This window comes from Xiphophorus hellerii, chromosome 19 (assembly GCF_003331165.1).
Source record: "Xiphophorus hellerii strain 12219 chromosome 19, Xiphophorus_hellerii-4.1, whole genome shotgun sequence".
NCBI classification, from domain to species: domain Eukaryota; kingdom Metazoa; phylum Chordata; class Actinopteri; order Cyprinodontiformes; family Poeciliidae; genus Xiphophorus; species Xiphophorus hellerii.
The window spans coordinates 8,272,915-8,333,862 of record NC_045690.1 but is presented as its reverse complement, the minus strand read 5'-3'; the positions used below and the strand labels follow the sequence as shown (position 1 = coordinate 8,333,862).

The 60,948-nt window shown below is 38.0% G+C and overlaps 2 protein-coding genes and 1 long non-coding RNA gene across 4 annotated transcripts; 2 read left to right on the top strand and 1 right to left on the bottom strand.

The window, feature by feature from the left end:
- The first annotated feature begins 2,077 nt into the window (after positions 1-2,077).
- Positions 2,078-6,565, top strand: kop (askopos). Its single transcript, XM_032547589.1, has 5 exons — positions 2,078-3,736; positions 3,824-3,957; positions 4,031-4,131; positions 5,104-5,200; positions 5,448-6,565. The coding sequence occupies exons 1-5, from the start codon at positions 2,762-2,764 to the stop codon at positions 5,575-5,577; spliced, it is 1,437 nt and encodes a 478-aa protein (XP_032403480.1). The 5' UTR covers positions 2,078-2,761; the 3' UTR covers positions 5,578-6,565.
- A 535-nt stretch (positions 6,566-7,100) lies between these two features.
- fndc5a (fibronectin type III domain containing 5a) lies at positions 7,101-41,907 on the bottom strand. Of its 2 annotated transcripts, none has more exons than XR_004336829.1 (6): positions 41,073-41,899; positions 23,633-23,748; positions 21,329-21,521; positions 12,115-12,204; positions 11,820-12,019; positions 7,101-10,771 (listed from the first exon to the last, which is right to left on the bottom strand). XR_004336829.1 is itself a non-coding variant. In XM_032547590.1 (6 exons), the coding sequence occupies exons 1-6, from the start codon at positions 41,131-41,133 to the stop codon at positions 10,715-10,717; spliced, it is 651 nt and encodes a 216-aa protein (XP_032403481.1). In that variant the 5' UTR covers positions 41,134-41,907; the 3' UTR covers positions 7,101-10,714. The 2 variants fall into 2 exon arrangements, 1 of the variants encoding a protein (XP_032403481.1); XM_032547590.1 differs by having other exon boundaries at positions 11,886-12,019; positions 41,073-41,907.
- Positions 10,779-26,592, top strand: LOC116709191 (uncharacterized). Its single transcript, XR_004336830.1, has 3 exons — positions 10,779-11,348; positions 16,752-16,759; positions 26,580-26,592. It is a non-coding gene; the product is annotated as an uncharacterized LOC116709191 (long non-coding RNA).
- Positions 41,908-60,948: the final 19,041 nt, after the last annotated feature.

Genomic DNA, 60,948 nt, shown 5'->3' with positions numbered 1-60,948 from the left:
TGTAAAACTGTGTATTGTAGGTGTCTTCTATCTCAGACAGGGTAAAGATTGCACGACAGCAGAACCACGCCAAAATGTGATAATGTTTACATAACTTCTGCATTAGTTAGAGATCAGATAGGAGGGCACTTACAGGAAATAGTAGTGTTTATCATAAGCTTTGATTAGATTTTGCTTTCACTCAGCTTTGCAGTTTGTATGGAATCTTTTTCCTGATAGCTTTAATAAAGCTTTCAGGAAAACCTTAATGAAAGTTCATCTCTGACTTTTGATGTCTCACTTGGAGATCTCTGACTGCAAAATGGGCTGTAATCTAACTGCCATGCAAGAATTGACCCAAAACTAAATGTTATGTTGGTGATCAGTGGAACTTAACAGTACTTTGTTAGTGATCAACAAAGTGTTGGGCAAAAGCTGTGAACAATTATGCAAATGTGATTTTTTTAAAAATACATTTGCAAAACACTGAGAATCTGTCCAGTTACACCAGTTCTGGCAGGAATTGGCATGAATTACAGTAAACTATTAGGAGAAGCTTGTGGATACGTAAAACATTTCAAACAAATCATACAGTTTAAAGACCGCTACCAAATAGCCTACTGTGTAAATGTGTGTATACTTCTGATTTCTTTTTTTATATTCTGTCTGTCTTAGTTTTTTATGATTTAACTTTAAACAGCAAAAAATAATTATAATGAGAAGCATAATGATAATAAATGTAGACTGTATAAATAACAAGAAAAAGAAAGAAACAACAACAAAACAAAACAAAATGGTGTAACCTGTAACCTTTAACCTACGCGTGATCATTTTCATCTGAACACCTGTGCTCGTGTCAGTGTCAGAAAGCTAACAGGAGCGGGCAGAGCTGAGCAGTAGCTCGCACTTTTGTCTGGTTGGTTTTCCAAAAACAATAATAAAAAAAGGTAAGTTCATTTCATACCAGGGGTGTTATACTTCAATGTTTGTCTTTTCCAGTTCAGCTCAATCGTAATTTTCCAGCTGAGTCTTTTGAATTTTTTTAAAGACGATAACGTAAGTTAGCTTCTGTAGCTGAAGCTATACTAGAACTGATGCTAGTTCAAAATAACCGCCAAGAGGGATTTTTGGCACAGGGGATAAATAGCATTTAGTTACAGTTTCCTTTATCTGCGTGAGATAAAATGGAATGGGCTTTGCACATTTACAGATTTTGAAAATAAAGTTTTGTTTGCCTTTTCACCTGAATTGTTTAACGATTTCAGCTATTATTAGCGAAGAAACTGTCTTGTTTTATGGAGGGAACTTTTCACCTTAAGGTGGGAGCCTCAAAAAAACCTTGTTGTCTTCAATAAAACTGCGCTCGTCTTCATTTTAATATACCTTCAGTGAAAATATCTGTTGTTTGTAGAACTTATAGCAGTTCGTGGTGTTTTGTTTCAAATCCGCTGAGATACTAAATTTCAATAATTTTTATACTTTACTCATTTTCTTCCTTTATTTAACTATTTCTTTTAGAAAAATCTTGCAAATTCTGTTTATTAGAAGTTTGTGTGCGGATTAGCAAAAAAAAAAAAAAGGAATCCTACAGCCTTCATTGTAGTTTTGTATAATTTGTTTTCTACATTTTTTGTTTCCAAAATGCAAAACATTCTTATAATATTTCAGTCTTTTTTAAAATAAATTTTTAAATAGATCCCCAAGCGTTGATGGTCCTTTTTAAAAGTTTTGTTAACCTTACAATTTGCAAAATTTTCTTTTAAATGTCTATTTGAATATGAATATGGATATGTAAATTGCATTAGGCTATGTGTTACGAATTATGGAAAATTAAAGAAGCGTCATTACAAACACTACGCAAGGTATCTGAGAGATCAGCTAATTGCTCTTTAGGTATCATCATGCTGCTACGGTACTATTTCCTGTGTATATTTCATGAATATAGCTGAAGAAATGAGTCCAGTTAATCCTGTGACCATGAACAAAGTCTCTTAATGTCAAATTTAAATATTCTTTGTTCTGTTTTATTTGAAATAAGAACTTTTTTTATGTTGGGGAACCTTTTTATCCCACAAGTCATCCTAAAGTGGGAAAAACAAAATACTTTAATAACAAAGCATTTATCAGTAAAGCAATTTGGATAAAACTATAGTAAATAAAGTTCCTTTGCAAATCAGTGTGTAGCCTCTCCTGATATTTTCATGTTAATGGAAAGAGTTTCCTTAATCTTATTTAAAAAAAAAACAAACTCAACTAAATGCTAAGAGCTATGTGCCCTTTTATTGCAGACAGATTAAATGGATAAATGAAAGGCCTGCTCAATATTTATCTTACAGACATCCAAAATAAGCCAAACTTTTTTTTTATTGTATTTGGTGCTTCACCTGGTAGGGGAATTTAGAAATCAGGAGGAATGCAGTGTAATTTTTTTCTGTTTTAGGTTGATTCCTCCCAAATAAGTAAGTTTGACAAATATCTCTCTTGATGTACTCCGGTAATGTGAGGGAAATGTTTTATTTGGTAGGAAATACAAAGGCTGTAAACAGATTTCAGTTAATAGAGAAAGTGGTTGTGTTGACTCACTGCAGGACCAAATGGCATAAGTCAGAATAATTGAGCTGTATTGTTGGCCCTGGGAGAGAGAGGGTACCTTGTGTCCTTCTGTGCTAATATAGCCTGGCATGAATTTGATTTGACACTCTGTGCATCTTTGATACAGTTTTTTTTTGTATGATGTTGAAGAAAACTAGATATTTAATGTGTTTTCCTTTTCTTAACAGACATGGACAATGAATCAAATGCAAACACAATATTCAGTTGCCAAAATCCACCAAATACGAACCACCTGAAGCCTCTTTCTGTCTATTCCCGGATGGTCACGTGTGACCAACATAAAGGTCCTCGTTCCCCAGTGGAGCCTTCTAATCCTTTCGTCAACTTCAAAATTAAAATAGTTAATGACTCTGGGAAAAAAAGGAAACTGGGGGATAGTGGCACGATCAATGACTACAACACTCCATGTAAAAAGCAGTGTAGTTCCAATGCTCTGTCCCCAGACCTTGGCTGCTTTATGGACTACTCTAGCCCTCTTACAAGGAACAATTCACTATCCCCCTTTGCAGCACCGTACCCTGTGCTTAAAGAAGAGACTCCAGCTAGGAGAGAAACTAAAGAAACAGTGAGCTCTCAGCTGGATTTGGAGCATGTTCAGTGTGGGTGCTCCAAAGAGGAGGTAGAGAAGACTGAGAAGATCGTCAAAAACATGTCATCTGTGTTTGACAATGACGTTGATGACATCTTATGCCTCAATCCACCAAAACTGGAGATGGTAGAACCAACCATTAAGGAGGAAAAACCTGACGCTGGGCTTGTGGAGGATGACAGAGGATACGTTTCCTCTGTCTTGCATTCAGAAGAATGCAAGACAGAACATCCACCAGAGCAGCTGGGGCACGAGCAAGCTTCAACATGTGGTCCGCATTTTTCTTTTTTAATTAAGGACAGTAGCGAGACTGTGAGTGGACCACTGCTGGGACCTGTTAAGTGTGATGGAAGCTTTTTAGAGGGAGAAGATGAGGTTTTTAATATCGGACAGCCAATATTTGAGTCCTCTGTATGCCATCCATCTGCTGAAGTAGAGCAGAAAAGTGGACTGTCAGAAGCTCTTAAGATGCCTGTAAACATATCCCAGACCTACAACTCTGGAGACTACACTGTGGACACTTTATATGAAACCACATTGCCTTTACAGGTTCAGGTAAGTTGCCTCAGCTGTTCTAGTATATAAAGATTGGTTCCTTTCATTCTGTAGTATTCACTCTAATGATCTTTGCTCTCCATTAAGGTGAAATCAAAAGTGGTGGTTCCAGGTCAGAGTGAGGGGACCTGCAAACCAGCATCCTCTACCCAACCAGAACAGAAAACAAGCTCTGCAGACAAAAAGAGGGATAAAACTGTCAAGCGTGGAAGAGGTCACAGGTAGTTCAGTATCTAAACTGACCTCTAGGTGGAGCTGTGACTTCTTTCATGTACATGCATTTCTGTTTTTCAGACCCAAAATCCTTGACAACACTATGGAATGGGAACATCATAAAAATCAGTACATATTTTCTGTCAAAAGCCACATGACTGAAAATCCAGGTAGAGCTCAAGGTAAGAAACTATTCTCAGAGAAGGGAAGAAATTCTGTTTCAGACCTCCTAGTTGTCTGCACTGGTGAAAAAGACATCTGCTTTCTGCTTTACTAGAGCTCTTACTGCTTTAGCAATGTTCAACTCAGGATAAATGTTTATCTACAGTAAAATATCAAATGTTTTCAGTAACAGCACATCAGTTGTTGTGATCATTTGAATGTTTCTGTCAATGTGCTGTGATGGTCTTAAATTTCATTCCTAAAGGTATTAAAAGATCTCAGTTTGCACTTACTGTAACCTGAGAGACCCAATATTCTTACATGTTACGGTGTTTCCTCCGCAGGATCATTTTCACATTTACCAGTTTTATGGAGCTATTCATTTATCTGTGTTCCCACTGGTGGAAGAAAATTAGATTAACAAGGACAATATGGAGCTAACATGGTACTTATTGCAATAATAATACAAATTATGACTAAAAAGTACTGAAAAATTATTTTCATGGAACCAGCAGTAGGAAAGAAATTTATACAAGTACTAACCGCAACAATAATTTGACATAGGTAATTGATTCTTGAAGTCAGTTTGGTTGGTCAGGCACTTGTTTTTTTATTTATTTTATTTTTTAAATTTAACACTGTTTTATGCTTTCTCCATTTGTGTAAAATTAAAGCCATGGAAATGATTCTGAAGTCCCCTCCCGGCTGATAGACTAGTATAACTTTTTTCCCAATCTGTTTATGGGCTAGTGGAAATGTACTGAGCTTCTCAAAAAGTTTGGTTATTCAGTTAATCCACATTTTAACAAGTAGAGCAGAGGCATTTTTTTCCACAGGTAGTTTGATCATGTTTTTCAGTTAATGAATAAAATTCATAATTTAGGCACTATTTTGTATTTTCTCAGGTTGTCTATGAAATGGAAATTGTTATAATTATAGAATTATAACAGCTCTATAATTCATGATCTGCAAAATGCCTTTTTGTTCTGAAGGACCCATGACTGAACTTCTGGACTTGATGACGCATGTTGCCGGTCAGACGGGCTCTAATGGCTCTCAGTGGCAGCACCCCTCGGACCTCACATGCAGGTATGCACATCTTTTGCTTAAAATACACCGGATTGGTCTGTGGTTTGAGGTTGTGCCGCATTACTAAGAAAACTTAGAAGATGGACAAGAACCCAAATAGATAGACCTGTAGTTTCTATGTTGTCCGCCATCACTTTTAAAAACCTGTTGAGTTGCCTATAAAAACTTCCGCCTAGATACGATATTGCAGTGACTTTACGTACATTTTCTCAGTAATAGACATATTTAAGATGCTGCTGTTTTTCAGAAATTACCAGAAACGCTTTGGGAACGAAACACCAACCATGACCTTGAGTGAATGGCAGGCACAGAGTAATACTCACCACAAGCGCTTCTCCAAAGTCCCCAAAATTTTCGAAAGATGCCCCTATCCTTGAATGTTCACTTAAAGAATAACCACGCTGTATTTGCTCTACTCTTTATAAATCTGTATTGTATTTTATTAGACTATATATCAATGTTGGCACTGTTTTCTTTCTTGATTTTGTTGCATGTAATCTTGTGTGTTGGCTTTAAATGTTGCCTTTGTTTTTCTTAATATTTTGCATGTACTTTCTTATATTAACGCATGTTTTAAGAGATTTGGATGTTATTCATGGTAAAGATTTATCTCGTGTGTTTCCAGGAAATAGGTGGACCTACATATATGTGTTATATATATATATGATATATATATATTTTTCTTTTTTACTAGAAATGAAACAACCATAGTTTAATACTCTTCATCTGTTGCTATTGATTTAAAGGATTAATCAGGGGGCTGTGGTTTTGTTTGGCAGGGAGACCAGTAATGATGTTTGGCCTGTTGAGTTCATGTAGCAGCTCTGCCTTTGTGTGATTGTCATTCTGAGTTCTCCTCCTACAGTAGTATCTGAGCGCTCTGCAGGTGAATGCTGACAGATTTGACGTGTGAATCTTATCAGTATGGGTGCCCTGCACTGAATAATCTATGCTGTTTAAGTCGAGACTTGTGCAGCTATTTACAGTACAGCAGTGTATTTCCTTCCCTGTTTATGAGCAGGATCACTGCAGCAGAAGAGTTGTTGTTGATCTGGCATGCCATACAGTTATATAGCTGTGTTTAGGGTATCCAAAAACAGGGGGAAAATATACTTAATACTAAGAATTGTGTTATTTTGAAGCTCAGTCTGGTTCTAATGTTGAGAAATTGATTTCAGAAGTTTACTTACCTTTTCTATTACAAGTTGCTGACTTTTCTGTAACTTGATGAGCCAGAAATCAGGTTGCTTTGGGTTCTGATATTGGATGATTTTCTTAAAGATTTAATTACTCTCCTAGTTCAGAGGAAATCTTTCGTTTTAATCAAAGTTTTGTTAACCTGTTTACCTTTAAAAAAAAAAAAAAGAAAGTGAGTCACAGTCTTGACTTTCTTACCCAGAAAGATTGTGTGCACCAAATTAAGAGCCCATTAAAAACTTTTTTTGATTGGAAAATATTAGAATTTTATTTCATTTAAGCATTTACAAGTAAGCATACACCATTGTCTTCATAACTGAAGTGTAAAGATTGTGCATAATAGTTCAACCATGCTAGCCCTCATGACCGCTGTACAATGATCATAAATATGAAAGCACTAATAAAGCAGTTCATTTTTTTTCTAAAACATGCTTTTGATTCTCATTCCTGTTTAAAAAAAAAAAAAAAACCAAACACAACCCATGGGACAAAATCCACTGTCATTTTTGACAAGGTTTTTCATCACAGTCTTCTACCGTTACCAAACACATTTTAAATACAGTTCAGTACACTTATCGAATGCCACACTGAAACTAAACCTGTGGTTTGACCCCCAAAGTGCTCAGTTGGAATGTTGTTTTTTACAGTCGTTACCATTTGTGGAGTGGTTAAGGAACAGAAATGTGTGCGCTATAAATTCTTGACATATTCACAATCTGCTTAAAAATGGAGGATCTTTTGAGTTATTTATGGGGCGGTCCACAATTACATCAAATGGAAAAAAAATCAGTAAAGCGGTAAAGTAGTTTAGTTCGATTCAACTAGAAATGTGTTTGTTTTTTTTTGCGTTAAATTGCCAGGTTAGTAAGATCAGTGGGTCAAAGCTGGCATCCAAATTTAGTAGTGTCAGTTCACAAGCATTGTCTAATATAGTACGTTTCAAACAGGCATGCTAACAATGGTGAAAAGTTATCATGGGGGAAAGAAAAGCCCCAAACGGGACTCATAACTTTAATGACAGAATTATTTTTACCAACCCATTGACTCTCTGAGTTGGGATGTCTCTTAGTATGTTTCCATGGTTCATTTCAGAAAGTTTCCTCCACAGTCTGGAAACTTTATCGTGTCATTTAAAGATTTAATATATAGTCTTGTCTGTCTATTCATGCATTTCTCCATGATCTGTCTTTTCACTTTTTTGTCTTTTTTTGCTTGTTTTAAAATTAAATCTTCCTTGCTGAAGAAATACTTGCCATAAGCTCATCATGAACTTTTGTATTTGTGCCTTAAATTTAGGATAAAATTACTGAAAATTCTAGAAATGCAAGTCTGAATTTTCCAGAGTGTAGAAAAGTCTGCATTTTCAGACCGCTCCCCATCTCCTTTAAAAGTTGCTTTCACCCACCAGTCCATTAATAGAAATGGGAAATGTTTTCCCATTTCTATTAATTTCCTGTTTCTGGACACTGCTTAAACTCATAGTGGTTCGACTTTACAAATTGACCTCATGTAAATTTCATGCTGGAATTTTATTTGAGGAATATTCCAGGTTCAACAAGAAAATAAAATTGAAAAATATTTGTAAATAAAGACTTACAACCAGCATTAGAAGTCCAGTAGAACTGTTCACCCATCAACCCATTTTCCCCACTATCAATTCACTTTTCCATGTTTTCATCTTTTGTCATTTCCTCTTCAATATAGCTTGTCCACTGGCGTAAAAGTGAATAATTTTAGTCTCGAGTCTGGGAAAATGCATCTCAACATGAAGAAAGAGGAAAATTGTTGTTTTGAATTAGTCATGATGATTCATCAGAATTGACAGGGGAAATTAAATTGATTTTATTTTTCTATATTTAAGGAAGTTTGTCTTAAAACAGGATGGTGTAACAAAGATTCGTCTTCAAAAACCTTCCACCTTGTAACTTTACGCAAAGTTGGACAATTTCAAAAAAGCATTTCTTACGACATCCATCAAATTCAGTAAATAGAATTTTAATATTTACACAAAAGGTTAAGATGTACACTGATGTTGACCCCATTTATAGGAAATGTGCTCCTTTAAAAAAGTTGAGACTTTCTGTAAGTAGTCGTGGTATATTGGTGATAATAATAAATAATGCTGGTAAATAAGTCAAAGTAAACATCCGAGTGTCTGTTATTGTGTAAATAAGCTTTGAGTTGTGTTAAGTTTGCTGTGAATTGCTGATGTGGCTGCAGAGCACCGAGAAGTTTGACTAACGCTAAATGAGTTTAATTAGATGGAAAGTCCCAACGAACCTGACTTTAAAATCACACTCTGACATCGGCCTCTGCTCACTGGAGGAGCACAGTCTTGAACTTTTTCTCCTTTTTTTTCCTAAGAGCTGTGCCAAAGATGCAAGAGTGAGAGCCGGATAATGGTGATAAAAGTCTGCCATTAAATTAGTCATCGTTCTGTCCACTCCACTCAACTGTAACCTTCACTGATCTCCATTTACCTCCTCCTTTTTCTTTGTGCTCAAGACTGAAGGGGCGTCAGTGTTTGGCATGTTTTGGACTATTTGCAGCCCATTTTCTGATTTATACAAGCCAGAGCTTTTTCTTTTTCAGTACTCGCTTCTACCAACTCCTCCTTTTGAACATAAAAGGCATAGTGACATAATAAAAATTCATAAGAGTAGTTGAAGTCTTTGTTTTGTCTTTTTGAAAAATGCTTTCCATAAAACTCAACAGTTTTGACAAAAATGTGAACTCCTAGCTTCCCTACAAATTGAGACATTTACATCAGCCTTATTCCACAAAGCCTCTCTAGACTGACTGTACTAAATAAGACATTTAAAATATATTTACATATCAGATACTTGCCAACTCCTTCAAACCACATGTTACGTTTCCCTTCACTTTGCACAAACATTTAAATACTGGGTGAAGGGTAAATATAATGCCACAAAAGTGAGATACAAAGCCAAACATCTTATAAGTTATGGGATACAATTAGTGTTAAGGCAGTACTACTGAGTGTAAATCAGCCCTCAAATACATCATGTATGCGCTTACCACAATAGCTATTCTCATTACCATGGACTTTAAACGCATGTTCGTAATAATAATTCAAAAAGTCTTGAAAGAAGCCCTTCTGTCTCGACATCTGTTCAGGATGCTGTAAAGAAGTCTCAGGGTCCCCCAGTTGGGCCCGATTTAAAAAATATTTTTTTCCATGCTTGCCAAAAGAAATATTTTTATTTATTTATTTTTTCAACAGAGCTGAAAAGGGTTTTTTGAGGATCACTTAAAAATGATACCCAAGGTTTATTCCAGCATACTTGAACGTCCAGTTTGTTAATCTATGACATGCTGACAGTTTTCCTGTGTCAGAGGATCCAGAGTTCAAGTCCTGACTTCCTTCGTTTCCTCGGAGGGGCTGTTATTGCTGATTGAAGGGATCTATTCTCCTCAGACGTCCGTAGAGTCCAGCCCCATTTATAGTTAATTAATTAGATGAATGAACTCCATTAGGGGAGTTCTGCTGTTCACAAAAATGACGTGAAATCCATCACGCTCAAAAAGAAAGACACCAGGAGGTACTAAAGGGCTCGTTGAGGGAGAGGAATGTTACATTTTAGAAGTCTATAATAAAAAAGATGAGAGAAATTACAGGCCAGACTTGAAGAACTATGCCATATATATGAGTTAATAACAGTGAGTGATTTTAGCCGACTGATCCCTCTAAAGCTGCTCTGGTGACATTGCAGCCTGTACTGGAAATGGCTCTTTTGTTACCCGGCTGAAGTCTGGATTCCCTGAGGGGGGAATACAAATGTACCAGAACAGCAAAGAGTCTCTGCACTTGGAGATTTACTGAAAAAGCCCAAACAGATACCAAAACATCAAACATACTGGGTAAGCCCATGAGGAAATAAGCGTTAAAAGAAGTTTAAAGTACCACCCGGAAAAGTTAAGTACAAATTCTTCCGGTAACGGTTTCTGGCTCTGTTTGATCAGCCTTGGTCCCTGGAGTTGGTTCGTCTGCAGTCTCTCCACAACACTAATAACCGTGAACCCAATGTACTGTCACTGAGCACAGACCTGCTGCTGAACTCTTCCTTCAGTCTTTCTGCTCTCCTAGAAAATGAGGCCGAACTCAGCCTCATTCTGCCACGTCCTCTGGAGTCCCTGCAGCTTCACCTCCACACCAGAACCGGTGTTGAAGAAGAGAAAGCGGCGCCTGCACGCCTAGAGTCCCTCTGTCCCAGCGTCATCCTGACAGCTGATGGACCTAAAAGGGGCTCGTTGTTTGCATGAAGTCTTCTGAGTAAAGAAAAGACTTAACGGCAGTCACACCTCAATGATGTTGACAGATGGCAACCTGTTGTTGTTGTTGTTCTTGGGGAACTGTTGGAGGGGAAAAAAAGACAAGTAAAGACTCGATAAAAAAATTAACTTTAATGAGCATGAGAATGCCTCTGAGAATTTGCTTGGATCAGTAGTTTTCTGCACAGATGAGTGTGATATGGGGCTCTGCAATGTTCCAAGCAGGACAGTGCTAAGGTTTAATATCGCAGCTAAAATCTGCATGTTTTGCTTTCAAGAAGCCAGACTTTCTCACAACTGGTTTTAGTGGCCAAAATACCTGAAATCTGAGATTTTTAGTTTTATGCCATTCTCTGCTTAAAAGCAAAAGGTTAAAAGTGTCTCTTGTATGAATGATCCTATTTTGGTTAATTCATATATTATGTAGATTTTAAAAATGATTTAACTTGAAGTATTGTTTAATGTCTCTTGAGAATGCAATTTTGTGGAATTGGGATATATTTTTGAAGCCGTTATGTGAGAACAGTTCTAGTTAGTTTCATCTTCCAGGATAGATCATTTACCTTCTTGGTCTTTCTGTACTTTCACCAATGTAATAATAATGTAGAAACCATCCTTACTATTGGCTGTGTAGCTCAATATGGCCTTCTTCTGATTAGTTGATCAGACCACTGGGGTTTTGGATTCTCCTTACTTTATTGAATTTAAAATAAATATTGTTTGACGGAGAGGAAGGAATTGCTCCAGATGGATTTTTCTCCAAAGAGTTTGATCATGAAAGTTATTTCTTACTCAAATGTATTTAAGCACAGTTGATCAATGTTAAAATTTTAAAGTCATATTCATCAGCAGTTCCCCAAACAATCTGAGGATATTTCTGTTTTTTTTTTGGTTACTTATGCACGAAAAATATTACAAGAAAGTCTGACTCTTTGGAAATGATGTATGACTCAACACTTTGTTACAGTATTAGAAATCATGACTCAAGTCCTGTTGAAGCAGAATGCTGCAGTCATGCACAAAATGCCACCATGTTTGAGCAGCGATGCGCTGATGCTCAGATGATACCGAATGAAAGCTAATGACGTGTCGGTGGAAAATAAGTCGAGAAGTGGCCGGGACCATTCACCTGGCCAGAGTCGCTGAGAGGGGAGGCACCCAGGGAGAGGAGAGGGAGCAGAGGGGTGGGTTATACCTTACTGCGCAGCAGCCCCCCCGTCGGGTGTTCAGGAGTGCTGCACTCTGAGGAGTTTTTGGCTTTGTCCTTGTTGTTGTTGGGCTCGTTGTCTTTGATTATGTCATATTGACGACAGAAGAGGGCAATCACACCTGAAGGGAGAAAACAAGTAGAGCGCCTGTTGTTCCATTTTTTTTTTAGGAAGCAGTGATGGTTGATTTGGGTTGTTAAATAAGCCTGTTCTCACCTGCCCACATGATGAGTACGACCACAATGATGATGAGCTCTCCAGCCCTCAGCTGAGTCGCCTGACCCACCTCCTCCATGGTCACTTCGTCTGGAAAGGTCAAGAGGGAGAAGGTCACTGGCTATACAAACTAAAATTGATTTCCTACAGTAACAAACGGGGATTTCTCATTAATCATTTTAATAACTTAGAAGATTTGCTTTAGGTACTCTATTCATTAAAAGAGCCAAGGTCATCTTATTTGGGTCTAGAACAAAAGTAACTCTTAAGTCTTCTTTTATTATTGACATATTCATTAATATTCCCCTCACTATAATGAATTTTCTATACATCTTGACGCACCACCATTGTTATCCCCAGGGTCTGCCTATCATGTACTTTAATAAGTCAAGACTTATTAAATTAGTAATGAGAGGGAGAGTTCAGAATAATCATGGGTGTTGATGAATTTGTTTAATAATATATTACAGATGTTGGTCACAATAAATTTCACTCTATATCATTTAGAATGATGTGAGAAAAAATGTTAAGATTCTTGAAGTAGAAAAGTGAAATAATGTGAGCGTAAAAACAGACAGGTTTTGTCTGTGTAATCAAGCGTGTGTGAATGTCTTGCTTTATGTTGACCACTGTTCTTTGTTGGGAAAAACTGGACGTCAGGAAAAGTTTTGAAATTTTCTACAAATATTGCAAAAACAAAGACGAAATTCTTTTCATTTAATTTTTTTTAAATTCATGGCAACTTTGTCATTTCATGTTTTTTGTCCTTGAAAACCATGACTGTAGTATCATTATTTCGAATGCTGAAACAAAAGGTTACGATTAAGTACAGATCTGATAACATTTTAAGTTGGATGTTTTAATCGTATTTCCGGTATTTTGTCACATTTAAAACTTCAGAACATCAATGAAAACCAATATTTCAGTTCACATTATTCTAAAATATACAGAGGAGTGTTATAGATTAGCAAAACTCTTAAGATTTATGTTCTTTCGCCTATTAGTATAGAGAAGCTTTAGTCACTCTCATTGAGCCTGCCAGCTTCTCATAAACTATTCAGAGTGGGATTTCTTGTCTTCAAGCTCCTGTTCTCTGCAGGGATTTTTCCAAGAGTTTTCTCTCTCTGAAGCTTCAAAAAGTGTCACAGCACACTGCTGCAGAGCTGCCGTCGACACTGAACTGCTCGACTGTCATTTAGTCCAATTGGGGTTTCACTGACAGACTTTTTCCAGACAGCTCCTGTTCAAGACCTGTATTTGTACTCAAGAAGGCTTTTTGAACATTTTTGCAAAATATGTGAGAAAATTACAGATTCTTTTATAAAGGTTTTGTAGTTGACCTTTTCCAAAAATGTTTCTTGCGTTCAGTAAATCGTCTTCTGCTCTCTTCTTTAATGGCAGCGGAATATAGCACAGGCTTAAAACAATGAGGATTTTCTACTGATTTACACACAAATTCAGTGACAAAAGTCTTTTTCCATGCACTGTTGTGTGACCTGAAGTTTATTGCGACACACAGAGCTTTCCAGCCTGTTCCATCCAACAGCAGCGGGTGACATTTGGTGCGCCCTGTGTGCAGGATCCCCATGCTCCAGTGGCTTTTAGCAACAAGCAGTTCTATCAATCGATTGGTCTCACAACAGCCAGGGGCCCGTGATGCTTTCAGCTAGCTGACCAAACCGGACTGACTGGTCGCCTGGAACACCTGACAGAAGCCTGTTTGGTGTTGGGGCTTTTTTAAAAAAAAAAAAAAAATATATATATATATATATATATAAAAAAAATTCCCTTCTCACCCACCGCGGGTGGTTCTTATCCTCTGAGCTCGGGTCCTCTACCAGAGGCCTGGGAGCTTGAGGGTTCTGCGCAGTATCTTGGCTGTGCCAAGGATTGCACATTTCTGGACTGAGATGTGTCAAGAAAATCCGAGCTCATCCCACTTCCCCATGCTGGAGATTTTAGTTTAACAGTAATAATAAATAAAGTTATCTTTAAAATGAATCACTCAAGTGACATCAAGGCCCAACAGTAGACTTAGGTGTCAATAAAATAAATCTGGTTGTGTGTGTTGTTTTTGTCTAAAGCAAACTTTGCTTTAATTCTACTTTTTTCTATCTAATCATAAGAAATCATAGTCAGTCAGAGAGAGTCATTAAACAGGAAAAGCAGGTTTCCTGGAAAAAGAGGAAGTTTCCAGCCTGCAGATTTATAAAAATAGCTGAGACTATTCCTTAGGTTAAAGCATGAAAGTTTTAAAGAATGAAATCTAAACATTTGAGTAATTTGATAAGATTCAAAGTAAAATGCTTATATTAATATTGGTTTACTTGTAATAATACTTACACTTACATTTGTGAGAACATTTATAAGAAAAACCAGTAACCGTAACTTTAGTATCAAATAATTAGAATCATGGATTATTCTGGGTTTCTTTTCAGAAAAACATCTGTAATAACTCACATTAGGATTATAATAAGGATAATTAATAAGTTATGGTTATAAAATCATAAATGAATGATAGATCAGAGAAGCTGAAGAAAATAAATGTGATATAAGTTATGGTTATAAAATTATAAATGAATGCTAAATCAGAGAAGCTAAAGAAAATAAATGTGATATAAATGTGATTTTGACATTGAACTTGAAATGGTGTAAAAGGTGTAACTGCAATTAAACATCACTGATATGTTATAGGTAGATAGTAGGTGAAAGGTGAACGGTTAAGGGAAAAAGGGGAACTATAGGAGAGCAGAGATGATCAACGCCTTATTTAGGTGAAAGGTTGTGAAGACAGCAGACACAGGAGGTTGAGCAACCCTGAGACATTAGCACAGACATCAGGACATAATGTCTGAAGGACAGTGATGGATGTGAGGTCATCTGTCTAAGCAGACAGCCAATGAAAACGCACCAAAGGGTGGATAAACCCTATAAAAAGTGGGTGCAAAAGAGGAACCTTTTGTTGGATCCTCCGGGCAGCTTCGAGCCAAGAGATGGACAAAGAACTCTGCAGCTGAAGAAGAGCCGGGGCCACGGAGCCGAAGACTGTCCTGCCATGAGGACCAACCCGTCAGGCCCACAACTTGTGGCTTCGAATCGCACTTCTCTCATCAGCTGGGTTCAGACCCCAAAGACAAAGATGAAGACAAAGACAAAGGCAAAGACAAAGAAGAAGAACTGGTGCCTTTTTTCCTGCCAGCACCAAGTCCTGTGTGACCTCACCATCCATGCGGAGAAGAAGCTCATCAGACCTACAGAGATTCCTGCCTTCGCCGATCAACATCTTCCTCCTGCTGCAGCACCTTCTTCATCTTCAATCATCACAGAGATTCCTGCCTTCGCCGATCAACATCTTCCTCCTGCTGCAGCACCTTCTTCATCTTCAATCATCACAGAGATCCCTGCCTTCGCCGATCAACATCTTCCTCCTGCTGCAGCACCTTCTTCATCATCAAGCCAGGTCTGGGGTTCGAAACGCCAAACTCCGTCCGTCTCTCTCAAAGGTTCCTTTTTTAGTTCTCAGTATCAGCAGTAGGGAAAGATAGACTAGATGATTGATTTTACTTATTTGATTATTTCTGCTACTGAATTAAGCTGTACTGACCCTTGCAAAACTGCCTTACTAATAAAATATTTAGCATAAAGAAAATCTAAAAGATGTTGTGGACATTCAGTTAATGAGTCACCTTAAAGTTCTTTGATGGTTGTAAAATAGCTGTGATGTTTGATTCTGGAGAGGAAAAAGTTTAAAATGTTTTTAGGTTGCTGGTAGCCCAAATTTAAAACGTCATCCTTGGGACTCGCCCGAGTCACTAAAACCTACCTGGTTCAATAACAAATGCAAGTTGTAAAATAGAGAACGAGCGACCGTTAACAGGTGTGCTCTGTGAAACTAGTTGGCTGTAGGCTGCTCAGTCTGGCTAATTCACAGGGGGAAGAAGGGTGGGACACCTGGATGTTGGCCGTCAGAAACCAGGCGAATCGTTTCTCGAAACCAGCTTAAACAGAGTTTACTTCAGTTCTGGGCAGGGTAAATCCCAGCAGATTTAGGAAACTCAATTAACCCGTTAGAAGGAGAGCTGGTAGCACATCTCCCCTCTCAGAAGAGGAAGTAGAGAGTGAGAGATTAGAGACAGAAAGGAGGGGGGGGGGGGGGGGGGGGGGTGTTGCGCAACAACAGATGTCTGATGTTGTTCCTGGGATCTGTTGTAGCCATTGGTCCAGTTTGGGGGTGACAGGGGGTGTCTGTGCATTATCCACATGTGGCATCTGATTTGAGCAATATTCCTGTCTTTCTCTTAACTCATTGCCACATCTTTTTGCATTGAGTACATGTTATGTTGGCTTCTTTTCAACCCAGTTTTTTGTTCTTTTGATCTTGTGTATCTCAGTCCCATGGTGAAAAAAGGGGAGTAATCTGGCATTTCAGGCTCATCCTTTGCTCCTTATTCTCAGAGCAGTGTGACATGGGAGAACAGTAAGGCTGAGCAGCTGAAAGAGAACCGTGAAAACCTCTTTTTATTCCTCAGGATGTTCACCCAGCATGTCTAGACAACAGCTGCACTGAGATCTGCTCCCATTCTGCAGACTGCACCACTGTCTGCTAACAAACTCCTCTTTTCATGTCAGATTTACAGCACTATTGGTTTTCATCTTCTTAAATCTGTTCCAGTATTAAACATATCTCTGAGTGATCTACAGAAATGTTGCAAAAGGAGGTGTTGTAAATGTAAAAGAAACAAAATAAGATTATTCTGAGACATGTTAGTGCAACAGTTTTTATTATAAAACGTGTACCTTTGCAGGTTTTTGTGATAAAAAAAATCAGACTTTTCCTAATTTTAATGTGGTATATCAAGTATTTTTCAATTAAAAACAAATATTTACATAATATATAGTTATAAATTATTTAATATGTGTTATTAGTGAGGAGAGGAGCAATAAAAATCCACAGTAGTATACAGACATGGCACAATGAATAATTAGAGAGAATATCACACAGCTATGGCTTTACCAAAACTGGATATTTCTCTATATTCTGGTGAAAAGGTGAGGCTGAAATTATTCGTGGAGGCTGCCAAAAGATCAAAAGCTACACAGGTTCTGGTTGGTACTGGTTGTGTTCACCATGCACCCAGTGTCCCATATGTTCTACTTAAGTCTGGCCTAAGGAGGACTGAAGTCTGTTCTTCCCCACGAAAAAACCTCCAGATCCGACCTAAGTCTTTTAAACCTTGTGGAACAATGTGTTACTGTCTCATCAAACCAAACTTAAACTCTTGGACACAATTACCAAACGTGCCAGAATTAACAAAAGAGCGGATACATGAGAGGTTTTGAATAGCCAGGTCAAAGTTCAGGACTAAATCTTATGAAGGTTGCTGACAAGAGACGTGTTCAAAATCCGATAGATTTGAGAACCTTTGCGAAGCCAGAGTGGGAAAATGACATCAAAGGGTAGAAAATGTTTTGAAAAAATGTATCATAGTTTAATTTTTTCCCTCCAAATATCTGTCATCCTAACAAGGGAGTGTGGACTTCTTATATTTACTATAAATCTACAAACCTAAACAGTCCTTTAACTGCTTTTTATTTTGAGTTTTTGCATTTAAACATTTCTTCTCCTACTCATATTTGTGTTGGAACTGAGTTGAGTTTGATCTGCGTCTCAGTCATTTGTAAAACAAGCATCGCTTTGAATGCTACTGTAGCAAGAATTTCCTGTGAATTGAATTACAAGATGTTTACTCAGAGAAAAGCTGCTCATCTGCCACAGCAAAATGTTCCTCTGTTCTAACCTAGTCGAGTTAATTAAACAGACATCCTTGAAAAAGCACTGCGGATGAAAAAGAGGACGACTGGGACTGTGCCAAACCGTGAAGAGGTGGTCTCATGAGGATGTTCAATCTTTGATGATAGGAAAAGGTGCGGAAGAGGAAATCTTTTTCATTTCCCAGTGAACAGGGGCTCGGTGTGCGCATCGAAAACACTTCATTTGTTTTAGCAGCGATAACCTGAAGAGACAGTCTAGTTTGGTGAAAATTTAACTTAATCCTGAAAGCAGGTTTTCAATATTTTTAGACAACAAGTGCATATTTCTTTGTTTTCTTTCACTGTAATTGTATTGTACTGCAACAGTATTTGCTAATAGTTCAAATGTTTGATCGATGGATGAGTACATATAAGGAAGTCATTTAATTTATGACAAAAAGTCACCAAGTTTGACTCACTGCTGGGCTAAACAGTTTCCTATCCACATTATTTCTCTATACTACCACTAAAGATGGTGTTCCACAGGGCTTTGCTCTTTACTTTATATGTGCTTTATTTGCTTCTCTTATAATCTTTTAAAGTACTTCAAACATATCTTTTTATAACTTTTTTGAAGATTATGTTGACTTTTTTTATTATGTTTAGATATGTAATTTAATAATGTTGTTTTTGCAAGGCTTCTGAGTTAGTTACTAATTTATTTAGCCAGTAAAGTAATGTTTTACCATTATCGATTATGATTTTTTAAAATCTTCATTAGAAGAGTATAGTTCCTCCTAAATATGTTTCAACAGTATTGAAATATTATAGAACATTGAGCATTATTCATGGCCAGGGCTGGCCCAAGACTCCATGGGGCCCTAAGAGAAATTTGATTTTGGGGCCCTATAGATCTGCTAACAATGTGGACTAGATCATTCACACACCTGCTATAAACTTATTGCATCTCTGGCAGTGCTGTTTATATTATATACATGTATAATATAGGATACATTTATTGGCCAACTGATTTATTGACCAGTTGATTTGTGCCGATTTCCTTAATTTTGAGGGATTGTGATTGGCTGATACTTACATGTGAAGCTGATCTTATCCCCTAATCTTATCGTCGTCAGCAAAGGTTTAAAAATCCGTCTCTGTCCTCGTCTGCTCTACAGTGAGAGGTTTGACTGACAGACCGACTCACCAGGTCAGGTCTGAACGTTTGCAGTTAACAATATTCACCCCACTGTTGCCAACTCAGCGACTTCCTTGCTATATTTAGAGACATTTCAGACAAAAAAAATTCATATCAGCCAAAATCAAAATCGGCTGCTCAGGCTTTATAAAAATCGGTGACCAGGGATCGGCCAGAAAACTGCCATCGGTGCAGCCGACAAATTTTTGATTAAATAAATTTCTCTTAAGAGTAACTTCAATAGCTAAAAACATAATTTATACCAGGTGAGTCTTTCTCCTTTGAGAATGTGAATTGGTACTGGACTGATTCTGTACCTTCAAATGATTTTAATAGAAGTTTCACATAACTTAGTTGATGTAAAAATAATGTTTGTTTTAGCCACAAAATGATTATGCTCAGCAGCAAACAACAAATCCCCAACTACTATAGAGAAGTTCATCGATGTAGCAGCTATGTAGCCTGACGTAAAAACATTTTGCTAGACAATGTCAAACATTGAGAAGTTTTAATTATTGTTATCAAACGTTGTCAAACACGGCGTTTTGAAGCCAAAAATACCTCAGAAATATACAGAGCCAACCAATCAACTCATTTAAAGTTAAAACTCAGTTTCACACAAACACAAAGAACCTAGCATAAGTGTTTGGCTGTTGAACTGAACCGTTCCAGGTCGCTATCAAGATAATTTTCTATTTGCAGCAGCTTTACAACTCTTTTACATTACATGACATTACCAAGGCACATTAAAACAAACTTTATCTTGGCTTTTTTCTATTTTTCCTCTTTCTTTTCTCCCTGAAGGATAAGTCCTTTTTTGAGACATTGTTTTGCTTACTTTTCTTCTGACCGGAGCTTTGGACGTTTGGATGCGCTCTGCACGGGCAGCTCATGTTACCAGCGGTACCTACCGCGGCCACCAGGGGCTCCCAAGAGCAAATAATTTTTTTCTTTTTATCAATAAAATAATAATTTCTACATACATAATAAAACATATATTATTGTAAAAACAAATCACTTCATAGTGAAATTGTGTGTTTTTGATATTATAATGACATAGAAATTATTACTTAAAATTTTTTTTAAAAAACAACATCAGCTCCACTGTGGCCCCTTAGTGGCCCTGGGGCCCTAAGCGGCTGCTTAGTTTGCTTATGCCTTGGGCCGGCCCTGTTCATGATACTGGAATTCAGTTTGAGATTTAAGTATCACGTCAACCCAAGTGCTCAATGACTTTGACAAAGTCACATTTATTTTCTTTTTGTATGACGTCTTTATATGTGAAATTTTAAGACATATTATGAATAATATGTTCTGATGTTTTAAATATGTTTCTTCGATTCCCGTGGAGTGTTATATGTTCATTAAAAGTTAACAGATCTAAATAAATCACTTTTACAGTTGCGCCATTTAAAAATTAATTACCATCCACGTTAAAAGTGTTTTTATGTGCGTGCTAAAAAAATACAACAAAATTTCTGTCCATTTATGTGAACTATTTAGTGTTTGGAGTGACAAAAGCAACAACATGTAATTACATGAAATTGTAAAAAGATCCAATTAAAAAGTGTTTGCTTGTGTTTTGCGCGGTGATTGATCTCACTAAACTCTTCCCTGCTGCATAAATAACACTCAGACAACGTATTCAGTATTAATTAGGTCTTGGTGGTCGCCACCACATCTCTTCAGTGTTTATCACTGATTGTTTTTATGTTCTACATGTTTTCTGGCAGCCCACTTACAGCTTCAGCAGAAGTTCAGACTCCCTCTGGCTCCAAACAGTGCGGAGCATCGCGGCAGCTCATATGAGAGAAGAGTGTAAATGAGAGGGGGAATAGATGGAGCAATGGCTCAGCCAAAAGCACATCGATTCTCCACCCCTTACAGCTTCCTTACTACCTCCTTCGTCTGTCTGATAAATGCCTTTCCTCATTTTGGTTTACAGTGGTGCTGTGCAGGGTGCATACAGAGTGGCTCTTGCGGAAAAACATCAATAAACAGTGAAGTATGCTTCCCCTGTCGGGCGTTTTGCTCCGTAGCTGTAGTCAGTAGGGGAGAGATGGAGCAGTCTGTTGTGAAATTTCATTTCATGCTTTGTGTGTCTATTGATTTCTTTTGGATTTTTAGGCTAAATCTGTCACTGTGTTGTCAAAAGGCCAAGTCCCTTTTGTACTTATGCCCTAAAAAATGAGCAGAAGAGCTTTCCTCCATCCTTCTAGCTGTAAATGACTAAACAAGTGAGTGTATTTGCATGTGGCTATTTACTCTTAGAGGCCTGTGTCTCGGCCTCCTTTGGGGTTCGGAAGCGCAGCGGTTCGCTCAGCGGGCTCGTCCCGGACATGCTGACGGACTGGACGTGCACAATGTAGTCTGTCTCCTCCTCCAAGTCCCATAATGCACAGGTGCGCGTGGTGGTGTTGACTTCCTGGATGAACCGCAGCATGCGCACGTCTTTCTTCTGTTGAAGCAGAAAACAACATGGGGGTTGACTGATGAAACAAAGACTTGAAAACACACACAAAAAATTCACCTTTTAAAGGTAGAGGGAAAGCCAGGGCATGCTGCTGTCACCACTGAGTACCAGGAGGGCTTTTGTGAAATTTTTATTGGATTACACATCCTTCTATCTTTGTATCTTGGCAAACGCAGAGTTGTCTTATTTGCAAAATGGGTAAACTGGAAGCAAAAGGATCTCTGCAACTGATCAAAGTGGCACCATCGAGTTTTCCAGACAGCATGAATGAAAGCTCCTTGATGGTTTGATCTCTCTAGTATTCAGACGTAGCCAACTTTGTTGACATGTGTGGGGTGTACATAGCCTTAAAACATATTCAACTTTAAGTGCAGTAGCATAATCTCACCATTCAAAAAATAAGTCTAGCCTTTAATTTCAAAACATTTAATCAGTGATAATGAAAAAAACAACTTTTAATATTATGACTGTTGCTAATTCTATCAATCTCTTAGCCCACACCTGTCAAACCCATTGGTAAAAACAAATAGTGGGTTTAAGTGATTGCTGCCTCAGCCTTCCTTCATATCAAGTTATAACCAGGATAATAAAAAAAATCACATTTAACATCATACATTAGCACAAATATTGTAAAAATTCCTTGCAAATATTTCTAATTTAGAACCACAAAATCTGTGATTTTGATTGAAAAATGATCAAAATCCTGGAGGGACAGCTATTTATTCATATTTTACCAGTTTAATGGGTTTTATCAATACATTCTGGTGCAACCGACTTTTTAAAAACATTCAAATTTTTGATATGGCCCAAAATGAAACTGAGTTTGCCTTAGACTGATCAGTTTCTTACAGTTTCTAATTTGTAATCCGTAACCATTTACTTACCAGAAGTTTAAATCTGATATGATGCAGAGGGTCATTTTAGCCCCTAAAAAAGGCTGAATGAGTATCAGTAACATTGTTTGTTCAGAAGAAAAAGGAGTATAGACTGTGTTTAACCAAATCTCCAGCATGTAGAACCACTCACCTATCAAAAATAAGTCCCTTTAGGAGAAAATGAGTTCCACCTCATTTCTTAAGTATCTCAAGATACTGTGAAACGTGATAAATGCTCACTAGCACTCTTGTCTTAACCCTGAATACATACTGTGAACTGAACTCAGTTGTCAATCATGGAAGCAGGAGATAGCATCGTTACACATAGTTGGAAAGTTATGTTAAAAAGCAAAACTTCGGAACAGAGTCCACCCATGGGATTTAACCTCAGTATAATTGCAGGGTTACTGTCAAGGTTTATTGGTTTCTTAGAGAGCATTTGTGAACAAACAGCAACATGGAGACCAGGGAAGCAGATGGGTCAGGGAGGAAGTTGTGCAAAAATTTAAAGCAGGGTTATTTTATAAAGCAATATAAGTCAATATAGTCAGTCTGACTAAGATTGAGCTGTTTTACAATTATTGCCCTCTCTAGCTCTGCAAAGCTAGTATAGTCCAAATGTAGCTCTAGAAAATAGTGAGTCATGGGAGTTTAAGATAAATGTACACCACACTGCTCAGAAATTCGTATTTTATTTTCACTCAGCTTCTCAAAACACTTTACTCTGTGTTGGTTTGCTACACAAAATCCCAATAAAATACATTAACACTTGTGTGCAAAGGTTTTTCGAAAGCACTGTAGATCTCTGCAGACTGCCAGCACAAACATTCACCCAAACAACCATGTGGCTCCAGTCTCATATTTAATAGAGCAAGAGAACAATGCTACAGAACCTTTTCATTTGTAATTCTATGAATAATTGATCATGTAAGTCCTCAAATTCCCAAACTGTTCCTTACAAAAACAAGCAAGTGCGTTATTGAAACACTATAAGTGCACATATAATAAACATTATTGTCCTAACTGTTGTTTTACAGACAGAGGCTCTGCTGTACATCCCCTGGCTGTGGAGCTATGTGTGGATGTAAAATGAGGTGAATGAAGTTAAATTCTTTGCCTGTTTAGACTATTAATACACCTTGGCTTCTTTTTGTAAATCCGTATCTTCTTAACCTTGTTGTGTTTTGTCCACTGATGTCTCCTACACAATCTGTTACTCACCTGCTGTGTGATGGCAAAGCCAATGACGGGGTCTCCCTCGGGGATGTCCCATGCCACCACAGCAAAGTTTGCTTTCACCTCTTTGATGGTCACATTGACGGGAGGCGACAGGCTATCTGCAAACAATGAGACAGGAAGAAAAGCCTTTTGTTCACGCTCTAATATAAAGTAAAGTAAAAGCTCAGTTTTTGTGTTCTGCTACAATGTCGGGAAGCCAAGTTTGTTGGTGTGAATAAATAGCTCAGAGGAATCTATTTTATGAGGTTGGGATTCATAGTGGGGAGTAGGAAGAGGAAAAACAGTGAAAAATGCTATTTATTTTCTTTGGTTGTACCCCCAAGAAATAAGGGAGACTGTAGATATAAGCTTACTTTGTGTATTAGCGCATATTTAGGTAAATTTGGTCCATACCCTCTACAAATACCTGGAGTCCATATAGTCCAAAATTTAACAGCAAGAAACAGTATAAAATAGTAAAAAAAAAAAGTAATGAAAAATGGCAGAGAAGATAAGGTGTTGCTCAGTTGATGTTTTTAGTTATTTTGAAGAAGCCTCAGATTGGTAGAAAATGACTACCAATCTGTAGTCATTGTCTACAGATCAAACCATCAGAGGTCAGTTTTAGTTTTCCCAAGTCAGTAATTCTACATCTAGACTTTGCTCTGTGATCCTCCTCCTACCTGTTGATGCACAAGGCCAGTCAGATAGCTGAAATGTTGTTACACTATTTTCTTAAAACAAGCAGGCAATGAAGTTACTGAATCTAATGAAGTGCTGACCGTCATTCTGAATAAAGTATGACTGTTTAAAAACTACAGGCAGGGGCAGCATGTCTACCACAGCCAGCATGCAGTCATAGTTTTAGTGTTTATTCTGAATGACCTTTTTGGATAAATACATCGTAAATACATCGTAAACTCACCACATTTTGTACAAAAATCTGTCACAGTTATTTCCAGGATTGTTAAAACTTTGATGTAGAGACTATTTGCAGGCAAAGCACTGAATGCACTGACGCATCATTTCTAGCAACCCAGCGTTGCTGCTTAGGCCAGATTGCTGCCAAGGTTTGAGGGGCATCAACAGCAAAAGAAAAATATAATTTTTTTTTGTGTAAATACCATTGCATTATGAAACCGTGGCAGTTATACAGTAGCCACATGGGAGAAAATCGAATAAAATCAGTCCTTTGGTTAGTTTAAACTTATGTAAGTGTGAAGCTTTGATCTTCACATGCTTGTAAATTAAGTCCCTGAAATGAAAGTTTCTTTTGGTGTTTTCATATATTGTTGTGGAATGAAACACCCGGATCATTGTTTATAAATACCACATTTTTAATCAAAGAAAATCTTAAAAATAGTACCATTAATTTCTTTATGTATTCATCCAATTTGTATTTTGATTGCAAGCTTTAATATTTAGCAAGTCCTTATTAAACTTCCCATTTTCTGTCTCTTTGTAAGTATTTGAAAACAAGAGCAATAAAATGCTCCAACACAAACCAATTTAAAGAGACGCTAATGACTTTGGACTCGTTATCAGAATACGTCTAATGACTAAACAACTGTGTGTCTCCTCGTTTTGGTTTGGTGTCGAGTTCCAAACACACCTCTGGTTTAATTAGGGTCACACTCTACAAGAGCTGCGAATAATAATTTGCCTTCATTACACAATTAGTGGTGAGATTATGTGTTGCTCTGGGTGCACTTTGGTGGCCTCAGCTGCTGGGGACTTGGAGTCTGTAATTATGAAGCTCAAGGCTGCACACGTCTGATGTGTGTAGATCGCACTATTAAAGGACCGGAAAGCTAAGGGAAAGAACAAATGATCTGTTAAAGGTTCTGATTTAAATTAGGGGGCTCATAATGAACTTTTAAACTTTAATGTTAATACAAGACACAAAGAATGACTGAAAGTCAAGATGAGTGTGGGCCTTTTTATTTTAACGATTATGCCCTCGCATCTGAACTCTATTGTTGTGAAATGCTGGATCCTTCCTTTAAGAAGCACTGATTGATATTTGCTTTGTGGAGCTGAAAGGTGAATAAAGACGAGAAGTTTTAAGCGAGGCCGCTCCGAGGCTTTGACGGGTCATAAATCTTACTCGACCAATCAAATGGAATCAATGAGTCATTGAATAGGTTAACGCTCACTTGCCCTCAAACCCGCACCAACCTCACAGCTGGTAATTACAGGACAATGGGCTGCTCTAGTGCTTGTGTACGTACTGTACATTTAGAAACAGGGGCTGCGGTTTTTTGTTTTTTTTTGCCTTTCTTTTGTTTTGCGCTGCCTCTCGGCTTGATGCCTGTGGCTGACATCTTGATGAATGACCTGACTAACTGCAGATGACAGGATGGAGACTCGCTGCATCTCTTCATCAGAAATGAGGGGGGAAACTTTGATGTTTGCAGTGGATGTGCTTTTGTTTACTGTCTGCTGTTTACTTGGTTAGCCTGGAGGATGGGCGTCTAGGGCTCCGGAGCCAAATGAAAGCGTAGGAATCACAAATGAAGCTTATCATCTCTCTGTTGGTGCTCACTTTATTTTCTGTTCTCCCTCCTGGAGCACATTTATTTCTGTCTGTGACACCATTGCTTACTTTACACGTGCTAAACTGCTGTTTAAAAATAATGAATACAAGTTCTTCTGCACACTGTGGGAACAAACATATTCATGTAGCCTACATTTTTATCTTACCTATCGCTTCACATTACAATCCTCATTCATATTTTAACATTGAGGAAAGCTGTTGCATAAAGTGCGAGACTTTACTATTAAAGAAGAGTTTCCCAACCTTTGTCCTCGTGGTTTTGGCGTTTAACATTTAACTATAAGTACTGCTGACTAACAGGCATACAACAAGCTTAAATCATTTTAATCAGCTGCGTTTCGAAAACAAACAAACAAAAACAAAAAAACGTGACACAGACAATGTTTTAAAGAGTGATTAGTTCTTTTCCTGACTCAGTCAGAGAAATGTTGTTCTTGATGGATTTCAAACTCAGCTCCTTGAAAGAATACACTTCCAGATTAAGAATAATCGCAAGTAAACCTATAATAATATGAGAACTATGACCGCTATGAATGAGTGGATGTTATAATTATTTGTAAAACTTTTCTTTTAAATCTGAGAAAGATTCCTCTAACCTCCACAAATTGAAACGTCTTTCACTTCGGTTATCTGATTACTGAGGCACATTGACATGCTGACGCTATCCAAGCCTTACTCTCAACATATTTGTTTCAGCTAAATTTGGATAGGTCCGGTGGCTAACAGAAGATAAAGAAGGATAAATATTAAAGATAAATATAAATAAAGATAAATATTTGATACATATCAAAATAAAACTTAAAAAATGTCCAGAGTTTAAAACTAATTTTGGATATTTTAGAGCTTTCCAGATTTCTAAATTAAACAGACTTTGAACCTTATTAAAATCTTTTATTTGTCGTGTCCTAGAGGGACCTTCACAGTGGGCTACTTTCATATAAACAGGCAGAGCTATAAGAATATACAAAGTAGTAAAAACACATTTTTAATAATCTGGCTAACTGTGTGGATCAGAGGTTGTTTGAAGTGAATCTAAAGTTCAGTGTGGTCTTTTGAAGTGATGTAAGGAAAAGGCCTCAGCTAGTGGAAAATGTGCCTATGTTTGGATTTTGAATCAGAAATTCCTGTCCTATTGGAGAAAGCTAACTTTAATCTTTGATTGTCTCACTCTCTCAGTGGTTCTTTTATATTTCACTCCATTGTTTAATATTCTGGGTGCCTCTTGTGTTCTGTAAAAAGTCATCCGATGGTCCCACATTTCTCCTTCAGAAAACAAGTATTGATTAAAGTCTTTTAAATTGAATAATAGTTAAACTTCAAAAGAAGCAGTGCAAGGTGAATATGCATCAAGTTCAAATGTCCATATATTGCATTTATAAACCCGCTCTCCAATTGTCCTCGTGTCCCAGAGCTTTTGGAAACTTTTTCTTTTGTCTTTGCCCGTCTCCTCTTCGCATGTGTTTCTCTTTGGGGACAGACAGAGAGAGAAAGAGAGAGGATGCCGGGCCGTGACCGTGTTCCTTAAATATCCACATGACACAGGAGTCAGCCCTAATGAAACACCAGACAGATGTCTTCATAAACTCTCAGTGGCACACAGCCCGCTTCACTCTGAGACAAGGCGGGGGTGACTTTGAGCCATGACGGATTTCTCTGTTGCGTGTGCGTCTTTGTTATCCTGATGATGATCAGAGTGACAGCTAATTGTCAGTCCCACACTGAGCCGTGTTGAGGATGACAGCTCCTTAATGCTCCCTAACGTTTAAAAGCTCCCTGAGACATTGAACATGTTAAAACGTGGACAGTTCGGGGGGGAATGCCGAGTGGTCCATCATTGTTTTATTTGTGCTCTCCTCGATTCTCCATCGATCTGAGTCGGACAGAGTTTGTCTGCCGCATGTTACCAAGTGTGCCGACACAGAAGCGTGGGCTGAGTTGGAGGGAGATACTGCAGGTAGCCTGAGAATATGTAATGTGGAGCGTGTGCTGTTGGGTGCTATAAAGATCAAATGATTTTTCTTTTCATGTTCCCCAGCTGTAGAGCTCTGCTTTCCTGAGTGGTCTCCGTGGAGCTATTTCTGCTGCCTCGAATCATTTTGTGTGGGCCCATTTGAACATGGCATAAACATGCAGTCAGCCGAGTTACCGGAGGTTTATTCTGATTAACAGAGGCCTTAAAGTTCACTGCAACCTCTTTACACAGTGCAAATACTTTAGTAAGAATAAATCTGCAGTCAGTCTGCCTCATGATGTAATCTGATGTATTCTTTTTAAAGTGCTGTAACTAGGCTGTCTGAGAATTTATCCAAAAACTTGATTTTATATGAACAGACATTTAAAAAAAGTAAACTTAATATTAGCATATTCATTCAATTCCATTTTATTCATTTAAAATGCATCCATGAGTTCCAGGAAACATGCACAGTTAAACTCAGAAGCATTGAGCCAGGAGTACTTTCACTGAAAAAAATAAAACCCAAAGAGAATGCAGAGTTATTGGCAGAAATAGCTCAATCCAGGAAAGAGATGGAGCTAAAACAGCAATGCTGGGCCAAATGTGCCATCAACAGAAAGAAAAAACAAAGAGAGAACAAAAACTACTGCAGCAATAACTGCAATTAATGGAGAGGTGGATCATGGAGGCAGAAAATCCATCAGGATCGACCTGTGGATACATTCATGTCAACACATTAGAACTGAAAAGAACGTAAGACATATACGGTTTTTAAAAATCCCCCAAATTCTGGTGTTTATTTAGACTGAGGTGAAGTATAACTTGTTTGTAAGCATATGAAGGAGTGTAGATGTAGACAGATGGAGAGTGTGACAAGTTGATCCAAAGAGTATTTAGATAAACTAATGCAGCTAGATGCAAAATAAATGATCGCATTGCATTTAAACTGACCAAAAGTTTCAAAATAGCCCATATTTACTTAGTGTCATAAATTCAAGCATTTCATCATCAGATTTTAATGTATTTACGGTGAGAAGCACTCAGGTGATGATGTACTGAAGGTGGAGTTTAGGAAAGAGTATGATCGTCTTAAAGAGACAAATGCAAATTTCGTGAAATTTATGTTTGATATGTACAGCATTTTTATCTACAACTGCAGGTAACACAGTTACTGGATTGTGCTATAAAATGGCACTATGTGTCTAGACAATGCATACTGTCCCTTTAATCATGTAACAGTTCCATACCGTGCTGTGGAAGTATTTTCCTCTACAGATTCTTCTTTTTGTTGTTTTTGTCACACTTAAATGTTTTAGATCTTCAAACAGACCAAGGATGACATTAGTAAACCCAAAAAGCAGTTTTCAAGTGATGGTTCGATCATTAAAGAAAAACACCTAGCTCCAAACCAAGCTAGCTCCATGAGAAAAACCAATGGGGCTCCTTGTTAAATCATGAATTAAACCTAACCCCTAAAACTGCATATAGAAAGAATATTAGATAGCATACTTGTATAACTGAAAAACTGTAACAGATGTCCTTAGTGGACAACGTTTTTATAAAGCCATACATTCTGAATTCAGCAAAGTCCATGAATGTAACCGGTTTAGCGACAGTACACCCTGTTGTCATTCCTGAATTAAAACCACAAGCATGCAGGGTGGTGTTCCTGCCTCCATCCAGCCCCATGGGGAGACATGGATTTGTACCACCTTATTACAGCTCTGCAGTCATTAGAAATGCCTCTCTCCCAGATTCAGGCCCCTTGGCTAGTTCTGCTCCCCAGGTTGCTAATAAGCTAGTCTGTAGGCTTGTGAGTTAGGGTGAAAACTGCCTGCTATAGCTCCATCATGTTCCAGCTCTATCTGGCCTTTTAAAAGGAAGCACCAGCCTCAGGTGTTTAGAATCACTCTGCATCATGGTGGGCTACTAATTCAGATTTAACAACGTCCGTCTCTATAAACCATGTTATGGTGCGTAAACAGTCACCCTATGTGAGCTGCAATAACCTGCTGATGGGATAACGCATCAAAGCAGTGTTAATTTGAGGAAACATAGATAAAACAGCACAACTTTTAAAGAGCACATTAACCTGCGGGGGAAATAGCAGCTATAAATTAAACCATAATGCTGAGTATCTTGTAGGAGAACAAATTGCAGAACTGAGTTTTCCATTGAATATAAGCGTGTTATGTAAACCTGTTGAGACATGTAGCTCATATTTCCTTTTTTTTTTAAATTAATTATTTAAAGAGAGATTAGAGTTTGGAGACTCAGCAATTAAGTGATAAAAAACAGCTTGATACTGTCAATTTCACCTGAAAGCCAAAAACATGTCAAGGCTCTACGCCCCAACCTGGCTGTCTCTCAGCTGTCAGCTTGAACTTTTCTCTGTCAGGCCTGAGGTGTAGTGAGGAGTTACACTGATCAGACATGTGGCAATCCACACCAATTTTTGGTTTCCTTTGATATTTGTTGCAAAGATTCAGACACTCTTCTAAAGAATGTAGCACACAATTGAGAAAAAAAAAATGCAGCAGCTTTGTTTCATAACGTTGATGTTTGTGAATCTTTTAGAAAGTGGAGGAATTACAATTTCAGCATCAAAGCACATCATCTTGTTCAGTAAATTCAAATAAGGATTCCAGCAAGACTCATTTGTCAGATTAGAAGTACCTTTTGCAAATAATAACCTTAAAGGAGGTATTACATGCCTTTCATTACAGCTCGTATTTCTGTATTCAAAATGTTTTATTTGGTCTGATATAATATTCTTATTTTAAATGTTGCATTTTTCATTAGCTGGATGGGAAAAAGCTTGTCCAGAAAGCTAGTTGTGACAACATCAGTTTGTGTGTAATTAATTTATAATGTGTTTCAATTTGTGATTGAGTTAAAGAAATTAATGAACTTTTCATTAACATTCTTGTTTTTTGAAGATGACTTCAAATTCCTTTTTTTTTTTTTACCCCTCCAGGGGGTCTTTTGTGGGCTCTAGTGTCCCTTATATGATAGTGGGCTGATAGGAAACAGGGAAGGAGAGGGGGGAAGACATGCGGCAAATGTCGTCGGGTCCAGGAGACGAACCCGCGACGGCCGCGTCGAGGACTCAAGGCCTCCAAATACGGGTCGCGCTAACCACTACGCCACCACGGCATAGTGGTGGCGTAGTGATTATTGTGATTATTGATTATTAATCAATAATAATAGTAAAAAAAAAAAAAAGTTACGTGTTTCTTTCTCTCGCTTTGGTCAGTGACAGTAAAAATAGTAAAAATAGTAAAAAAAAAAAAAGTTACGTGTTTCTTTCTCTCGCTTTGGTCAGTGACAGTCGAACAAAAGGACAGGAAGGAGTGTTTCTGAGAATGTATTTTAAAAACAACACAACCCGCCCTTGGCACGCCCAAGATGACTTCACATTCCTAAACTTTTATCTGTTTTTAATGCTATTTATTACTGAACTAATCGACTGAAAACCAGCCTTTCCAGTTTCTCACCAGTTGATTGGTGTATTTTTCCTGCTGGTTAACATTTTCCCTGCAAGATCTCTTCGAAATGAAGGGATTTGTTTGTTCACTTTACATAAAGAGACTACATGTGTTTTTGCAGCGCTCCAGATTCTCTGTAGAGTTAATATTCACCAAGTTGATTCAGTCCTTTGTCTGCCTAGCAACAGAGCTGAATTAATTCTGATAGGCTGAAAAGCTGTTGGTTAAAAACAAACACTGAAATTGTTTACCCATACCCTATCCCTAACCTTTAGGAAACTTTTAAGAAACAATGAATTATAAGATTCAAAATTGTGAAATACTAAATTAGATAGTGAATTACAGTGATGTAGTTGACATTGAGCTTTTTAAGCTTACTGAATAAAACTGCTGGAGGCATTTCAGACTTTATTAGGAAGCAGAAACATCTGGTAGTTAATTAAGGAATGCTAGCTAATTTGTGTATGATCACACTGCAATGCGTTGTCATGTTTTATAACTGATTGCCGGTAATGTGTTCGTTATTGAAGGCAGCCAGCTGGTTCACAGCCACACTTCTTACTGTCATTGCTTAAAATATAACCAAAAGCCTAAAAGAAGGCACCTCATGAATGGAATCCCCCTTTTCTTTGTTCTTTATAATTTATTTCAGTGTCTTGCCAGATCCTTAGGATTTACAGCTGCCAGAAGAAAACCATATATCTGTATTAAATTATTTTCCGAACCTATTTTTCCTGACTGATGCGGACACTTGCGGTAAAGCCTCCCCCTCGTAGACACCCGCGCTGTCTGTGTTTTTTTTTGTCTCTCCTGCTTTTCATCCACGTCTGTCTCTCTTCGCGCTGTATTTCTGTGCCGTGCTTCGGATCTTTTGGCAGCCCCTCCATCGTTTTCTGCTTGTAATTGACACTTCAATGGAAATCCAGCTACAGTGAGGATGTGGTGGGTGAAAAGGGAAGATGGTGACTCACTCATATACTACTTTGCTATTGATTAATCTCGTCCTTCAGTTGGTTTACAGTGTAGGTTGAGAAACGGCTGTAAAAAAAGTGTTTTAGCTTTAAATGTGGGATTATTTACAATTGGATCACTCCTTATTCGATAACCTATGTTTTTATTTGTTTAGACTATGCCGTATTTTTTTATGCATTCTCTACGGTCCTCTGTGCTTCAGTACACAGCTCTGTCAAATAATCACGCTTAATTTTTTTTCAGTCCCTCTGTGGAGGAATGAGTTATTTACTCGTGGGAAATGAATTTTCCAACCCTGCTGGCCAAAAGTGCACTGAGGTGTAAAGGGTGCGGTTGCAAAACACCATATTTCTACTTGATGAAATGTGCACACCACCAACATTCCCCTAATTAAATGTCAAAAAGCTGAGTTTGAAAATCAATGCAGCATTGTGTACAGAGAGAATGCAAGCCAGCTAATTTAGAAAGGCAAAGGAGCGCCGTGAGCCTGATTATTTGACAACCCCACTGCTAATGAAATCTATTCTCAAATTAGGAATAAGCCTCCCGCCCCGCTTTCTCCTGGCCCCCTAAGGCAAACAAGTAATATGAGATGGAGATGACAACTCTAAAAGACCTCGCAGCTTGATGTGAGGTTATGAATGTGATATTAGCACTTTGTAATAGAAAGAAAAACAGTTAAAAAATGGAAATATTCAAGCAGTGGCGATCCCTGAATTAAAAAAGGACAACTGAAAAAACTGAGATACTCCTAAATAAAAAGAAAAAAAATCATGATTAAATAATAATATAAAAACTGATATAAAGACCAAGCATAAAAAACAAAGACAAAGCAGTTTCCATGATGCTTTGCTGCAGACACAAGAGATGCAGTGAGCGTAGAGAAGGGATATTTCAACCAGTAAATCTAGTTGCTATTTGGACTTATAGTGCTGCAAGAGAGGCTCTTTAAAAAAACAGTATGAGTACGGTAACCTTCAGCCATATTTATGACCTCCTCAGCATGGTGCGGTTTCCTGTTGAGCTTGTTAAAAGGATTTTATCTGAGGGTCTAATTATCCACTGCAGCACAAATAAAATACTGACAAGAAACTTTATGCCTGCAGGTAGAGAAGCAGCTACAGATTATGAGACAGAACTTGAATAAAAGTCTTAATGAGTATAAGATGTGCAGATATGCTATAAACTTCAAAATAATATTTTTCAAAACTAATTTAAATAACTGAAGGTCTTTTCTCTGTTCACCTTAATGCTGGCGCTGGGTGTTTGGGATGTAGACTGGCGTTAGTCCATCTCATCATTTATTAAAGAGCAACCATCAAATTTGTTAATTGCTACTTTCAAAATGATTAGAAATGATCTCTGGGAAGTTGTGAATTAGTTCATTAAATATTTTATCAATTGTAGGACTTTTTCCAAACATTTCCTACAGTAAGTGCTTTATTGAGACACAGGGATTAATTCTCAGGACTGAAATTTATAGTTAAAACAAATTTAATGGTACACAGAAGATGTCCGGTATATGTGTTGTTGAGACAGTCAATGTGCTATGAAAAGATCAAACTTTTAGCAACTAATTCTAATAATATTAACCGTATTAAAATCAATATTTTGTCATTTAAAATTCCTTTAAGTCCTAAATATCTGATATCTGTGACAAATTTGTACACAATAAGTACAATAAAGTTTAGATACAGCAGCATTCCCTTAGATGAAACACCAGCTGACCTCTTGGATCCTCATCATGTTCATTTTGTCCCTTTTTTCTGAACTTCCAAATTATGAATCAGAAAAGTTAACAAAACTCCAACAGCCAATAAAATTATCTCTGGCCTATTTTTATTAGACAAAACTTCTAATACAGAGAAACTTTTTCAGAGGGAAGCACATAGGAAACAGGGAAAATAAAGCAAGTAATCTCCTAGGGACACACCTTTTCTACAGACCACTTATATGTAAAACACACCATCTGGGCCACCACACATTTCACCAACAAAAAGCAGCTTTTAATAAAGAAGGATCCACACACTCTTGCATTTAAGCTATGCTTCCAAGTTCCAATGTTTGACTTTTTATTTTTATTTTTTGGAGATTCAGTCTTACTTAAAACCACACGTGGCACCTGGTGGACTCGTGAGGATAATAGCCCAGAAAATACTTGTTTCTTTTTCACAGACACTAACAGAGAATGCTGCTGTTTTAGGTGGAAGCACATAACCAGGAGAAACAAAATGAGGCAACTCGGCGACATCAAGAAAACCAACATGAGAAAAAGCCGTGAAATAATCAAAGAAAATTAGTGGTTGTTATTGTCGACTGCTGAAGGACACGAAGATGATGATCAGGCAACTAACTGAAGCCAAGATGAAAACTAAGGACCAAATTAAAACATTTATTTTAAATAAAACACGCAGCAAAGCAAACGGGGCTACAATAATGGAATTCATATGACAAAAATCCCAAAAGATACAAATGACAATCTATGGGGGACATGCATACTTAGGCACTCTCCACTGCTGTTCATACTTTGCACAACCATGTTTCCTTGCTTATAAAAAAAAAAAAAAGTCAAGTTTCCTTTGAAATTCTGGGGCACTGACATGGCCATGAAAGAAGGTCGATTCACGATTTCTTTATGGATTATCCAGGAACTCTTTACTCTTAGAGTTTAGGAAACGCCAGACATTTTGGAGCCATTTGCCTTATTTGTATGTGACTTGCTCTCCTCTTTCCTATTTTGAAGCATCGGCAATAGAAGTGAACCTCTGTGTTACGTCATATATACACCCCAAGGAAAAAGGTAGACTGAGAATCAAAAGAACCAAAACACTCTAATGAACTCAAAGTAAAGTATAAATGGAACATAATTAATTGTTTGTTTTGTAAAAATGATTACTGGTAATTACCTTAGTTGTGACCTATGAATAAAAGATGATCTGCAATACAACAAATCAGTGCTGAAAAATAAGGAATGTTCTATCTGGCTTTTTTGGACTTGTGAAATATTTGTCTTGTGAGACAAAACATATTTAAACTGATATTTATACAGAGCTGCTGGTCTACTGAAAAGGATCATCGGATCTGGTTTGTCATGTCTCTGTGTATAAATAACATGTCACAGATGGTGAAATTATTCACCGCTAACTTCCTAAAGGTCAGATGGAAAAAACATTTACATTCTTGGAAAAAAACCCAACAAACCTCAGACCCTCCCACACCTGGGACATTTAACCGGCGACGGCGTGCGTCAGAGCGCCGCCATCGCCACGTCAGTCTGCTGGCATCATCGCCTCTTTCTCCCATGGGCTCAGTGTTCAAACGACGGTGCCAATCTGTCCCGACGCATCGCACAAACAACACCATCAAAGAAATGTGCCGCTAAAATCAATTTCTGACGTAAAGAGATGGCAATCTAAATGATTCTCTTTGTGCTTGAAACCTCCCGCTGATCCTAATCCTTGTGTTGCTGCCTGATCTCATAACTTTTGCAAGTTTGAGCCATCGCTATTAACCACAAGGCCATTGCTCTTTTCATCTGCCTCTTGCTAAGCCAGAAGCTCTCAGCGAGCTCAAAGAGGCTTTATAAAATGAAGGAGAGTGTTACACGGTGCCAGAGGAAAGAACAGCAGCAGATTGATACAAACACTTGGCTTTACTGTTTTTCACTTCGTCTTGCTCAGCTCGTCATGGAATGATTAAAACATAATACGCAGTGAGGGAGAGAAAATATTTTTTGAAGTCAAATATTTTATAGAAATTACAGCTTCCTCTTTGTGTTTAAAAGTCTTTTCGTCTATGACTGTTTTAAGGGTTTTACACAGTTTTAGATCAAAATAAGTGCTGACCGAGGCGAAGATTTGTGCAGCTGAATTTTTTGAAGCAAGGTGAAAGGAAACATTGCTGCATAATTTAGTGCTTTTCCGTCAACAATTTATAAATGTGAAACAGAACTGTGTGGAACGTTTGTGTCTTTACTCATTTGTTTATTAATGACTTGCTTTCTACTCCTTGAAGTAATCTTGAGCAATAGTGCTATTTTTCTGAAGGTGCTTTTACAGTTATCTTGGATTTAGTTTAAACTTTGGACACCTTTCATTTCATATGCAGAAGCAGAGTTGAAATTATCTGCAGTTTGATTTCTTCTGCTAAAGAATAAAATATGTACTGTCTACTTTACTATAATAAACGCTGGAGTAAAGGGAAAGTTGAATCGCTTTGGGAAATTAGAAAGGATAAAGCTAAGAAAAATTTGCTCAATAACATTCTTACCTGCTCCCATTCCCAAAAATCAACATGGTTAAATTTTGTTTAAAGTATTTAGTGGGAATTAGGTTGGCATGGTTTAATTTATAAAGATAAACTGAAACATAATTTCCAGATGAACTGGACCAGGAGTCCTGAATGTTCCTCTAAAGCTGACAATGGACCTTTTCTGTCAGTCAGGCAGCAATCCCTCGTCTAAAATGGAGCATGTGACTAAAAGGCAAAGCAGAGAGCATATGAGTTTTTACTATACAGTAGTAACATATTTTGTGGGAGTTCTTTTTTAGATAAAAGCTCATTTTCCGCCTTTTTTTCCTTTTCTCCAACAGCACATCCACTCTAAAGCTTTCATTAAAATTACATACTTTACGATCGCTTACTGTGAGAGACGGAAGGTGGGACTTTAATACAAAAATGTATGTATAATGAAAAGTATGTTTAATACTTGCTTAGATTAATTACACTCATTCGGAGCATAATATATTTTTTAAAATGATTAATTAATGATTATTTATTAATCATTTTTAATGGAGCAGAAAGAGAACCTGACTCAGGGAGACATTTTCTAAAATATCCTCTTATTGAGGAGTTTTCATTTTTTGACTCTAAACAGTGATCAAACACCAAAAGCTTCCGGATTTTCTTCATGCTCATAAAAGGCATGAAAACCAGAAGCTCTCATCTTTAAAGCATGTAAACGAATCAACAAGCAAGAAGCTGTTTGATGTTGTTTTTTGTTTGAAAGAAATCAGATAAAGGCTAGGGGCTTTATTACATAAATACAGATAATCTTCTTATTCCTTTATTTTCTATTTTATTCAGAATGTCTGCACCCGAACAGGAAGTCTGCAGAATCCTTTTCCTTTTGTTGTCAGTTTCTTTTGTTAAATTTGCACAACTATGGTTTCATTTAATCTGTTCTGTTTTTTTTTTCGCATTCTACATTTTTCTTCATACTGGCTCCAAACTTATTTATTGTTACACCTGTCCTGTTTATTTCTCTCGCCATTAATTTAATCAAGTTTTTTCTCCAGTTTAGATTCTGCCTTAAACCTCTGCAGCATGTTTGTTAATGTAGAGCTTTTTACATGTCTGCAACACATTTTTATTTGTTACAAATGTTTTTTCTGTAAGAATTGCATTGTGTTTAGTCCGTCTTATTTTAAGAGATGCTCTGAAACACAAATTACCATGTTTGCAACAACCAAGAGGAAGCAGTGTGACCTAATGTGTCACATAAAATCGCCCCTAAAACTGCAGACAAAAATCCATACAGCTCAGATGGACCTTTGAACAGCTGGTGAAGAGGAGAAGCAAAAAAAAAAAAGCAAAACATATAAAACGTTAATCACATCCAATCAGATCTGGTGGGAAGCTTTTGGTTAAGAGCCTTCAAGCTATTGAGATGAGAAAACTATTCAAACGATTCAAGATGAATTGGAACAGATTCTTTCCTTAAAGCACTGAATCAGCGCCTAGTGCCAGGACAAAACCCCAGACTTTGGCAGACATGACCACTGAAACGTGCTGCACGTAGAATCCTTTTTTGATTTATTTTTTACTCTGCTCTGAAACATGGGGGACTTTTCACACTTTGCAAATACACACCAAAATCATTTTGGTTGAAACTTTTAACCCTGTGTTCTCCAATTTTAATGTGACACAAAATAGCTTTTTCTAATTTAACCGCATCCACTTGGTAGCTCTGATAAACGTAAACCGATCTGCAGATTCTTGAGGTTCAGGGCACATTAATGTGGCGGGGAGGAAACTGGAACTGAACCTTTGTCTCTTTGAAAACAAGGCAGCAACACTTCGCATGGAGCCACTGTTGCCCTGCTTTGCTTTTGTAAACTTCTGTATGATTCATAACTTGATGATGATTAAATAAGGAATATTTAGTTTACTGGTTTCAATCTATAATCTACTGGGATTTCAAAGAGTTGATGATGCCGTGCATGCTAACCCAGTGTCTTTGGAAAAGTAGCAGTCCCAAAGCATTACAGATCCTTCACCTTACTTTGTAATATTTATCCTTTGTTTCACAACAAGCCCATATGAGTCGGTGAAAAAGCCAATTATAGTATAATCTGACCAAAACACATGGTTTCAGATAAAGAGTTTAGTAAAATCCTCTAGTTTATGTGTAGCAATAAGACTATACCGCTTATTCAGTGTGCTGGAGAGACAATATAACCTGTATGTATGGTGAACAAAAAAAAACAACCTTCATTTTATCATTTTATTTGTAAGTCGGTTAAACAGAAAGTTGTGGATTTTTCGTCAAATTGCGCTGCTTGTGATTTTGTAAAAAAAACCATATATATATTCTTGATGTCAGGTTTCTTCACTGAATAAATGTCTGATTTATAATATATGTATTTTTGTGTGTGACTTTATACTATTTCATATACTAAATTTAAAAAAACATTTAGTTTAATCAAAAGCTTCTTAAGCTTTTCTACCGGTGCATCTGTAAAACACAGTCAACAAAACAAAGTATTTCTAAATAATATGCTATTGTAAATTAAATACCATGTACATTCACGGTTGTAAAATGGCCTCAAAAAGTGGTTTCCCTTCATGGAAGCCAGGCATTACCCCAGGAGGTCCGAAGGGTGGGGCACAATTAAATTATTTGTCTCAATAAACTGTGCAAGTCTGTGTGTATCAGAGAGCAGCAGCCTGGTGATCCATCATCAGCGGTGAGGGTGTGAAAGTGGGAGGATGATGAGCGAACCAGAGGAGCATGCTGACGGCAGGAGCGAAGAGAGGCTCTCCATCTCTGCGAGCGCTCCAGAGTGCGGCATAGTTTGGGCTTTTAAGATGGATGTTTAATGGATGCGTGTTGGAAAAAAACCAGCACTCCCACTGGATGCGTTTGCGGCATTTCCGTGCAGCAGCAGTCCCCCATTTCTAATGATCTGGAGTCTTTCTTGAAATAACACATACGATATTTAATTTTTGCTAAGTCAGCTCTGATTGGCGATTGGAAGGTCAGACACTGAAAACCTCCTTTTTTTTCATGCATCAAAACTGAAAACTTCCACCATTTCCTGTCTGTCAAAGGAAATGTTTCGATAGACTTTTTTCCTCATCTAGACCAGCTTTCCACAATCATTGAGCTAGAGGACGGGCACACCCTGGACAGGTTGCCAGTTTGTGACAGAACAACCCCCAGTTGACTTACTATCCATATTTTTGAACTGTAGGTCGAAGCCAGAGAACCCGAGAACTCACACATACACCCTGAGAACATGCAAACTCTATGTTGAAAGGCCCTGACTGGGATTCAAACCCAAGACCTTCTTGCTGAAAGGCAGCGGTGCTAGCAACTGAGCCAGATCAGACCACCTGTGAGAGATTTTTTTTATACCTGATGCATAATAATTGGCAATCTGTTTATTCCTTCAATTTAAAAAGTACTACCTCAATCAAAGAATCTGCAATACATTTTATTATCTTTTTGGTATTGTTGCGCATTTAGTTTCATGAAAAAACCAGAAACAGCAACTTATTTTTCTCTCGTTTATGCAGTGTAATTGAAATACTCCACAGTCCTTCATTTGTGTAAGCTGTAGAGCATTGTTTTCTCTTATGACTATTTTTATTACAGGTTCTCATTTTTCTCTCTTAAAGTCCTCTGAACATTCAACACATTTCTTTCTTTTTTTCACATGTTTGTCAATTAAATTAGAAAAAGAAAAATAGAACAATTGGTTAGAATTTTAAGCCACATTTGTGAGCTATTGGCCAGGAAAAGCCTAATCATCGCATCTTCATTAATGACCAGAACTCAAAGGAAATTCCCCAGAAAATGCAGTTTTTCAACACTTTAGTCAACTGAAACAAAAAGAGCCTTAGTTGTCTAAGAAATTTACGATGTTTGCCTTGATGCTTTTGTATGTTATGAGCTTCACAGCTCAGGTTTATTCCCATTAACACACAGAGGCAGCAGCAGCAGTGTGTCACAGGTCAGTTCCGTCTCCACATGTTCCTCCATGTTTCTCTGCCCAGCTGCAGAATGTTGTAAACACACAATGAGAAGCAACTGCAACCCAACACACACCAGAGTCAGCATCACCTCGCATGCCGATGGAAACCCCCCGCAACGAATGCTGCGTTCAGTTTCGCAGTAAATGATCACCACCGCTCAGATTCACCTGGGGTAAAAAAAATAAAAAATCTCTCCCAAGCCACAAAACTTACCCGCCGTGACTCGAGAGACGCCGAGGCAGCCGCTGAGGACGAGCAGGAAAAATCTCTCCATGATATCTCAAACGCTCGGACGACGTGCGGTCCCATTTATTTACTCGGGCCGTGTTACGCTGCTCGGCATCCACGGCTGTTCACGCGTGCAGTCTGGACGGGCAGGAAGGGGGAGGAGGTGGCGGGGACACGGCGACTCCTCAGCACCCTGGGCAGCACCTCACGGCTCACTCAGCTGCCGCGATTGTCTGCAGAGCTGCAGCCAGCATCATCATCTTCATCATCATGGACTGCGCCGTTTCACATGCGTCCAAAATGTGCACCAGTCAGATCCCTCCTCCAGCTCAGCAGCCTTCGGCTGCATCTGCAGACTGAAACGCGCTGGCTTTGTGTGTGAGGTTCCTACCGCTTAGAAATACAGCCGGGCTCGACAAATAAAAACATTTAGCTAAAAAAAAAAAAAAAACACAAACAAAATAAGCTTATTTTCTCTAGTCATGCCGAGGATTTAGCAAAGCTTTCCCCGTCGTATGGGTTTGAAATTGCAGCCAAAAGTTGCCGCCAAACACCGAACCTGACCTCTAGAGCGCGGCGCAACCGTGTGGGATGAGCAGCTGATCAAGTGAAAACTTGTCACCAGCAGCCCTCTCACGCCCCTGCTTCACTTTGCCCACTTGGTGAGCCAGATCTCTCCGAATTATCGCTGCCCACTCTTCTATTAAATATGCATACACTTTCCCACGCAAACAGTCGCCTCTGTGGAAACGCGTTTCTCCACTTCACAGGCAGACACGTGTCTCTTGACTTCGCCACCGAGTTGACACCCGCCTCTCCACCTCAGGTTTGTTTGCGAAGCGCCCGGAGCGCACGGCGAAGCGGGCGCAGAGGTGGTGAAAGTCCGCGTTACAGTACCTGACAGGTTCCCCGCAGCTCGCTCCAGGGCTCGAAGCTCTCCGGGATGTTTGTGTGTTTGTTTCTGCCCGTGTGCGTGTCCCGAGTCAGGAGACAGCCCACTGTCCCCTAGCAGTGTCCCCAAGAAGTGCTGACTTCGCCCCGCTGTGCGCCTCGATCCACAGCCCGCCGCTGCCTCTGACGTGTTACCAGGGAACAAAGCAGGTGGTGGAGCGAAGGGGTTATTGTTCCGTTTTTAACATGCTTCACTCTCCTCTCCCCTCATCTGCACGTTCGCATATAAAAAGGAGACAGTGAGATTGCAGGAGCAACTACTGCAACCCATGAAACTTTATCACATTTTGTCATTAAACAGTCTCTGACTTGAATGTATTTTATTCCGATTTTGCTACTTAAGATATGCTGTGGTTTTGTTTTTAGTCATTCTTGGCTCGGGATAGCACTGAATACAATCAAATACAATCAATTACTTTTCTATCAGTGAAGCTGTACACGTTTACATCTAAACGAGGTTTATAAAACAATTAAGAGAGACCAGCTAACCTAACACATATAACTGCAAATTAGTAGGTGAAATATGATATTCATGCCTATTGCTGTATGGAATGTTTGTCCTGTGCTGATAATCATTTAAAACAGAGCTGCACAATTTCAGAAACTATTTCTGAGAGTTGAGACTATTAGAATAAACGTTCTAATGACAACCTTTGTCAGATGAAAACATACTTTTCAACGAGGCCACATTTGTGTATTACAAATATTGTTTTTATTGGTCTGATGCAATATCCTGATCTTAGATGTCATGTTTTCAACTTACATCATCATAAGTACCTAAAATAAAGGCACAAAAACAGGAATTTGTGTGTAAATAATTTATATAATGTGTTTCTCTGTGTGAATTGAGAACCGGAAATAAATGAACTTTTTCATAATACACTAATTTATTGATTATGACTGTACACCCAACTGGAAAAATATATTATCAATACACCGAGAGTGTACACATAACATTTGAAATATTTTACCACGTATTAAACCAATGAAGAGCTTTGCAATTACAGTATTAGACACAATTTAATTGTGATTCAGCTCTAATTAAAAGTGCTTTTTTATAAATAGTTCTTTAGACTCCCTGAAGGTTTTTCCAAGTGTTTTACTTAAGCTTTACCTGTGGCTTTTTAAATACCATTTTATATCCCATTTATGTGCATTAGTGTTAAAATACCACATGTTGTAATCCTCGCGTTGCAAAGTTAAATCTGCTTTTATTGTGGCTTTTATATTGCTAAAACTGCCTGTTGGATAAATTCAAACAAAGCCCTGCGATATGATCTCCCGATTGAATATTACAGAAACTGAGCTGCAGCATGGAGGAGCATCCAGCTTATTCAGATGTTCTGATTAAATTTGAAGCTCAGACACACAAGGACTAAAATGTCAACCGTTTCTTTACTTTGTGAGGGTGAGACTATCGGAGATCTCTCAGCGTCCCGGGCCAACAGAATGTTAATGGCCTTTAAATTCAGCACTCAGCAAACACATAAAGGACTCAACCCAAGCGGGTAATTTGCTCCTGGAAATTGGCCTCTTTGATACTTTACATTCTTCACCGTTAAATGCAGATGAAGCAGAAAGTCAGCTGTAAATCTCATGTCTTTGTGGCTGTTCAGGTTCATGTTTGTTCCTGTGAGTTTCTCCTCGGTGAGCGGAGACATTTGGTTTGTCTCAAGTGTGTCTGTTTGTTCTTTGCTGAGGGAGAGACATTTGTATGCTGTCCTAATAAAAGTGGGAGCAGGAGGCCATGACGTAGAACGTCAGTGTAAAGATAGAGTTTACTCTCACCCTGCACCCCTTTGAAGCATCACTTCTGTTGATGCTGATGTGAGCTGCTCTCTGCGGGCTTAAGGCAGAGTCTCCATCCAAACCTGTGAGTGTTTGACGGTCAAAAGGGATGAAAAAGTGGCTTGGAGATGAATTTTCTCACACTTAGAGTTTCATTTTCAAACATTCAGCAAGTCAATTGGCTTGGACAACTTTTTCCATTTCCCCTAGAATATACTTGAGCAAAAACTTGCTGGTGGAGTTAATCTGAGGTCATTTTATGGAGATAGATGGGTGGCAAAGATCTAACATTTTCCCCTTAATTACATTAATAAAGCAATTCACTTTTATAGCTTGTGGTGTGGATTGTGCAGCTCTCTATGTGTTCTCTCCTTGTAAGGCCTAACATTTTAAGTGTTTGCGCATGTGTTTACAGTTGAGCTTTACTCTTTCAATGTTCAGACGATGGACTGATCAGAGTCCTGTGAGATCTTCACAGCTTTGGTTATTGTTCTGCAAACAAACTCTTTAAATGTCTCTACAACCTTCTGCTTTCTGTTTGTTCACTAATATCCTCTAACAAACCTCTGAGGGTTTTACAAAACAGATGTACTTCTAATGGCTTTGAATTAGACACAAGCAATCTTTATTTACTACTAAGTAATTGTTTACACTGGAATTTTGATTGGGGTATCATAAAGAGGGCTAAAACAAAATCAACCAACCTTTTGAGATTTATACTTGTTTCCATAAATATATTGAATTTAACATAAACGTTATGCACTATTTTATGTAGGTTTATCATATAATATCCCAACTAAAAACAAATGTATATTTCTTATTGTAACATAACAAAATGTGAAGAAAATCCAGTGCTTTAAATTCTTTGAAGAAAATGTGACCTTTGTGGATTTAGTGTTTTTTTAATCATTCAGTTTGCTTAAAAGTCAGAGTTTATGGATGTTGGAATAAAAGATATAGTCATGCCCCAACAACCTACTGCTGGGAATAAAAGTTCTTTGATTGGTCAGCAGAAAATCTTAATCCCGAGCCTCTGTTATGGGACATATATTCATTCTTTAGCTGGAAAATATAAAATCCTGTGCATAAAACAGCTGGGAGCATCCTCTCATGGCTGTTAGAGACAATTGATAAAAAATTTTATGCATTTAATTTAAAATTGCTGAGGCATCCAATGATAATCAATTTGACTCACAAAGTATGGGCATCACCAAGCATTACAACCAGAGTATATTATTAAAAAAAAGGGAAAGATGAGGACTGTGACACAGTTGGTAAAATCCGCAACTTGATTTGGCATTTCTTTCTTTAAAAACAGAACAAATCAGCATGTAGGACACCTTGCCATGAATATTTTACACGCATCAATATTTCTCGACTTGACACTGGAGCTTACGGCGACTTTTCTGCCTCTCAGAATGATTTTGAATTATGAGCTCTGGCAGGTTGCTCAGAGGTGGCAACCCGGACCAGGATGCAGAGAGGGCAGGATGGCAGGTTTTGTTCCTGTCTCAGCCTGATAAGATTGGGAATCCGGCCCAGAGAAAGGAGATTCAATAAATACAAAGCTGTGCCAACTGAAGTTGGAGGGAGGGTGGGGGAAGGGCTGGGTGGAGAAAAATGATAATTTATTCATAAAGTTTCAAAAACCCTCTCCGACTTTTCTGCTTCTCTTTAGTCTCAGTTTGAAAAGTTTGATTGGCACTCAGTGTTGACACATTAAGACGCTGCAGTCCATTAATTCTGCTGACACGTGGAGCAGCTGTAGCTGCAGATGATTGAGTTCTTGTTCGTAATCCCATTACAGCGCAGCAGATTCAGAGTTCATTTGCAGCTTTGTGCGAAGACATGCTTCCATCTGAAAATGGGACAAATCAGAATTGGCAGTAGCTCGGCGACTCAAAGCTCCTCATGGCAGCACATCAAGGGAGAAAGTTTTAACGGAAAAAAATAACAAATATTAAAGTACCGTAATTTTAACTGGCATCAAAAAAAAAATAATTAAAAAAATCTAACAAATTTGCTGTAAGAAGAAGAGAGACCATTCTTCTGTGTTCAGTCTATTAATACTCAGAGGTCGGATGAAGAGATACTTTATGATGAATAATAAAACTATTTAGTTGCATTTGTTAAACGGTCGTCTTATTTTAGTCCAGCTCAAAACTTAGACAAGTTTTTCAAGCTTTACTGCTAATTATCTGCTCTACTATAAAACTTGATTAAGTCACATTTTTAAACTAATTAGCCTTAAAACTTATGAAAGGACAGGATTCAGTATTTTATTGAAGCCAACATAAAATTTTACACTCAACTGACCCAGCAGATAACAAATACAATACAAAAATTGAAACATTACAGACTAAAACTACACACAACTGATTAAAGAAATTTTAATCAGTGGAGCTTGCAGGTCTTCCAGAGGCCAACCAGAAAATATTTTTAGACTTATTGTCAATTTTTGCACCTCCCTCTGATCTAAAAGGAAAGAGTTGAAAAGGGGACTGGCGTCAGTTTTCTGACTGTAGCCAGAGTAAGAAAGTACAGAGCTTCTCCATCAAATTCTGTCTCTGTGGACATGATCGTTCTCAAAGCCATCTCTCAGCTTGGATGCTAGCTGATTTTTTTGCACAACCTGCTCTCTGATTGGGCCGTGGTTGCTCCAGTGCTGCTGCTGCTTCTGGCACAACTTGTAGATATTCGGAAGTTCTCATTTGGATCACAACCAGATTCCTCATACACTAACTACACTCAAAATAAGGACAATTTATGAGGCTGATATAAACTGAACATTTAAAGTTGCTGAATATGGGGACATGGGCGATGAACTTCTTTTCTCAGTGAGAAAGGTTTCTGATGAATAAAGAGTCGAGTCCACAGACATGAGCTCAGAAAAAAAGTTAAGTTGTGGGCTGGAGTAGAAGTAGATCAGACATGGACTACAGGGTAATCATGCAGTGTTATGCAGTCATCTTCTGTATTGCCTTTTAAGATGAGTCCTAGAGTAACATTTTAATTAATAGCTCTGTGGTAAACTCACACAGCCTGATATAGGTTGGTTTCTGTTAGAGACTGAGAAGGTCGAAGGTCAGAATTTTTGAGAGAGACAAAAATCAACAACTACTGAAGTCATAATTCTGATGTAGAAATTCAGTGCAACTGGAACAGCAGCTTCAAATCCATACAGCTTTGAGTGAGTTGCCCCAGAAAGAGGAATTTGGATGTGAGAATGACTTCAATTATCCTGAGTGGGGCACTTTGTAGGTATACATTTGTAGTTAGCTTCATTATCATGCACTCCAACACTGAATATATACTGTATGTTTCCATGCAGACATTGTGCATCCACCCTGTGTCTATTTAGTGCAATGGGATACAGAATGTTATTACTCAAATTCTCAACACATTTCCTGAGCACGGCAGATAAATCTGAGAGATTAAAGTTGAGTTGGCTCCTGGTTTTGGGTGGACTTCTAATTGATTTGTTGGGCTTGAGACCAAAGAATCTCTACAAACAGATCATAAGATGAAGATGTAAAGTGTGATGAAACTTGACGGAACAAACTTATTTCCACTCCTGATGATGATTTGTGTCTCATTAATTTGTTTCCTCACTGTGGTTGGGTCATGAAGCAGCCGCCGTGTAAGTCAGGATTTCTGGGTTTAGGCAGAGGACAGCTTGGTTTTGAATCATGATCTCTTCAGATCCTCACTTTGAGTGTGATCTGGTGATTTTGGAGTCTGAGTCAACTGTTTTGTTGTGAGGCATTGTGAATCATCAAGAGATACTGTTTCCAGAAAGGAGTGTGTGTCAGCTGCAAAAACATTTGTCAAATATGGCAAAGCAGCAACAAGATAGATGGCAGAGAGAATCACTGCTATCCTCCAGTCTCCTCTTCCTCCCCTCATCTTTCTCTCTTTAAAAGAAAAAAAAATATATATATATATATTTAAGGTTCCTTGAGCATGCATGTGCAATGGGTCAAAACAGCAGGCCTTGAGCTGTATAATCACCTTTTTTGTGCTTGATTTTCCATCTTAGCCGTTGTTTCTTACTGAAAACTGAATTCATGCGCCAACTCCTGACGTTCTGCCTAATGAATTCCAACTCCTGACAGCTTCCTTTGTGATGAGATAATCAATGTTATTCACTTCGCCTGTCAGTGGTTTTAACTGTGCTGCTGAGTGGCAGACGCGCATTTGTCAATTAGCTGGATTTTGTCAGAGAATATCTCCCTGACAATGTAATTATTAGGCTCTCATTCTGTCTGTTCAAAGCATTGCTGCGCTTACTTTCTCTAGTGAGGTTTTATAAGTATGTGAAATATATTTAAGCCTTCCTGCCTGCAGATAAAGAGGTGAAGGTCAGAGGACTGGAAATAACTGAAAGCAAAAGTTGATGCTGGCTTAAAACAGAAAGAAAATAATATAAGTAAGGGGAGAGGTGGATATAAAGATATAAAACACCTTCTTCTGTCTCCTCCTCGTCCTCCTCAGCTCCTTGTTTTAGTTAACTGGTTCTGAGGAATTAAAAACTCATTAAACTCAGTTTCAACTCCTGACCCTTAGATTGGCTTATTTCTCTGCCCATTGTTTGGCTTTTTCTTCTTTTATCATCTTAAAATTGTGGCAGTGCTTTATCTACCCATTCCCAGCCTATCGCCCCTCTTAGTACAGTGTTCTCTTTGAAAATGAGTTCCCGATATCATCTCGCAGCCTTTTAAGATATTCCCTTTTGAGATTTGAGACTTCAGGTCAGAGCGGTTCTGCATGCAAAAAACAAACCAAAACAAGAAAAGAACATTAAATAAACAGAAGAAGAGACAGCAGGATTCACAGCTCTGACGCTTTAACTAACACCCTAAGTGGCTGTGCACTGCTGAAATGAGTGTCACGGGTGAGTCCAACTCGACTGATTTTACTTTCAGAAATAGTACAGTGCAGCCAGAGTATTTTTTTTTCTCTCTCTCTCTCTGTGAAGACAGTTTAATTGGGCGCGTTTTGCATCTCAGAGCACAACTGAAACTGCTTTTTTTTTTTTTTAAAGAGGCCTAATTTGAATAAAACTGTCTGACTCAGCTGCCTCACCTATTCATCACACATGTAATCTCTATTGAAATGAGGAAGAGTTAATGCCTGGTGGAAGGAATATAACAAGTTTCTGTTTATTGAGTATTGTTTAAAAATGTCAGCAGCAATGAGAATGTTTTATTGCCATGATAACATCACCAGATGGTTCTGCAGCCATCAGGAATTGAGCTTACTTGCAAGATCCAATTGGAAATATGTATATTTAAAGAGCACTTTAAATGCAGGAAAACACCACAGAATTACTTTTCACCTTCAAGAACTTCTTTCTTGCCAGGCTCCTTAAATATGTCCTTCTGGACCATAGCATGAATGCTGACAAAATGACTACATGACAAGATAAATTATCATCTATAATTCATGTTTACCTGTTAAGTTTCATATTAAAATTCTTCATAATTCTCATTTCTGTCCTTGGGAATCCTGGTACGGAGAGTTGTTCGATCTGAACCTTGGTCCCATTTCCTCTTTCATTCTTGTCACAGATTAACATAGATATTAAAGTTAAAAGATAACTATCAGCAGGCAAAGGAGACTTTGCCTTCTGAATGTTGGTCAAATCTTTCATAATGTTGTATTAGTATTTTGAATGTTAAATTCTCTTTTCATAAAACTTAAAACCTTTCGGGTACAGTAAAAATTGTTGCTTTTGTTTGTTAGGGATTTGTTTGTGTATTTCTGTAGCCCAATTACTCACTAATTAATGAAAATGAATACTTAATTACACTGATTATTAGCTCCCATTGATTCTTATCAGAGTTGTGAATGAAGTGTAATTATCTCTGATTGGTTAAATACATCCTAATGTTGAGAGATAGACAGGAATCTCATTATCTTTCTTTAAATGTGTGACACAGATTACTCAGAGGAAATTTAAAAACATTTCTTGAGACTGGTTTTGATAGTGATTTATTTGGCATAGTCTGCTCACTCTACAAAACAGAAAAGATTAGATTATTCCCAATGGGACTACCAAAGCTGCTGTTGATCCAATACCTACCAAAAAAATCATGCCATTAGTAACATTTTCCCCATAGCCTTCATCAAAGCTGCCTCTGGATCCGCCTGTACAGAGAGCTCTCAGTTTGCACCGATCAGCTGAGATGAAACAACAAGGATTGATTGGGAAAACTCCCCTAAGCTGCTTCTGCTTTGTGACACTTTGACTCCAAATCCACTGAAGACTCAGTTCTCCAAAAACACATTTGTATGGATAGCGAGAAGAGGGAAGGAATATCATAGGATGACATCATCTTTGTATATTACAAAAATATTCATAAAATACCAGCATGAGCAATGTGTTGCTCTTTACCACAAAGAGCCGCCAAACTGGTTTGTTATTTTATCTGGAGATGAAAGTGCTCGTTTTACTCATGTCTCAGTGGTCTGTGACTGTGGAGAGGTCATTGTGTCCTGCTTGGCACTGATGGAGCTGTCACATCCACTGTTGTCACTGATGCTCCCACTGAGAAACGCTCACACAGTGACCGGCTTCAGAAATGGGTTTCATGAATAAAAATACACTCATGTACTTTTATTGTGCAAGAAGTTCTGTCATCTGTCATTTCTTTAGATGCTTGTCAAGTGAAAAGGAAATGTGGCAAGTCTTCTAACAATCTGAAAGTGGGGCGTGTATGTCGAGCCGACCCCCTTCCTTCTGACACCCCTAAAAAAAAAAAAAAAAATCCTTCACAACAAACTGTATGGAGAGTCTACTTGTGTATAATTTGTGTGAAGGATTCAGAATCTTGTTTATAGACAAACAGCTCCATGCAGACCAAGGAACACATCAGAAGTTTTGGAGATGGTTGAAGCAGGCTGAGGTTATGAAGCAATATTCCCAAATAGAAAAATCTGAGGTTGCACCATTCAATCCATCATCAGAAAACAGGAAGAATGTGACACAACTACAAATCTACCAAGAGATCCACCTCAAGTGACAGAACGGGCAACGAGAACCATAATCAGAGAAGAAGCCAAGAGACCCACAGTAACTCCAGAGAAGCTGTGGGGATTCACACTACAGGTTGAGAAATATGTGATTTAATCTGCTTTTGCCTTTCTGATTCACTTCCATGTTTCAGATAATAAAACTTAACTTTAAGATCAGAAAAAGGTAACATGAGTAAATAGAAAGGGAAGGCAAAATAAAAGTTATCTATAAAAAAGAACTTTGCCTTATATGAGAAAGGAATTCCCTCCATCTGTTAAATTATAAATTAACTGGTTGAACTGTCAAGACTCACATCTGATAAAGAGCTTGACTCATGACTGTAGAAGTAGGCTGCAATATCACAAAAAGCAACAAATCATGACCTGGCCTAAAGAATTTCAAGAACAAACAGGAAATAAACTCATTGACATATTAACCTCTAAAGGGTTACCATGACATTTTTAAAGGTGAGGTAGTCCAGCGAACCACAGTGTGAGCCTTTATCCACCACAAATTAACCCTGAACCAGTGGTGAACCTTCCAAGGACGGGTGAATTTAATAAAAGACACTACATGGGCAAAACTCTGCTCATCTTATGACAGAATGGGGAACAGATTCTGATTAGGGTTAATAGTTATCCTGGCATTTTTAACATTTAATTGAAACCTATTTTGTTGGTGTTGTTGAGCCAGAAAAAAAAAATCTTTCTTTATTATTATGTCATAAGGTTCTCATTCATAGGAGCTTATTAAGTCACAATTGTGAAACTAATATGGATCTTAATGAACAGTTAATGGCTGATTTGTGTGCTGTAATATAAAACGCTATTCTTCTGAGATACTTGAGTTGATTTGCCATAAAACTTCCCATCTGCCTGTTTGCCAATGTTACAATCCCTTCCTGAACCTTTCCCTGTATTTGTTCTCATTGACCCTTATTCTGCTTGCACCTCCTCCTCTCTTTAAGAAATCCATTTGATCAAATCTATGGAAAAAGAAAACCCAGAGTCTTAAAGAGTAAGATTTCTTTAAAGCTCTCTCCAGGCCAGCAGATGTCCATGTGCTCACCTACTTCCACGAAACACGAAAAGCTGAAGATTGGCAAAATAGATGGCCGTGGCTCACAGAAAACGAATAAAAGCAAATAATAGCAACAGGAGGATCGCTCTAGCAACGATACGCAGCCACGCTGAGCTCGCGGGGGTGGATTCAGTGGATGAAGAAATGTAATTATGGACACAACTATGTTGTCATGTGCCTTCTGAAATAGCACATTGGTTGGTGTGTTTGTGTGGTTTCACCATCATTCTGGTTGGCTTGCCTATTTGTTGGATGATGCTGCAGTTGTTCTCTGATAAGCTCCTTTTTCACTTTATTCCATCGTATTTTATATCAAGAAGTAATTTTCCATTATTGTTTACACACTTGTTGTGTTCAGTTGGAGCAGATTTGTATGTTGCTCCAGTCTTGGTTTACTTGAGATCCACAAAAGCATGCATGAAAAAAATAAGACTGTAGGATCATATTGAGTCTTGGAAAGTATATATGGAAAGTTTGGAAATTCAGTAGCTTTGTAAATTTACATCTCTCCTTGTTGCTATGAAAGTTTTGTAAATTTTCTTCATCAATGCTCTACAACATCCAGATGTTTCCCTCTTCTTTTTGGTTGCATCCTACCCATCATCCTCCTCTCCTGTCTCTCAGTGCTGAGCTCAAATTTAAAGGTCCACCAAGAACCAGTTTGTCGGAAATAAGAACTCTGAAACAGAGGTCTGCAGGCTTATTGACTGTTACATTTTTCCACCACATTTGAATTTCAATTTTTGCCGATGATTTCACATCTGTCTCTGTAAAAGATTCCCTTTCATGTTGGCTAAACCAATGGCTTTTTGGACTGACATGAAGAAAAAAATTGACTCATGCCAATGTCATTACCATTGTGATAATCAGCTTGAAATCATCCAGACAGCCAATTTGAAGTGCAGTGTTTAAATTGTGTGAAGCATGTGTCTGGTGACATGTCACGGACGGCTTTCTCACAGGGACTCAACACGATTTGTCTCATGAAATCAGAGTTTGCGTCTGTCAACATTTTCTACTGCGCTCACACTTGCTCTGCTGGGTTTTCTTGCATCGCGCAGTCTGCATGTCTGCTCAAGTGTCTGTATACTGAGGAAAGGAAAGTGTTTATATTCAGGGAAGAGCTGCAGGAGGAACAGCAGCAAGGCTCCGGATCCAAGGCCTGTTTCCCTGCAGGCGCCCCCTCATTTCAACTCCAGGACCAGCAGGTCTCTTTCACACACCTACACCGTTTAACATTCTTTTGTTCAGCCGACAAAGAATTTGCGCTGGGCACAGCTGTTGTACAGCGTTGGCAACAATAGCTTGAACTTTAAGTGTGGAACATCTTTAGCAACAGATTAACCAGAATATCTCAAAAACATGCACAAAAATATTTGATTTAATGTTCTTTTATGCTACAAATGGTGTCATGCTCAGAAGTAGGGCACCACCAGGCTATTTTTGTTATAAGCAAGGAAAAAGGGTACACTGAAATAAAAATAGTGTTTGCAATACTAATATTGAAATGTTAATACCCTTGAACCTTTTGTGATTTTGTCAGATTGTAACCACTCTTTAGTTTGATTTTTTTAAACTGTAAAATAGAAATAAAATGTGAAATTATTGGGCTACTTTTTGGCTGATCTTCACCAAATAGATGAACTTTAAGAAACACTTGATTATGCCACCACCATGTTTCAGTGTGGGAAGACTGTATTCAGTGTGATGTGCAATATTAGTTTCCATCACGTATGCTGGTTTGTATGTAGGTTAAAATTGTCAAAAGTTAATTTAACTGAATCTGTTTTGCTCTGTCCCCTACATAGCTTGTTGCAAAGCACTCTTCCACAGATGTGAGATTTGTCAAGTGTTGAAATTTTTTAGATTTTGTTTTAGAATCTAATCCTGCTTTAGACAACTTTCTCCCTGACCTCTCTGCTATTTTCCTTGGTCTAAAATCACAAACACAAGTGTCCGTGACATGTCACCAAGTGAACTGTGTTTATTAGTTAGTTATAACTTAGTTTCACTTGATTTTATCTAGGGGTACTAAAATAAAGGTGGCTAAGTAAATATCTGTCACACATGTGCATTTCTACTTTTAAAGGCATTTTAAATAGCATATTTGTTTCTTTTAATATTAAAATACTTATTTGAAAATTGCTTTTATATTTACTGAGGTTAACTTTGTGTGAGATCTAAAACATTTGAATGTGGAAAAAAAGATAACTGAAAATAATCTAGAAGGAGGTAAACACTTCCATGGCACATATAGAACCGTGGCAGACAGCAGACATATTAAATCAGAACTTGGAAATGCTCTGATTTTGGACTTAACATGTGGAAAATTTGATATGAGGAGTTGTATTTTAATGTATTTTTTTTCTTTTTGAAACTCTGAATTTATGACTTCCAGATATAACCCAAAAGCAGTTTGCAGAGCAATTAGTTCAGTTGTGTGAGCCATTTTACTGCTGACTAACCCTCCAGTCTGCTGGAACAGTTTCCCCAGTTTTACTGTTAATGAGCAAGAAATACTTCCAGTACTGATAACTAAAACATTCATTTGTGATGGTATCAGATATTAACTGATAACTGATTTTCCTGTTGATATGCTTTCTCTCTCTTTGCTGTATCTTTACCAAAACCTTACTGAGATTCAGCAACAAATATGTAATTTATGCTTCATAGTGGAGTCAAATGCACAAACAGGCAATTTTTTACCTCTCTGTTGACCCTAATTGTTGTCTCTCTGCGTCTCCCTTGTTTTCTTTCCCCCCTCATTGTCTCTGTGTCGTGCTGATTATTCCTGTTAGACATTATTCAGGCTGACAAAAACCTGCCTGCTGCGAGCTGATACGGCCACAGAGCACTGCTCCAACCTCTCCTCTCTGATCTGATGCCACACACATAGTAAATCCTCTACATATTTAGCACACTATGAGGTGTGTGTTCAGAAACTTGGTCAAACCAGTAAGAATAGAAGCATTAACACCTAAATAGTTTTCTTTTTCTTGGCCAGAGAACAAAAAGAGAAGTATTTTGTCCATAAAATATTACTGATTTTGTCTGGCCTTAATGAGATGCGTTGAGAAAATGACGGAAATGAGAGTGATGGATGCACACAGGCAGTAGGTGACAGTGAAAAATAGGAGGACATCAATAGTTCTCGCTGTGGCACATAACAGATGAGGATGTCTGCAAAGCAAAAAATAGACAAGATGGTGTCAAAAAATTTTTGCACGGCCTCAGTGGAAGTCAGTCCCATATAAAGTCTGCTGCATGTCATTATTCCACTTAAGCAACCATGAGCTGAAGCTGCAGTTACACATTTGAAAATATTTATGTAAATGTAGTTCAACCGGAGTGGCCTTACTTGTGCTTGTAAGGAGTTGAGGTTATGCTGAACTGCCCTGGGTCAGATGGGAGTGGATGATCAACACCATATTTTGATAAATAAATGAAGAAAAAAAGAGGCAAATTGGTTCAAAGCTGACAATTATTATCTGAAGTATTCCAGTCAAAACAAAGAATTTTTTTTTGTATATTTTAAATCAGTTGGATGAATCTTTATGTCTAAGAATGTCTTCACTTATTGTGAAGTCAGATAAGTGAAAAGCATATATTTTTGTACAGCAAATATACGAAATGTTTCACAGCAAAATCAATCAACTGTTATTTGAGATTAGTATTCAGACTGCATTTGTGTGTTCATACATTTGTTTGTAAAATTATAGACCTATTATTTTTAACAACAGAAAATATAGGAAGATTTCATAAGAGTTAAACAGAAGCTACATTGAAAAAGGAGCTTGTGCATCACTCCGGGGCCTCCAACACTTATCATTTCTTTCAGGCTGATCTCAGTGACGCACACAGAGGTATTTAGGTCCAGCAGCAGCTGTTGTGTAGCCACCTACTCTTTACAGAAAAATGTCACATGAGCTGTAACAAGAGAAACTCAACTTCTAATGACATTTTCTGTTTTCTGTACTGCTAAAAGCATCCAGAACTCATAAACTTTTCCATATGATGTTACTCATAAACTGAAATGTTGGCGTTATTTGTACATATTGTATGTGTTAGACCCACACAAAGTAACTGTGGAATGAAGGAAACCAAATAAAACACACAGGCAGGCACCACTGCATGCACAAACAGTTTTTACAAGTTTTTAACAAACAGATTCTGTCTGTTATGCGTCAGAAACAACATGATGTTTATGAAGCAGGTGATTAAACTCTCCCCTTTCCACTGAGGTAGACTAAAAGGCTTTCTGCTGAAGCGGAGTGCCGCTTGCTGTCACTTGTAGAATATACTGGGGTTTCTCTCTGACTGCTGCGTGAATGATGAGACACAACTGCAGAGTGGGAGTTGGCAGCTGAAAGAGGTTAGCCCAGAGCGACCTCCATTAGCTGAAAGAGAGCAAGAGAGGAAGTCTAATGTAAGCGGAGCAAGTGCCGGCCACGGCTCCTAGTTCCTTAGGACTGATGATCATAAGAACAGCCAATCACTGTCCTACCCCGCTGTTGACCTTAGAGTGTCAGAGTGCTGAACATCAAGAGAGCGGAGTTATGGAGTGACTTTCTGACTTTAGCGAGACTGTTTCTGAAACAAAGAGCTAATTTTCAAATGTGTTGTTTGTTCTGGCAGTGACGTCAAAGCTTTATCTGTGATTATTGTTATCATTTCTCTAATTTCACATAAAGTAATTTCAGCACACCTTTCACATAAATTGTGCTTGATGAAGGACTTTTATGCAGGCTTAGAAAGAAGAAACAAATGATGCCTCTTAAAAGAAATAAAAACATATAAAGTAAATCAAAAGGCCAAGGAAGAGCAAGGAAACAAAAACGGAAACTGACTTGTCGTAAGGCCTTTCCGAGAACAACTAAAGGCTGCTGCTTTACAAAGACCTGATAAAGAGCGGGGGTATGGATACCAGACCACAGCCTTGTCTTACGACTGTTATGTGACTAAATACACAGGGAATTTGTCACAGGAAGGTTTTTCTTCATGTGAAACTGATGGGGAAAAAGAAACTGTCTCCATCAGTCGGTGAGTAAGATGTGGTGGACACCACTGACAGTTCGCCAGTCCTTTAAAGGGCTGCACATGGACACACAAGACAAACTACTATTCACATTTATTCACGCCTGAGGACAAATTAGACAGGTTAATTAAGCTAACATGCAGGGTTTTGACTGGGAGGAAATCAGTATATGCATAGATGATAAAGTACAGAGGAGAAGCAGCAATAAACAGCAAACTACTTATTCAAAGTCCAGGTTCAGTATGTAAATACTAACATTGTATTACTGATATGCATGAAAAATGAAAAATAATTTTAACGTTTTATGATTTGTTTAAATATGTCGAACAGCCCAAATAAAGTAAATAGTCCAATCAATTTCAAATGTACACTACTGGGATTTCAGATTACAACTACTAAGAGTCTGTAAAGGATTTAGCTGGAAGTTACTTTAACATTGAACACACAATGTTAAGTATGTTCCTATACTTTTATAAAGCATAAAGGTATAGGAAGTTTGCAAATAAAAAGTTAGAAGTGCTGATTCTCAACCATAAGTGGACTGATAGATTTAAGCTGGTCTCTAAATCCTTATAATTTATTCTCACACAAAGTTAACTGATCTCAGATAAGTGAAATAAAATGGATGGATGAATGATAGATAGCACACCATTCCTCATAATAATAAGAAAAGAAAAATAACTTTTTTGTTTTTTGCCAAAGCACCACAGAAAAACCTCCTCTCAACTAATCCACTGGATTCTGGAGTTCCTATTTTTGCCTGTGTTTGGTCATCTAGTTCCCAGCTGACCTGCCAGTTGTTGGATTGCCATCTGCTTCAATCTATCTAATGAAGGTTTATTCTTCTCTGACATCCTGAGAAATGACTCTTCCCCACTGGCCTAATCAGCCTTCAGGAGCTTCAGCCCCTAAGGCAGCATCTGTTTCGAGTTGTACCCAGATTGGTCATTTCATAAACACTCAGCCTAATGAAGGAAAGAGAAGACCGTTTGTACTCGTGTCTCCTTTTCTGAAAAAAATACACATATTTAGTTCTAAATGTGGTGCACTCAGAGGGCAGCCTGCAGGGTCAAGGTTGTGTTGATCCTTTTAACATTCAGTTCTGAGAAAAATGCTAGAGTTCTGAATTATTTCTCCCTTTGATAAAGTGCTTCTCAGTCTTCAGCAGTGTCTTATGCTTGGTTTCACTGACTGCTTTGTGTGTGCAGTCTCTCACTCCACAAGTTAAGTTTTCAGAATATGAATCATGTCTACATTCAAAGCTATCTCATTGCCAGCTGCAGCAAAAATGATTGTAAACTGGGTTTTATTTTGGTGTTCGATCCTTTTTTCACAATTGGTCGTTGCTCTTTCAGTATATATTCTGCCCATAGTTTTTAGTGTAAACATGACCAATGGGAAACAGAAAACAATTACCTTTTTATAAGTTTTGAGTGAAAAATCTTGTGACACAAAATATGCTTTTGTCATCTCTATTGCTACTCTCAGCAATAATGCCCATTTCTGGGAATACTTTCATGGCCTTAGTAACTAAAAGCTTCAGCTTCTCTGAAACTGAGTGCTACCCCCTTCCTCACAGCCTTTATACTGTGTGTTTGCAGCCAAAGTCACTGTTACTCTGTGTGTTATGTTGCATATTATTGGTGTTTCCCATTTGGTAGTCGTCAGCTTTGCTACAATTTTGTTTTGGCATATAATGTTTTGCTGCCATCGATACACAGAGCTATTTAAGGCAAACTGGTTGCAGTCCTTTACGTCATGAGCGTATCATCTGAGAAAGCACTTTCTGTCTTGTAGGGGTGAATGTATTCATGAGAGCCACTCATTGAGAGGCACTCATGTTGGCCCAAATTTTGTCACAAAGTGGTGTAGATTTGGGCACAAAAATTACCATAGGATTTGTTCCACATTTATAAACCTGTGTGCATAGTGGCCGATCCTAGCAAGCAGATAAATGGGTGTTGATAAATGGATTGCATGAAACAATCATAAATTAACAACCACAGTCATATTTATTCATAGTCACGTGCTGGAAGAGGACCTCTTTCTAAAGAGTCTCTAGACTCTTATTAATTTATCACGTCAGAAGAGCTGCAGAAACCACAATGAAATCACATTTTCTAATCCTCAGTGGTCCCTGTTTGAATGGGCATTTCCCAAGTCTTCCTTTGAAAGAAATCACTTTCCAAAAGCCCAAGTCTGGAAAGCTATCACTTTGGAGCAACAGGTTTTTCTCCTTTAAATGTGATTCTAGATGTTGATACAGCTCAATAATGAATTGCCTGGGAAGATAAAATAGAGAAAAGCCCTGCCTCCTGTTCATAACCAGGCATCTTTTCAAATCTTGCAAGGCTATGTCTGGAAATTGTTTTGTACTAAAAATATTTTGTCATGCTTCACATGAAGCTTCAATTTATAACTGTGCCTTTAATAGTTGCATAAGTTCATACTGACAAAAACTTGAATACAGCTGTTCATGATATGAATCCTGGAGTAGGAAGTGAGTGTACCCTATGGTCTGGTCCAAACTGGTCTCACCCATTTTGTCTGATCTGGGTCACAGGTGTGACACCATTATCATCAGACCATCAGCATTTTTATTTTAGATCTTCCCCAGAATAAAAAAATAAAAAAATAAATCAGCCAGCATACAAATGCATCTGGAGATTAAACACTGTCCTGAACATACAGGTGTGCAGGTATGCTTTAACACGATACCAAGATGAGAAGACAACAGAAATAACTTTAGAGAACCAATTATTGCTTCCCCTCACTGTGGGGTTATGAGCCATTCAGAGCACATTCTTTTGAATTGGTGCTATACCAGTGTTTCTCAATGCAGGCCCTCAGGGACCATCGCCCTGCGTGTTTCCCTTCTGTAAATCAAAGTAAATCAAAAGGCCAAGGAAGAGCAAGGAAACAAAAACGGAAACTGACTTGTCGTAAGGCCTTTCCGAGAACAACTAAAGGCTGCTGCTTTACAAAGACCTGATAAAGAGCGGGGGTATGGATACCAGACTACAGCCTTGTCTTACGACTGTTATGCGACTAAATACACAGGGAATTTGTCGCAGGAAGGTTTTTCTTCATGTGAAACTGATGGGAAAAAAAAACTGTCTCCATCAGTCGGTGAGTAAGATGTGGTGGACACCACTGACAGTTCGCCAGTCCTTTAAAGGGCTGCACATGGACACACAAGACAAACTACTATTCACATTTATTCACACCTGAGGACAAATTAGACAGGTTAATTAAGCTAACATGCAGGGTTTTGACTGGGAGGAAATCAGTATATGCATAGATGATAAAGTACAGAGGAGAAGCAGCAATAAACAGCAAACTACTTATTCAAAGTCCAGGTTCAGTATGTAAATACTAACATTGTATTACTGATATGCATGAAAAATGAAAAATAATTTTAACGTTTTATGATTTGTTTAAATATGTCGAACAGCCCAAATAAAGTAAATAGTCCAATCGATTTCAAATGTACACTACTGGGATTTCAGATTACAACTACTAAGAGTCTGTAAAGGATTTAGCTGGAAGTTACTTTAACATTGAACACACAATGTTAAGTATGTTCCTATACTTTTATAAAGCATAAAGGTATAGGAAGTTTGCAAATAAAAAGTTAGAAGTGCTGATTCTCAACCATAAGTGGACTGATAGATTTAAGCTGGTCTCTAAATCCTTATAATTTATTCTCACACAAAGTTAACTGATCTCAGATAAGTGAAATAAAATGGATGGATGAATGATAGATAGCACACCATTCCTCATAATAATAAGAAAAGAAAAATAACTTTTTTGTTTTTTGCCAAAGCACCACAGAAAAACCTCCTCTCAACTAATCCACTGGATTCTGGAGTTCCTATTTTTGCCTGTGTTTGGATTGCATGAAACAATCATAAATTAACAACCACAGTCATATTTATTCATAGTCACGTGCTGGAAGAGGACCTCTTTCTAAAGAGTCTCTAGACTCT

Coding starts and splice junctions, on each gene's coding strand:
- kop (XM_032547589.1), top strand. CDS start 2,762: ATGGACAATGAATCAAATGCAAACACAATATTCAGTTGCCAAAATCCA. Junction 3,737..3,823: donor CATTGCCTTTACAGGTTCAG/GTAAGTTGCCTC, acceptor CTCTCCATTAAG/GTGAAATCAAAAGTGGTGGT. Junction 4,132..5,103: donor AAATCCAGGTAGAGCTCAAG/GTAAGAAACTAT, acceptor TTTGTTCTGAAG/GACCCATGACTGAACTTCTG.
- fndc5a (XM_032547590.1), bottom strand. CDS start 41,133: ATGGAGAGATTTTTCCTGCTCGTCCTCAGCGGCTGCCTCGGCGTCTCT. Junction 23,749..41,072: donor CGTCTCTCGAGTCACGGCGG/GTAAGTTTTGTG, acceptor CATTGTTTGCAG/ATAGCCTGTCGCCTCCCGTC. Junction 12,205..21,328: donor CGAGACACAGGCCTCTAAGA/GTAAATAGCCAC, acceptor TGACCTTTCCAG/ACGAAGTGACCATGGAGGAG.